At 35.7% G+C, this 72,089-nt stretch overlaps 4 protein-coding genes across 7 annotated transcripts in view; 2 read left to right on the forward strand and 2 right to left on the reverse strand.

Annotated features, from left to right (window-relative positions):
• The first annotated feature begins 7,521 nt into the window (after window positions 1-7,521).
• hells (helicase, lymphoid specific) lies at window positions 7,522-23,058 on the forward strand. 2 transcript variants are annotated; one of them, XR_015505138.1, is made up of 23 exons: window positions 7,522-7,824; window positions 8,143-8,240; window positions 8,323-8,426; window positions 9,232-9,354; window positions 11,821-11,874; window positions 11,965-11,989; window positions 12,103-12,161; window positions 12,238-12,276; window positions 12,527-12,751; window positions 13,162-13,344; window positions 13,456-13,599; window positions 13,832-14,028; window positions 14,173-14,269; window positions 16,611-16,772; window positions 16,910-17,061; window positions 17,247-17,391; window positions 17,489-17,572; window positions 19,538-19,657; window positions 19,761-19,877; window positions 20,081-20,260; window positions 20,304-22,275; window positions 22,396-22,472; window positions 22,558-23,058. XR_015505138.1 is itself a non-coding variant. In NM_001037101.1 (23 exon segments), coding segments are annotated over 23 exon segments (2,562 nt in total). In that variant the 5' UTR covers window positions 7,618-7,816; the 3' UTR covers window positions 22,650-23,057.
• Window positions 23,059-24,154: 1,096 nt separating this feature from the next.
• Window positions 24,155-31,786, reverse strand: cccdc110 (coiled-coil domain 110 molecular ruler complex subunit). The gene is made up of 3 exons (XM_087278920.1): window positions 31,751-31,786; window positions 29,845-31,632; window positions 24,155-24,647 (listed from the first exon to the last, which is right to left on the reverse strand). The coding sequence occupies exons 2-3, from the start codon at window positions 31,610-31,612 to the stop codon at window positions 24,598-24,600; spliced, it is 1,818 nt and encodes a 605-aa protein (XP_087135046.1). The 5' UTR covers window positions 31,613-31,632; window positions 31,751-31,786; the 3' UTR covers window positions 24,155-24,597.
• Window positions 31,787-33,695: 1,909 nt separating this feature from the next.
• On the reverse strand, window positions 33,696-57,605 carry atl2 (atlastin GTPase 2). Of its 2 annotated transcripts, none has more exons than XR_015504941.1 (13): window positions 57,496-57,605; window positions 49,583-49,920; window positions 47,270-47,404; window positions 47,084-47,188; window positions 46,954-47,004; window positions 46,812-46,868; window positions 43,488-43,580; window positions 43,270-43,408; window positions 40,544-40,671; window positions 39,608-39,664; window positions 38,394-38,465; window positions 35,150-38,042; window positions 33,696-34,969 (listed from the first exon to the last, which is right to left on the reverse strand). XR_015504941.1 is itself a non-coding variant. In NM_001110022.2 (13 exon segments), coding segments are annotated over 13 exon segments (1,800 nt in total). In that variant the 5' UTR covers window positions 57,569-57,588; the 3' UTR covers window positions 33,696-34,479.
• A 1,830-nt stretch (window positions 57,606-59,435) lies between these two features.
• Window positions 59,436-72,089, forward strand: part of galm (galactose mutarotase) — a 30,272-nt gene continuing 17,618 nt past the window's right edge. The window contains 7 exon segments of one of the 2 annotated variants that reach the window (NM_001002373.1): window positions 59,436-59,687; window positions 61,644-61,798; window positions 62,900-63,106; window positions 67,091-67,172; window positions 67,249-67,399; window positions 68,902-69,076; window positions 71,536-71,905. In NM_001002373.1, coding sequence (NP_001002373.1) covers window positions 59,507-59,687; window positions 61,644-61,798; window positions 62,900-63,106; window positions 67,091-67,172; window positions 67,249-67,399; window positions 68,902-69,076; window positions 71,536-71,613 — 1,029 coding nt within the window. In that variant the 5' untranslated portion in view covers window positions 59,436-59,506 and the 3' untranslated portion in view covers window positions 71,614-71,905. 2 annotated transcript variants of the gene reach the window in all.

Genomic DNA, 72,089 nt, shown 5'->3' on the forward strand with positions numbered 1-72,089 from the left:
ATATATATATTCTCACCCTTTACTCACCCTTAAAGGTAAAATCTCTGACTCTGTTGAAGACAAAATAAGATATTTTAAAGAATACTGGAAACTGGTAGACACTGACAATTGTAAAAGGAAAAAGGTATGGGCTACTGGTTTCCAAGTTTTCAAAAAATGTTATTTTCTCTTAAACAAAAGGGAGAAAACTTACTAAAAAGGAAGAAGTAGAAGGAGAGTAAATTCATTTTGACTATCCATTTTAGTATATTAAAGCATGTTGTGTCCATGATAAGTTTGATAATTTTTACTTCTTTTAAAAGAGATGTTACATGATAGGTCATATTTACCCAAGTAAACAAGACGGGAAACTATCAGTGAGAAAAGAGTTTAAAAAAAAGACTTTAAAATCTAAAATAACAGACAGACTGCTGCAATGGAGGAAATGGGTTAATAGGTCATTTCCATGTGTTTACAGGCAGCAGCTGTCCATGATAACCTTCCTGATAACCCGGATGTATCCCCCACTACTCCAACTTAACACGCCCTGCACATGTATGACCACCGCATTTCAACCAATAAATGTTACTATCTGAAAGAATTCATAGTTGAAAGTTTCCTTTTACACTCTATTGTTTGGTTAGGGCCCCTCCTAGATATTTCAGTCAATCATTTGCTAAAGTGAACTTAAGTGACATATTACTGTGCTGACCTTAATAACATGTTCTTTCTGTTAAATCAAAATATGTAAACCTCGCAGTGTTTGCTTTGTTCAATTAGCAGACTCAATGTCCAGATAACATTTTTTTAGTCCCTTAGTTAATATTAATTATTGTGTTTACTAATATGAACAAACATTAAACAATTAATTTCTTACAGTAAATATCATCCTTGTTAAGGAAAATTAAATCATTCATTGTTAGTTTTATGTGAACTCCCAGTGAACATTACAGTAATCATAACAAGCACCACTTTGGATTTTAATAATGCATTAGTAAACACTGAACAATAGTAAATGATTTAATATACACATTATGGACCATTATTTTAAATCATTATTGTTTTTTTGTCACCAATTTTAAATACTGAGGTATTGAAATATTTACTCAGTACTACGTTTTTATTTGAAGAACATGTCTTATGTGTCAATGTTGATTGAAAAACACAATAAATGTGCAAAATAATGACTAAAAACCTTTTTCTAATCTTATTATTTGTGTAGCTGTGTGACTTTGTTTGTTCGTTTTTTGAGTGTTAAAACAATATATTATCTAATATGATAGGCAAATACAATCACCGGCCACTTAATTAAGTACTTTCCAACTGCTCGTTAATGCAAATTTCTAATCAGCCAATTACATGGAGGCAACTCATTGCATTTAGGCATGCAGACATGGTCAAGATGATCTGCTGAAGTTCAAGCCGAGTATCAGAATGAAGAGGAAAGGGGATTTAAGTGACTTTAAACGTGGCATGGTTTTTGGTGCCAGACGGGCTGGTTTGAGTATTTCATAAACTGATGATCTACTGGGATTTTCACGCAAAACCATCTCTAGGGTTTACAGAGAAAGGTCTGAAATAGAGAAAATATCCAGTGAGCGACAGTTCTGTGGGTATAAATGCCTTTGGGTATGATGCCAGAGGTCAAAGGAGAATGGCAAGACTCTTTCCATCTGATAAAAAGGCAACAGTAACTCAAATAACCACTTGTTACAACCAAGATATGCAGAAGAGCATCTCTGAACACACAACATGTCCAACCTTGAGGCGGATGAGCTACTCAACTACTGTCTGCTAAAAACAGGAAACTGAGGCTAAAATTCACACAGGCTCACCAAAATTAGATAATAGAAGATAAGAAAAACGTTGCCTGGTCTGATGAGTCACGATTTCTGCTGCCACATTCAGATGGTAGGGTCAGAATTTGGCATCAACAAAATAAAAGCATAGATCTGTCCTGGCTTCAACGGTTCAGGCTGGTCGTGGTGGTGTATTAGTGTGGGGGATATTTTCTTGGCACACTTTAGGCTCATTAGTACCAATTAAGCATCATGTCAACTTCTATCTTCTGATGGCTACTTCCAGCAAGATAACACACCATGTTATAAAGCACAAATCATCTCAGACTGGTTTCTTGAACATGACAATGAGTTCACTGTACTCAAATGTACAGTCTAGGCCACAGCCATGTCACCCTGCAGCCCAAGACCAGTTAATCACTGAAGCTAAGCAGGGCTGAGCCTGGTCAGTACCTGGATGGGAGACCACTAGGGAACACTAGGTTGCTGTTGGAAGTGATGTTAGTGAGGCCAGCAGGGGGCGCTCAACCTGTGGTCTGTATGAGTCCTAATGCCCCAGTAAAAGTGAAGTAAAAGTGAAAACTTTCGGATGAGACGTTAAATCGAGGTCCTGACTCTCTGTGGTCATTAAAAATCCCATGGCACTTCTCGTGAAAGAGCAGGGGTGTAACCCCGGTGTCCTGGCCAAAGTCCCTCTATCGGCCCTTACGATCATGGCCTCCCAATCATTCCCTTCCGGCGAATTGGCTCGATCACTGTCTCTCCACTCCACCAATAGCTGGTGTGTGTGGTGAGTGCACTGGCACCGTTGTCCTGTGGCTGCCGTCGCATCATCCAAGTGGATGCTGCACACTGGTGGTGGTGTGGAGAGACCCCCCTCATGATTGTAAAGCGCTTTGGGTGTATGGCCATACACGATAAATGTGCTATATAAATACACATTACATTACATTACAAATGGCCTCCACAGTAACTCAATCCAATAGAGCAACTTTGGGATGTGGAGGAACATGAGATTTGTATCATGGATGTGCAGCCGACAAATCTGAAGCAACTGCGTGATGCTATCATGTCAATATGAACCAAAATCACTGAAGAATATTTCCAGTACTTTGTTAAATCTAGGCCACGAAGGATTAAGGCAGTTCTAAGGACAAAAGAGAGTCCAACACGGTACTAGTAATGTGTACCTAATAAAGTGGTTGATTTATTTAACCAATATACAGTTGAAGTCAGAATTATTAGCCCTCTTTTGATTTTTTTTTTCTTGTTTAAATATTTCCCAAATTATGGAAATTTTCACAGTATGTCTGATAATATTTTTTCTTCTAGAAAAAGTCTTATTTGTTTTATTTCGGCTAGAATATAAGCAGTTTTGAATTTTTTAAAAACTATTTTTGGGACAAAATTATTAGCCCCTTTAAGCTATTTTTTTTCGATAGTCTACAGAACAAACCATCAATATGGAATAACTTACCTAATTACCCTAACCTGCCTAAATCACCTTCTTAACCTAGTTAAGCCTTTAAATGTCACTTTAAGCTGTATAGAAGTGTCTTGAAGAATATCAAGTAAAATATTATTAACTGTCATCATGGCAAAGATAAAATAAATCAGTTATTGGAAATAGATTTTTAAAACTATTATGCTTAGAAATGTGCTGAAACAATCTTCCCTCAATTAAACAGAAATTGGGGAAAAAATAATCAGGGGTCGCTAATAATTCAGGGGGGCTAATAATTCTGACTTCAACTGTATATAAAAAACAACTAATAAAGAATAAAACAGAAAATAGCTTTTTGTTACTCTTGGGTTGCTAATGAAATGCTAATGTACACGTTAACAGACCTTTAGCAATGTGTTTCTCCTTAAAGAAAAAGTGTAAAAGTACATTTAAATTTAAAAAAATGTCATGCTATTATTATTTTTATGTGATAATATATTGTAAAAAATGCTGTCAGCTGATCTTAACTTGTATATTCCTTGATTATAGACTGTAACTTCAAGATAAATGCTAATTCATCAGAAGACACTGGTTGAGGTGATTTTATTTCATTACGTTTTCATTGATAAAATGTCTATTGGACTTTATGATGACCTGAATGAATGCAAACCCCTGAGACTTTCTTTTCTATTGTTGGATGTGAGGCTATTGGATTTCAAGCATAATTTGGGAAGATTTGGCCTCAGGCTTCTGCGGCATCTACAGCGCTTCATTCTTCAAGATGGAAGAAAGGAAGGAAGGCCGAAGAATCACTGAACAGACACGTGACGCAGAGCACAATCTCTACCAAAGAAAGATAAGACTGCTCTTGGACAGTGCGCAGGAGGGAGTCCTGTCTTTTGACGAAAAGCTGTTTTGTAAATGGATCTGCTCTTATCAAGCGTGAAGAATTTCAGAGCCACCTTTGTTTCACTACTGTTGGCTTATGTTCAGAGTCCACTGAGTGTGCACTCAAATCAAATTAAAAGCCAAAAAGCATGAGCTGATGTTTTTCAGCAAAGCTTAATTATAGTCACTGAGCATGCATAACTAAGATTATAAAAGGGTCTCTATTTATTTACTTTTTTAATGAACCAGATTTCGAATAACAAATTATTTATATATATATATATATATATATATATATATATATATATATATATATATATATATATATATATATATATATATATATATATAATCTAAATAAACACTTTGCAAAGGGCAAAGCATTTTTTATTTTATTTTATTAATAAACCTGTTAGGGAAAGCAGAGTCAAGAATTAATCCTGCTATAAATACAGATCAGTAGTTTAGACAATTGTGTGTGAAACAAATCAAGACTATAAAGTATATTATGTTAGAGATTTTTATTCTAAATTAAGCCACTGCTGTAAATATTAAATGAGAGCCAATAGTGAGAGTCTGGCTTACCTAATTTGAACTCGAAAGGGACAAAATGAAAGCAACTCTCTGCTGACACCTTGTGGTAAACTGAATTTATTACTGAAGTTGAGTGAGAGCGAGATAAACACATATCTAGATTATAAATAAATTGTTGTAAATATAATGTTGATTGTTAAATGTAAATTTTATTCTGATCTATTTTATTGATATATATGAATATTGTGAGTATTGAATAACAATAAGATATATTGAATAATATGATATATCATTTCGTTTTTATTGTGACTTCAAGATAAATGCTAATTGATCAGAAGACACTGGCTTATGGTGATTTTATATATATATATATATATATATATATATATATATATATATATATATATATATATATATATTTTTTTTTTTTTTTTTTTTTTTTTTTTTTTTTTACTGCTAATACTATTTACTGTGTTCACTATGTTTTTTATATGTATGTTTTTCCTGTAAACTTTATAAATGTTTTGGCAATACATTTGTAAAATTTGTCATGACAATAAAGCAATAATTGCATTGAACTGAGAGAGAGAGAGAGAGAGAGAGAGAGAGAGAGAGAGAGAGTGATTTTTATTAATCCTATTTTTGTGTGTTTTCTCTGTATTATATTTTATATTCATATTTGTTTGCATACTGCCCTTTTCGCACTGTCTTGTTTGTACACAGTGACACTGCACTGCTTTGACAATATGAATGTACAGTTATTTGTAATGTCATAAAGCACCTAAAATGTGAAATATGAAATGTGTGTGAGTGTGTGTGTGTGTGTGTGTGTGTGTGTGTGTGTGTGTGTGTGTGTGTGTGTGTGTGTGTGTGTGAGAGAAAGAGAGAGAGATAGAGAGAGCATATTGATTGTTAAATCTACATTTTATTCTGATCTATTATTTTTATTGTTATAAATGAATAATATATGAATGATATGATATATTGAATAATAATATGATATATTGAATGATATATTGAAAATCATCTTGTATTACTGAACAGTCAATTCAATTCAAACACAATTCAATAATTGCTTTATTGGCATGAGAAATGTTGCAAATGTATTGCCAAAGCAGTTATAAAGTTTCCATTAAATAGAACATTCACAATAATAAAAAACACAGTAAATAGTATTAGCAATAAAAAATAATCACTATATGTATATATATATATATATATATATATATATATATATATATATATATATATATATATATATATATATATATATATATATATAAATATAAATAAATTTTCCTGTCGGCTTAATCCCTTTATTAGTCTGGGGTCGCCACAGCAGAATGAACCGCCAACTTATCCAGCAAGTTTTTTACGCAGCAGAAGCCCTTCCAGCCGCAACCCATCTCTGGGGAAAAAATATTATATATATATATATATATATATATATATATATATATATATATATATATATATATATATATATATATATATATATATATATATATATATATATATATATATATATATATTATTATTATTATTTTATAAATATATCATATTATTCAATATATCATATATTCAATATACTGAACATTTTTCGTTAAACGTTCTTACTCTAAATTTTGATTGGATTATCAGCTGCGTTTCCTGGCAACCGTTATTATCATATCGGTTGGTAAAATAATACATAGGGCATAAATGACAAAACTTTGCAGCTATTTGACATTGTGTTTTCCGCCGCTACTCAATGTTTTGTTTTTACCCGTATGAACCGAAGCATTGGCTATTTTATAACATCCAGATTTATGTTATGATAATTTTACATAATAATAAAACTGATGAGAGCAATGTGAGACCTGACAGCACGTGGCCAACTATTCTGCACATCTTCTCAGTTCGACATACAGGTTTGAGTTTTCCACTTCCAGTTGAGTTCATTTTCCACCCAACATTTTGTGTAACGTTATCAGAAACTAGAATTAACTTAGCTACAGTTATTCGTTCAGTTGAAGTCACTATGCTTCTTATGTATCATATTAAGTTCTTTAAAATATAGACCAGACTAACTGATTGAAAATTGTAATTTCACGGTTACAAAAGCCACAGCGATAGAAAAGGTAGTGGCATACTTACCTCATATTGGAGAATATATATATATATATATATATATATATATATATATATATATATATATATATATATATATATATATATATATATATATATAATAGCAATAATACATTTTGTTACTGACAAATATGGTAAAACGCAGAAAGTTCTGTTAAGATTAATTGTGTGTAAGGTTATGGGTAGGCCTATAGGAAAATACGGTCAGTGTAAAATAACGTTAGACTGTAAGAGATATAAACACATTCTAAAATATACTCACTTTTCTCGGGAAAATATTGAATCTCCTGAGTAATTACCACTATAACCACATTTAATTGCCATAAATAAGGTATACGTTTAGTTATTTAATGCATAAAAGAATAAAACGTGTCTTTGAGGGTGTTTGGGCGTGTGCGAGGGACAGATGAAAGAAAAGATCTTGTAGCCCTCCTCATCTTGCACTGAATGAACTCTACTTTCGCGGGAAATATCAACTAGATTGTTTGCATACGTACAGCAGTTTGGGGGATTGAAATTACTAAGTCTTTAAATCTTAGATTTATTCGCTTGCGTATTTTACGATTAAATCACTTAGCGATCTTATAAGTGATAAATATGTTGTACGAAATCACATTTTTCAATAGCATTGAAAATAGCGACTCTTTAAACGACTTCTGTTGGACATGCACCCCTACAAATATAAGCTGTGATGGTTTAGTCCACAGTGGCGCGAAACGTCTTTGCACGTTTCACCTTTACACACGCGAGGTGGTGTATCTACCGGCTGTGTGACGGAAATTCAGCTGCTTTTAATAGAGTGCTTTTATAAATCTATATTTTGCAAAACCGGGTGAAGTTAAAGTACATTAATGCATTAATTTGCATTGCGTTCTGCTGTTACGAAACGGTCCCGCGCTTTTGTTGTGTAAGGCTTTGTTGTATGTTAGCTAATCGGGTCATTAGTGAGACATTCTTGCTTTACACACGGGACTGCATTGCACATATTTGGTAAGGTTCGAGAGATTTAATTCAGCACCCAGCTACCCTTATAGCAGCTGAAATGAGTGGGTAAGTGCATTTACTGTGCATACAGTATGATTTTGAGGTAAAGTTGGTTTTATATTCGCACTTTCGTTCATTTAGCTGTCTCTATTTGGTCTGAATTAGCATGCAAGTTATGACTTCAAACAGCACTATCTAATTGACTGTAAACAATGCTGTACTTTGATAGTCATTGGCTGCTTATATCATTTCCTTATTTAGAAGGAAAGAGAATATCTTATTTAGAAGGAAGGAGAATATCTGAATTTAAAACCAACTTTACCACCTATCAGTATGATGCGTTGACAGAGATGTGTTTCTGATGGTTTAACATTCATGTTGCAGAATTGTCAAAGAAGAGACTCGTAGTATTTCTCCCCACTGCCCCAAACCTAACGAATCTGAAGAGCCTGAAGGCACTACAATTGAGGAGACCACAATGGGTGGGTAAAACACATAGTAAATCTTTATAAGATAGTGTCAAACGTGTCTGTGCTGCATTTAACTTTATCCTGCATATTACAGAAAAAAGCAAGCATGAAGAGATGGTCATTACCAAAGAGATGGAGGAAGAAGAAAAGAATCTAGAAGAGGAGGGAGAGAAAAAAGAAAGAGAAATGATGGAGGAGGTAAATTGTTCAACAATAGTTTTTTTTTTAAATATTAATGTGGTTGCTGTTCTACATTCCCATATTTAAAATAACATGATAAATCTCTTGATTGAGGTAAAGTTGGTTTTATATTTACACATATGGACTTTCTCCTTAATATCATTTCAGGAAAGTTTCCTTTGTTAATTCTAAATAGTAAAATCATATTAGCAGCCAATGACTATCAAAGTAAAGTCAAATAAATTGTGCTAATGTTGTTTTGAAGTCACACTTGCATATGATTTCAGACCAAATATTCAAAGTAGCATGGTAAACAATGATAGGGGTAAAGTTGATTTTATATTTGCACATTTGCTCATTTAGAAGTCTTTATATTGTTTACCATGTTACTTTGAATATTCGATCGAAATTAGCATGCAAGAATGACTTCAAAACAACATTAACACTATCTAATTGACTGTGAACAATGTTGTGCTTTGATGATCACTGGCTGCTTGTATGATTTTCCTATTTAGAGTTTGCAAAGAATACTTTTCTGAAATTATTTTATTAAGGAAAATGTCTGAATATCTGAATATAAAATCATCTTTACCTCTATTAAATGTTTTTGGAGCAAGTCACAAGTTGTCACTGAAGGAATGTGTGAATATAAAACCAACTTTACCTCAATAATATCTTCTTCTGCATAACCGTGAAACCCTCATGTTTGTTCCACTATTCAGTATTTTCATTATTTAGGTTATTCAGTATAAATAAAATGTATCAGACACTATTATTCACTGTATAATAAAAGTCTATATTATACTGCATGTTGTTTTAACAGGCCAGACAATCCAGGGGGAACGATTCTCAAGAAATGCGATTCAAAAGACTTCAGCACCTTTTGGAGAAAAGCAACATTTACTCAAAGTTTCTTCTTACAAAGATGGAGCAGCAGCAGCAAGAGGTATGTATTGTGTTCAGTACACAGGAAAGAGCTGAAACTGGCAGGTTTACCATTTCCGCAAATAAATCTTGCTTGAGTGTTTAACTGAAATGCATTGTAAACTGGTGAAGGGGCACAGATGCAGATGTTTGCGATAAAGGGAGCTGTGAAGGAGCCAATCAAATGCAACCGTTGCTCTGCACCACCTGCCCTATTGTGTCGCATTACAGAGTGTACAGTGTCTTTTAATCACAGGCCTGTTAGGATCAGAATAAAGCCTTTGTTTATTTTTAATTTTGACACTGATCATGAAAACATCTGAGAAATCCACTGCACTAGAACACTTATGATTGTCAAGTATTTTTAAGTTTATAATAAGCAGAGAGATGCAACATGCTCATGTCAACCGTGTTATTGCCGAGCAATTCCATGCAAATGTCAACCATGCCATGTAAAAAAATGATAAAACCGTTTCTACATTTTGTGTAAGCAAGCATTTTACAGTACTTTTAAAAACACTTAATGTCTGTTAATGTTTTCAAACTATTATATTTAATTTACCAAAGTCGCACAAGTGAAATCTGTCCATTACAAAGAGATGTCTTCCTCAAAACAGAGATTTTTTTCCTCATAAATGCAAAAATGTCAAATAAAGTCAATAATTTTTGTTCTATAGTGAGGCAACTCTCATCTATTTGTGCAGTTTAATTCATACAATTTCTACAAAGTGTGTTGTAGGGCTGGGCAATTCATTGAAAAATAATCGAAATCGACATTCAGAACCTATAATCGATCTAGTCTTTCCAACTCAATTTTTCCAATTACTTTCCTTGAAATGGGAAAATGTGACCACACTCTGTTAAGACTGATTTATACTTCTGTGTCGAGTGTACGGGTATGGTCCGGCGCAGCCTTCGCGCGGTCGTATACCTGAGCATCTCTCAAAAAATGTAACTACACATTGCACGTTTGCATTACATTACATTAGACGGCATATTTTCCATTACAATAAAATAATTTACATTAAAATATTTGTTTACAGAAGATTCAATAAATGCACTGTTAAATATTATTTTTAAAATACAGGTATTTTATTTAGAAGAGATGCTGCTTATTTTCTACTTTTAATATGAAAAACAATAATAATAATTTAGTTTTTCACTTTTTTTTTTACTAAAGAGTGACTGTTTTAAGCAATGTGTTTTAATTTTAGTTGTTCAAAGTTGAAGTAAATAGTCATAAATAGTAGATGCTGTAGTGTGTGTTTCCTTCAATTGTTTTAGAATCAACTAATGCATCCTTTAGTCAAAAATCACTCTCTTGTAAAATATGAGTATATTTACTTTACAAAACTTATCAGTGAACTATGAGGGAAAAAAATAGATAAAATAATCGTTTATTAATCGCAATCAAGTTAAAATGTTGAATAAATCGAGCTTTTGATTTTAGGCTAAATCGCCCAGCCCTAGTATGTTGTACAATGTAAACCTGCTAACTTTTTTGGTCACATCTATGACGCATGTTTATTTTCCTCATTTAAAATCTAAAACATGTTTAAAGATGATATTTTTCTAAACCCATAATTCTGTGGTTTAGTTGTTTTAGAGAATATAAACGGATGTTTCAATATAATGTTAATGTATACTCTTTATGTGAATTTATGTTTTGAATTTTTACTGCAAATGTCACATCAGCAACGCTGGAATTGCTCTGGTATAATAATTGTACATGCGTTTGTTAGGAATGCTCTGATCTGGATTTTTACAGCTGATACTAAGTACCAATTTCTTGTCATGGTGATCAACCGATACCTAGTACCAATTCTGATGCTTCAAGCTTTATAATGAATAAAGCACATTTTCCCTCTAAGTATGATACTTAAGTGGAGATCTTGCCTTACCTAAGATAATAAATTAAAAATGTTGAATATCTTATTACCATTTAGTGTGGTCAGAAGCAGTTTTTTTTTTCAGAAAATAATAGATAAAACAGAAACAAAAAATAATTGGTAATTTAGAAACATTGCAAATGATGGAAAAATAATTCAACATGTCTCAATCAAGTTTGAAATGCATATTTGATGCACACCTATAAATCAATTACTTCTTTACTAAAAGGAAATAGGTCCAGAACCTACTGCTTATTGCAATAAATATATTACTAAAAGTTATATTATTAAATATTCAAGTTGAAAATAATTTAGTTTTTTTTTATTCCCTAATACTTCCAGCCAGGTTTTCATGAACTTGCAATATTGTTGAAAATACAGAACTTTCAATTCTGATATTTAAAAAGATTTCAGTTCGTATGTGTCCTCTGCTTGTAAACTTGTAAACAAACATTTGTGATCAGTTCATGAGATTGTCGAGTATTGATCTAGTCATGAAATGTGATTATCGGCCAATGCCGATCAATCGGAGCATCCCTAGTATTTGTGCCTGTTTGTTTGACTAAGAAACTAAACTAACATCATATTTCCAACAATAGGAAAAACTTAAAAAGGAGAGACTGGAAAAGAAAGCTGCTGTTCTGAAGCAAAAGGTAATGTTCTATTATGGTTTGTCATGCATTGTTGCTCGTATTAAAAGGGTAGATAAAGTGACTGATTGAATTAAATTTTCTCTCCCACAGGGCAGTGATAAAAAGACTGTAAAAGGTAAGCTTCAGAAGACGCATTTCAGTATGGGGTGTAAATTATGATTCTGTGTATGTATGGATGCGATGTTTAAAAAGTAGTCAATAATTCTGATCTATTTCTTACATGTTAAGTTGAGAGAAAGAAGCGTGGAAGGGAAGATTACAAAATTGCAGATGTGATGACAAAAGAGGTGAGCATCTATTTTTAGCTTGCTTTTAATTGACGTGTCATTGCTATATTACTAATGTGTATACTTTTATTTTAAGGAAATTATGTCAAAAGCCAAAAAGCCCAAAATGGAAGAGGTAAAGTTTGATTTATTTTTTGCCTTTTCATACATTTAAAATTATATTTTGAGAGAATTTTAATTGGATGAGCATCATTTGAACTTGTTGTAAACTGTTTAAACACCCTTGTGTGCGCATTCTGTATTGATGACAAGGAGCTTGCCTATCTTACCAGCTGTCTAGCCGTTACACTACATGACTTGGTAATGCAATGTTTGCTGTACATTGGTGTCATTGTTCTCAAGTGTTGTTTTTCCTTCTCCTGAAGGAGGCTCAAGCATCAGTAAAACTGGAGGCTGAGGATATAGAGAAACTAAGTGACACAAACTCTGATATTAAAGGTCGACTCTCTGAGACTTTAAGGGAGAACAGCAAGCAGATGCTGGATCCAGAAAGAACTGTGAATGGTCAACCTGTGCCAGCACAGCAGCCCCAACTGTTTACTGGGGGTGTGATGAGGTGGTACCAGGTGGAAGGCATAGAGTGGCTCAGAGTAAGTGCATGCTCTGAAAACTCAAACGGTTTTGATTGAGTAGATGACCTGCAGAGGGCAGCAGAGTTGTTTTCTAGTGTCTTAATTGAAGTTTAATGTGCATTTTTATTATATGAATGATTTGGAAGTCTTCAACTCTGCTTCTAGAGACCCACTATACAATAGATTTTAGCTCCAACCCTAATGGCGCACGCACCAAAAGCAGCTGTACAAGCTCTTGAGATCAATTTGAAAATACACGTGCTAAAGCAGATTGGAAATAAACTTTGCAATACAGTGGGTTCCCAGGAGCAGGTTTGAATACCTCTGCTTCATGTTTATTTCTAACTAAACTCCTTTAACTTCACTTATACTTGCAAGTCACATGAAAAAGATGTTCTAGTTTTCTTATTCACTACTCTGTCTGTTAGATGCTGTGGGAAAATGGCATCAACGGCATCCTGGCCGATGAGATGGGTCTTGGAAAAACCATCCAGTGCATCGCACATATTGCAATGATGGTTGAGAAAAAGGTCCTTGGGCCCTTCTTAGTGGTGGCTCCTTTGTCCACTCTTCCAAACTGGATTTCAGAATTCAAGCGTTTCACTCCAGAGGTATTGAACAGTAACTGTAGCTCTTCTCATTTAAATCGATGCTTTAAGATGTCAACAGCTAACAGTTTGAGAGGTTTCATCTATCTCACGTTTGTTCTTTTTTTTTTTAAGGTGTCTGTCCTGCTGTATCATGGACCTCAAAAAGAGAGGTTGGACCTGGTGAAAAAGATCCGTCAGCACCAGGGATCCCTCAGAATGTGCCCTGTTGTTGTTACATCCTTTGAAATAGCCATGAGAGACCGGAAGTTTCTTCAGGTAAACCGATACAGCCTTTTATCTGGTACAGAAACTAATCTGTTATTAATTGGCGGCTGGTTGCATAGACTACTTGTATTGGTCATGGTTGGATAGTTATTCATTTTAAGGTCTCCTAAATAAAAACATAGGCTTATTTTTCAATTGAAAAAGTACGATTATCCTTTTGCCAACTCTTTTTTTTTTTTTTTTGGCAGACTAGGTTTTATTGTTCTCATGTTTCTCTCCTCAGCGTTTCCACTGGAACTATCTGATTGTGGATGAGGGTCACAGGATTAAAAACTTGAACTGTCGTCTGGTGCAAGAACTGAAGATGCTGCCGACTGACAACAAACTGCTCCTGACAGGAACCCCCCTCCAGAATAACCTGTCTGAGCTGTGGTCACTCCTCAATTTCCTCCTTCCTGATGTGTTTGATGACCTGAAGAGGTACGAACTAAGAAGAGAAATGCAAAGGGAACTCGGGATATTGTTGTCCACCATTCTGATTCTTTTGAAATGAAACATTTTCTTGATTTAAGATTGAGAGTTTTAATACACCAGATTAAACATTTGATAATTATTTTCCCTCAGTTTTGAATCCTGGTTTGACATCAGCACCATCACTTCAGATGCTGAAAATATTGTGGCTAACGAGCGAGAGCAGAATATTCTTCACATGCTTCATCAGGTATCTTCACGTTAAGATTTTTTTTTTTTTAAATTCTCTATAATTTCCTCTAAACCTTATAGTTTACAGCTAGAGTATTTAGTATTATTGAATGTACCAACAATTTAACATCGTTTACACATTCTCCCTTTTTTCTAAACCTTTTTGAGTTTTGTTTTTTCTCCTGAACACAAAAGAACATATTTTTTAAAGTGTTAAAAATTGACTTTTATAAAAATATCCTACTATGGATTACGGCTGCAACTAACGATTTTTTTAATAATTGATTAAACTTTCGATAATTTTTTTTGAATAATCAATGAATCGGCTAAAAAAAAACATTAATTTCCAACCGTTTATTCAAAAAAGCTCATCCCTGAGCTGTTATAATAATAATAATAATAATAATAATAATAAAATTAAAAACTAAGTAGTTTTGTCCTGTTTTTAATCCTAATATCGAAATATTTTTAAATTAAGATACATCCTAGACACATGAAATAGCATAAGAAATTGTCTTGTTTTCTGAAAAAAAAAAACATCTTAAAATTAAGTGATTGTTTGCTTAAAACAAGTTAAATTATTTGCAAATTGGGTAAGAAAAATATTTATAATGAAATATAATCTTAAACAAAAGTTTTACCAGTTCACTTAAACGCACACCAAAATTTATCCCGACACGGCTACAGCTTCTTATTAATTCAAAACATTTATTCGTTGTTGTCGTTGTTTTTAATAGCGGGTTATAATCGCACCACAATGCATTAAAAGGTAAGTGAATTATAACAGCATGAACTTTTCTGTTACTGTAAGTTAGTAGGGCTGTGCGCTATTCGTTTAACACTTTAAGGTGATGTGCTGACTAACTGACTGACTGTCTTATTGACAGGTGCGCAATGCGTGAGGCGAGCAAACACGACATAGCTTTCAGTTAAGATGAACAGTTTCATAATTATACTTTATTTATGAATAAAGGTCTGTGATTCTGCATACAATGACTTTACTGGTATCTTGCTTGAGTTTATTGCCGTTTCACTTTTCTCCAGGACGCATTAATACTGATTTGTAGATCTATTGGAAACATTCATAAATATTCCTAGCAAATCTAATAAATGTTGGAGACATACTCGCAACAAAAACGCACTAAATCGCCAATCAGCAGTATTTATATGAGAGCACTGGTAAATCTGCGATTGAGCAGCATGTTTGAGGGCATGCAAGAAGTTTTGTGCACGAACAGAGGAAATCAGCGCGCAAGCAGAGATTGGCATGCTCGTATTAACATTACATAAATGCGATCCCGTGTAATGCGGCGCTCGCCACATTTCTCCATATGTCATTTAAATAACGCCATAGGTATTTGGTAGATTTGTGTAAGGCATGCCGCCACAGCTGGAAAAAATCTCAGAGGAAACACTGCACACAGGATTCAAGTAAGTGGCTGGTGAACTTAGAGAAGAGTAGATTCAACTTTATAGTTACTTTCACTATGTGTAATGTGTATCTAATATCAATAAAACACATCGAAAATTTTTATTTGAATGGATTGTAAGACTTTCTTGTGTGTTTTACAAACTCTAAATGTTTAAAATGTTAAAAACCATACATTTGGCATTAGGCAGTTAAAACGCTGCATAATTGTGATATGACACATCTTTCTCAGCGAGGTTAAGTTGGTTTTGTTTTTGGGGAAAAAAAAAAATAATAAAACAAAAAAAGAAGCACTTTTCCGGTGGTTCCTTACTGAGATCTCTGATCAGCGCGAGCTTTCTCTGGCTCCGCACCAGATACCGCGCCAAAGCTCAGTTTGAAATTTTTATTTATTTATTTTTTTTTTTTCAGTTGCCACTCTAAAGGTAAATGAGCTAACACTAACTTGTCATGCTTGTCAAGCTGGATAACGAGTAAAACATCAGCACCAGGGACTTTACGGTCCTCACTTCAATTGGAACCAAAGTAGGACCCTGCTGTTAAACTTCCTTCCTCATCCCTGTCTGTGAGGTGCCGAACTCTGTATCAGTGCACGAGAGAGACCGTGTTCGCTCCGCACCGATCTAAACCGTTTTTTTTTTTTTTTTTAAATAATCAAACGTCCCTATGTCAAGCGACACAAAAAAATCAATAATGAAATTCGTTGCCAACGTTTTTAATAATCGATTTTTAGCAATTTAATCGATTCGTTGTTGCAGCCCTACTATGGATGTCAGTGGCTCCTCATTCCCACCAACAAAATTAAACTTGTAAAGGTTTGGAAGCACTTGAGACGGAGCAAATTGTCACTATTGGATAAAATCTGTATTTAAGTGTACTTACAATTATAATCATTGCTTATTAAAATAATGCCATTTGTTAATGTTTTCAGATCCTCACGCCCTTCCTTCTGAGAAGATTAAAATCAGATGTCACACTGGAGGTTCCACCTAAGAAAGAGATTGTTGTGTATGCACCCCTAACCAACAAACAAGAGGCTTTTTACATGGCCATTGTTAACAAGACTATTGCCAAACTGCTGGGTCAGGAGAAGGTGAGTGTCAATGGGTGTTAAGAGTAATGTTAAGAGGATAATGCACAATAGAGGTATTGCTAGACGATGGTTTACTCTACATGCCATAACAAGTAATTATTGTTTGTTTGATTCATAATGCCTTATATAACTACAAGGATGAATCGGCGCCTGCTCCCCTAACACCCAGTGGCCGACCAAAACGCAGGAGCAGGAAGGTGGTGAACTATACAGAGCCAAACACTGACTCTATGAAAGATCTTGAGAAGTACCTAGAGAAGGTTCAGCAGGAGTTGGACAGTCAGGCAAGGTCTGCCTCCTGTTTTTGTTTTACCTCTGGCAGTGTTTTTATTCAGTTATCGCTGTATGCTGTTGCGATTCATTTATTTTTTTTATTCAGAAATTCTGTTTTTGTCATGAATAGTCAATTATATGGCAATTGCAAGTTTTAACTCTGCATTAAAGTTCTTGACATGATGGTTACTTTCTCTTTAGCTCTACTCCTGTGGTGAATGTGTTTATGCCAGTTGATGCTCAAGTCAACTTGAAACTGCAGAACATCCTGATGCTGCTGAAGAGATGTTGCAATCATGCGTACCTCATAGAGTATCCTCTGGACCCCACAACTGGAGACTTTAAGGTATCTTGCAGAGAATTTTACATACTTTTTTTTTACATTTGAAATGATCACATCTACATTGAAATGATAACACTGGCAGTAATCTTCTTTGTTACAGATTGATGAACAGTTAGTGGAAGCCTCAGGGAAATTTCTTATTCTGGACAGAATGCTTCCTGAACTGAAAAAAAGAGGACACAAGGTAAAGGTCACAACAATTCCTCATACATACATGCATTTTAATGATTAACAACTGTATCAGTTAGTGTCAAACTCCATTGTGGTTGTAAGCTAATCATGTGCACATTTAATTGCCTTTTATAAAGTTTTTTTCTGAATGATACATTGCATACTCTGATCCACTCAATGCAGCATTTGCAGTTTCCGAAGTTAACAAAAATTGTAGGCTTTATATTATTGTTTACAAAAGTGTCAAATTCCTTCAGAAATCATTCTAATATGCTGATCAAAAGACAGATTTCATTTTTAATCCATTTAATCCATACTTGTTGATTAAATGTGCTAGTTATTCAAGTCATGGTAATTTTTGCCTTGTTTAATACACAAATAACACTTTTTAAAAAAGTATGCTTCAATAAACAACTGCTGATTAACTTTGCATGTGCTCGACAGCTGTGTTGTCCACTTTTTTAACTTTTTCAGATTTTGAATGTAATTAGGGATGCTCATTTGGGTTAATTTTGCCAGCCAACAACCACAGCTTGTTAACCGAATGTTAATGGTTAATTCATCAGATACTCATAAATATTGAAATATTATTTAATAAAAATAAATAAATGGATGTGTCTATTCACATTAAATACTGCATTTTAAAATACTGATTTATTTTAACATCTTCACGCAACTGCAGTGTTTCCTACAGCATAGAAAAAAAACAATAAAAAGAATAAAATAAATAGGCCTGTTCTAGATATTTTTCACTTAAAGGACAAATTTAGATTAGAAAACAAAAACACTGAATCCTTTTTAAGAACCAGCATGTATACTGTTTGTCCTGTATGTATTTTTTTTTCTTCTGCAGGCCTATGCATTTAATTAGTGCACCGCTCTAATTCTTATATCACGAGCCTCTGTCAACATTTTTAATATTAGTCATTAAAGATTGTCTTGAGCATCAGATTTTACCTTCGAGCTTCTTTGCTTTTATTTCCTCACTCAATTGTGTGCGCGCTGCATGTGATAAAAGACTATGACGAGGCTCTTATGTTTGTTTTTTTTGTTTGTTTTTTTTTTTTTTTTGTAAAATATAGGCTACTATAACATATAATTTTGTTGTTTAGCATCAACTCGTCTGTCAAACAGTGACCAGCGATATCCTTTTTCCATTTTAATTCTTTGAAAAAATACATCTGTATGAGTGTGTGGTTGCACATGTTACTGTCCTGCGAGTTAACATGTTGCACATGTAGGGTCCGTTCACACAGAACATGTCTTTCCGTTCCAAAAACACAAGGTGCACCGCACTGCCTCTTTATTTATTTATATATATATATATATATATATATATATATATATATATATATATATATATATATATATATATATACATACACATATACACACACACACGCACGCACGCACAAGTCATTACGAAATGACTGATTCAGCTGCGTATTGTGTGCGAGTGTTGCTGTTGATTTTGCTATAATTGTAATATTTAATAATATTGTGATATTCAAGATTTGTAAAGTCACAGCTCTGGATAACTTGGAGGAGAGACTAGTATACTAACGTAACACACTTTTTCTGCTCGGGGTTGATTTATTTTTTTATTTTTCCAACTGTGAGCACAACGCGCAATGGCAAAAATGCGAGGTGTGCAGGGTGCATTAGCAGCATGCAAAACAAAACTTGCGGATGTTAGTAAACCATTCAAAAAATGCTCTTCTCAATGCAAAAAGCATGTCGACTATGATCCACACCTTATGCAGCCAAACTTTAAAAATATATAGAATAATCTTTTTTTTTTAAAGCCATTTAACAAATAATATTCAGTTAAAAACGCACCCTTTCAGTTAAAATGGTTATTTTGAGCATGCTTAAATGCAATAACGTGCATGTTTTATAAAGCTACTTTAGAACAATTATTGTGAAAAGTGATGTACAAACTTGATTTGTTTAATAGCATACATGTTTTTGAAAATAGGTGCTGATTTTTAGCCAGATGACCTCCATATTGGATATTCTGATGGATTACTGTTATCTCAGGGGTTACGAATACAGCAGACTGGATGGGTCAATGAGTTACGCTGACCGTGATGAGAATGTAAGTAGTGTTTTGTTGTTTAACAGAAGTTGCCATTACAGTATAGTTAGTGTCAGTTATTTTAAATGTGTTATTTTTACCTTTTTTTCCCTTTTCTTTGCAGATGAAGAAGTTTTCTTCAGATCCAGAGGTGTTTCTTTTTCTCCTGAGCACTCGAGCTGGTGGCCTTGGAATCAACCTGACATCTGCTGACACGGTCATCATATTTGACAGTGATTGGGTAATTTTAGATGTTCACAAGCACTTTCTTGATTTTTATATATATATATATATATATATATATATATATATATATATATATATATATATATATATATATATATATATATATATATATATATATATATAGATTTATTTATTTATTTTTTTGTGAGTGGAAAGCCTCTAACTAGCTTTTTTTTTCTCTCTCTCTTTTATCTTCAGAATCCTCAGGCAGATTTGCAGGCACAGGATCGCTGTCACCGTATTGGGCAAACAAAGCCTGTGGTGGTCTACCGTCTCATTACGGCCAACACCATTGATGAGAAGATTCTGGAGAGAGCTTCTGCCAAGAGAAAGCTAGAAAAGATGGTCATTCACAAAAGTATGCAGCAACTGCTAAAAGCAATAATCACTTTGAAAAGCACAGATGGTCTAATAACTAAAGCATAGCATTTACTGCACCCTTTAAAAAAACAGATTTCAGCAGTTATCAGCATCATAAGTATTGTAACGAAACACAATATATTTTCAACATTTATAAAACTACTCTTTTTCATAAGGATGTAACGGATCCCTGTGACCCCTGATAAATAAAGAACTAGGCTGAAGATGAATGAATGAAAGTTGCATTTGAACTAACTAGGGTTGTAACTAATCACGGTTTATCTGATTTGTACGGATCACAACCCACAGTTCGGAACGCACGTGATGCACAGATTAATTTCTTTTTTTGAACTTGTAGGTTAATCCAACATTTATAACAATTGCAGAGAGATCGCCTCCCGCAACATTCAAATAAAGTTTATGAAAGCATTTTGGCTTCCCTGTAAAATATAATGATGACGGAAAGTTGCAGTGGGACCTAAATGCTTCCTTAGGTTATTAATTAAAGGTGTTTTCTGTCACTGTTTGTTTAGCCTACATTAATGCATTCAGTGTAAAGCTGCACAATTAAACATTTAAAAGGTCGTGATCTCAATTCAAACCCACACAACATAAACAAGAAATGATAACGATGTGCATATATTAATCCTTCGAAGCGCTGCATCCAAATATATGTTTGATTGAGAGGGATTCAGTTTTACTCTTTTTCAGTTAGTTACTAACAAACAAATAAATAACAGAAGTACAGGAAAATAGTTTATAGTTCAGATATAAACACTGATGTTTATGGTAAAGATTAAAAATTACCATTTAATGGAACTTGACGCTGGTGTTGTAGCAATTACATTAACCAATAGGTGGCGACAAACAACCATTAAAATGATGTCACTGAATAGAATTTCAAAAATGATCCACCTATGATGAAACGTGACGTTTTAAGTCTGAATAGTTGAATCATTCATTGAAAATAAATATGATATGTTGTACAACATGTTAGATTTCTATATTTAGCATTATCAGCAACAGTGGCAGAGATCATTTTTTGTGTTTCTTTTTTTCATTAAAATGACAGGTTCTAAGTTCTGTTTGTTAAAACCAATGGTTTTTGCAGTAATATTTTTGCATAAATAGAAAGCAATTGACATTTTTCGTCTTTTTCTTTTGCTGTTCAAAAAAATAATCAGATCCGTGACTTAAACTGTAGTGTGATTCGAACCGTGAGATTTGTGATCTGTTACATCACTAATATTTCAGCTTTGCAACACATTACAAAAAGCTAGTTAATGCTAATGCAGGGATGTTTCTAATGCACTTTCTGACATCATTCTCTTCTCATTATTTTTGAAAACTTAATAAACTCAGATTTTTGCCATTTAAGAAAAATATTTGTGGTACTCTCCCATTCTCTGCTCATAAGTAGGCCCACACAGGAAACTGTGCGCGCAGAATTCTGCAGATTTTCCACAGATTTTTAGCCCATCATTAAATCTGCTTACTTACAATGTGTGTAAATCTATATTTATTCAGTTTTTAAATTAATTACAGTAATATTGACTAATGTGAAAATGTTCTTCTGATTTATGTACAATGCAGTTTGTGCAGTAATATTTTCTTAGATCTATTATATGAGAGACTTGCTTTGTTTACCAAATAAAATGAATCTAATTGGATTTGCATTTTAAACATTTAAGTTAAAATAATTTTTATTTTTCACATATTAAGGTTTTAGTTATGATACTCAAAATAATTCTGCTGAAATCCACAGATTTTTGACAAAATTCTCAGCAGAAATAGCAAAAAACGTCCGCAGATTCCGTCTGGCCCTACTCATAAGTAAACTTGCCTATCTTGAAACCTGGAAATGTAAGAGCTCCATTTGTTGTTGTTGTGTTTTTATTATCTGTTGATGTTGTGCATCTTATGTTTGTCTTTTTAGACAAGTTTAAAGGCTCTAAAGCAGAACTAAAACAAAGCAAGAGCTGCTTGGATGTTGATGAGCTTGTAGAACTACTGAAGTCCAGAGACTACGACGGGTACAGTTATTTATTCTTTGATATATTTCTGCAGTGTTGTAATCCAGAGTATGGTGTTTTTCTGCACTGTAAATTGTGTCACTGTACAGACTGTCCTGACGCAACTGTAAATTATTGCAGGGCAGTGAAAGGCACTAAAGGAAAGGTCATCAGCGACAAAGATCTGCAGATCTTGCTGGACCGCAGTGATTTAATGGGTAAGTGTATCGATGTCATTAAGATAGCAATATCCGTGTGTATTATGCACTGCATAGTGTTTAATGTTGTAATCTCCTTTTTCAGATCAAGCCAAGAAGCGTGTTAAACAGGAGAAAGATGGGGTGTTTAAAGTTATTGAGGCCAAGGATGACAATGGTGAGATCAGTCTGTCCTGAAAGCGTTAACGCTTGCCTTTAGGTCAAAGTTGAGTTATTACCACTGAAGAAGGGTTAACACTGCTTGATCAGTTTTGGCAAAGTCCACTGCCTGAACTGAAAGATTAAGACCTTCTCCATTTTAGACTATTGTCAAGCACTGCTGCTTTTAGTCAGTTCATCCTTGGTTTGAGTTTATTTTTTAGCAGTTTTAATATTTCTCATGCCAACTTTTCTGGGAGGAATTAGCACTAAAACACATTCCCACACTTTGGCCTCTTTGTAAATACTGTTGTATAGGTCATGTGTAGTTGACTGGACAGGATTCACACATGTAAACTGCTTCTAAGCACCTTGACCTAGAATACTGTAGAGCAAATATATCGTTTTGTTTTTCATGTTTTCAAAATAAATATTTTGTATTCTGCCATTTTGTTTTTTGTATTCTGCCTTTTTTTGTATTTCTTTTTGCGTTTACTGTTGAATGTTACAGGAATTGATGTGCTGTATAACATGTAGAAAAAAAAAACATTTCCAATTATAGATAATAGTCTGATTTTATAGGGCAGGTGAAGGCTGCAGCTTAATTAACTAACATCAGTTGGTAACCCTTAATTGGACAATGGAACTCATATGGTTACTTCATTAACACTGATTAGTTCAAAAGGCTTTAATAATCCCCAATAGGACCCCTAGGGGTCTGCTCTTCATACTTTGCTTAAATGATCTAAGATGATTAAACAGATTCTGGCTCTTTTAATCTTGGTTACTGATCTCTGGCTAAACTGGTTCTTCAAACAAGTTCATGAATCAGATTAAAATATTTTAAGGAACTGATCTGAGATTGCGGGTCTTCTGAAGGACAGATCTATCGATCCTTGAAATCATGATCAGCACAGCAGCATAATGACATCTGATTATTATTCAATCATCCATGTGGACATAAAATTTGACGTAAATGGTGTTAAATAGCTAGAGTATGATACGCAATAACTCTCCACATTTGTTGTGGGCAGCAGGCTTTACACTTTCATGTGGCGAGAGGTATTTAGCAATTTATTTAGTTTTACTTTGAGCGGAATTTATTTATCATAGTAGGCCTATTCAAGTATCTTAACAAATGGCAGTTTAAAATAATTTTGCATCTAAAAAAGCATTTTGATATTGGTAAAAGTGTCTGCAACTTTTGCGAAGCATCAAATCACCGACATGTTAGCTGTCAAAACATGTGCACGACAGCAATAATTATTACTTAAAAAAAAATATATATATATATATATATATATATATATATATATATATATATATATATATATATATATATATATATATATATATATATATATATATATATATATATATATATATATATATATATATATATATATATATATATATATATATATATATATTGGCCATGTCTATTATTACACAAATTGTACTACAGCTAATATCTTAAAATAGTACACTTTTGTATCTAAAAAGTTAATGTTCTCTTTGAAGTCCTTGGGGTAAGAACACTCCATAACAGTGTTTGTACTTTTATTTGAGAGTGTAGATTGCATAACAGCTTTATTTATAAGTATATATTTATATGTTTTAACTATTCTATCCGTGTTTAGAACCTGTAGGTTACTACTGTAAGCAAATCAGCATTTGCTACACACTTTCAGTATCACCTTTGCTTGAAATTATCCAATCCAATCCTATTTATATGAAATAAACCTGCTCCCAAGCAGGTTATGACAACAACTCTCAAAGGAGTTTTGAAGAACGAAACAATCCTGGATCATGTCAAATCATCAATAACCAAACCAACCAGATTACCTATTCCATGTAGGAACTACTAAGAATGAACCACAAGTCTTTTTTTATTGTTTGTTTGTGTATTATGGGTATTTCATTGAGTGCCTTAGAAAGGGACTTTGTCTTAAATGACAAGTGCCTGAAATGTTCTTAAAAAAAAAAATCATTTTTGCTGAATCTCCTCTTCCAGTTTTCTTCTTATATCTTGAATCACTGTTGGGGAAAAATAAGCAACTTTAGAAATGTCAAAGTTACCAAACTTTGTATGACCATTTTCATTTAAATACAGATGGTTTCATCAATATCTTTACTGAAAGCTTTTACTAGTTTTACATATAAAGAAAAGTTGCCATATACAAAATACAGAAGTAAATATTTGAAGTGTTTAATAGTTTTTAATACATTTCAGATGTTAACTACTGTAGATATTGCTGTGTGCAAAACTGGGCTGAATAAATATATAAATAACTAAACGTTACTGTGATGTAAAAGCTGACTGAACATTTAGTCCCTATTATTCCTGATTTCACTCCAGCTCTAGGTTAATTTCAAAAGCATTCTGCTGCTCATGTGTGGAAACTGATACGTTTCAGGATTTGCAACTAAAAAACAATTCTTTTGTAAAATTTTAAGCAGCGTCAGTGTTACTTCCATTTAACACAATTTAGTGTTAGATCCATTTAATGTATTCATCATTTGTACTGCAAATGTTAGAATGAAAGTATTCATCTGGGATGATTTATCTCCCACATTTGAAAAATCTCACCTCGACACCCCAAACCAAAGAACATAGCTGAAATTAAGTGATACGGGGTCAGACTTTATTAGATTTGAGTTCTGCTGGAACAAATTTGGCATTAAAGTAGAAATAAAAACTATATCAGACAAGGGCCCCGTTTCAGAAAGGAGGTTAAGTGAAAACTCAGAGTATTTTAACCCTGAAATGAGAGAAACTCTGGGTTTTCCATTTCAAAATGGCAGGTTTGTTAAACTTGAGAAAGCAGGGTAAGTCAAGCCTGTTTCTGAAAGAGAGGTAACTTTAACTCCGTGGTAACTTACTCCGTGAACCTAACCTGGTCAGGAGCAGGTTGTACATTCTAAACTCAAAGTTTCTGTCGGTCTCCTCCCCTTTTTTAAAGACGAAGCGGTATTTCTCGCATTAGCCTTACATTTCCACCCACCTATTTTTATTGTGCATGTTGGATACGCGCATAAAAACAATTGATGGAAATGTCATGATGCACAGAACTTCTGAAAATAGGCTATAAAAAAACATGCGCATAACCGAGTAGGTTAACCTTTTTATTCGATAAGAAAATATGCACATAAACTGCGATGAAAACAGTTTTACTGAACAAATCCCAGTATGTGTATTAAAAAAGGTTCGTCATAAGATCATCATAAGTTGATGATGACAATGTGTGTGAATGGATAAACCAGCAGGCTGAGCACACTGTAGCACATCTGAAATGTTGTTTTGGTCATTCTAAAACGCCTGAACCGTTTCAGTATTAGTGTTATTATACAGGGTGGGCCATTTATATGGATACACCTTAATAAAATCATTAGTATGTGTGAGGGGGCTTGTAAATGACTCATGAAAGAGTAAAGTTACGTTTAAAACCAAGCACACCATTGTTTCCTTGTGAAGTTCCCAAAAGGTTTATTAAGGTGTATCCATATAAATGGCCCACCCTTTATTAGACCTCCAGTGCGTCTGGAGCATGTTAAGAGTGTCTGTTCTTTGCGTCTAAAGCTTCAAACGCCATCACGCATTCATTGTGTGTCAGCATTGTCTTCTCATTGTCATTTATTAAATAAAGAAAAAGATTGACGCAGTTTCTTCTACTGCTGTAAATTCTGATTTTACTGTTGATATTTGGCGCCAGTTAATCAGGAAGTGATGATTTTGTTTTCTTTGATTTATTGAATGGAAACGCTGCTTTATTTGCACGTCTTGCATGTGATATTCCAGTTTTGCACAATTTTAATTCGCATTTTTGGATGGAAACAGCTATTACCTACATTTTAGTCACACAAAGAACAAAGTCAGTAGGAGAATGGCTGGTCCTTTTTAGTAATTATCTTAAATTCACTGACCTTCGACAGGGACATGTGCTGTAACTAGATTAATGGGATTATTACTCGTTGTAAAAACTATAGCTGCGTCCCAAATGGCACACTATACACTATGCACTCATGCACTATGTACTTATGCACTTACACACTCAACAGGGTAGTATATGTATGTATTGTCGTCCCAAATGGCACACTAATGTTTTTTTACTAAGCGGAAATTTAAACTGTTTCCCTGATGACGGTTGCCAAATCAGTGAAATAAACGACCGAATTATTAAATAATACCTGCCGTGAGTATTGCCGCATTCACCATCGGGAGGTGCTATAATCACTCTCGTAGGACAATTTTACTTTTACCATCCAAAATAAATAAAGTTATCCAACATGTGCGTCCGATAGCTCCGCCCCTTCCGCTACGTAAGCAAACCTGTGGTCGTTGAGTGCGTGAAGTGTCCATCATTCCACACTTCACTTTAGCAGCTGAATGAGTGCATCATCCGGGTAATTAAAGTGCACTTATTATTTTTTAAGTTTTCAGTGTGAACACACTACTGACACTATTTATACTACAAAATGGCATAGAATAGTGCATAAGTATGCGATTTGGGACGCAGCTACACACTAGTGCCCTTTTATAATCTATTAAAACTGATAAACGTGTGTAAAAGTGGGAACCTTCAGTTAAACATTTCCACTGAACGTTGAGTTAAGGTTATCCGCATTTTTGTTTTATCAATTTTGTAGTAGAAACTATGCAGTAGCCTATTTTATGTCATTTAATGCAATTACATCTGAAATAACTTCAAAACTACGGCCAATTCCCCACTTTTTCAAAGTAAAAATGTAAAAAAACGTCACATTACATTACTTTTTTATTATACTTAGTTAAATACTTTAGATGTAAAATTTAATTATTAATTAACTTGAGCAGCTGTTTTCCCACGCTAACTGTCAGTTTCACTGATGCAGTGGTTATATTTTTTTTAATATATGGTCATATTTGCTGTAACTGTGCATTAGAGCTGAACAATTAATCGTAAAAAGATTGCAACCCCCTAGACGATCTTAATCCAGCATTTCTACGATTCTGTCAATCATATTTTCAAGTTCAGGAGAGAAGCAATGGTGGCCCCACAAGCCTTCACATTGTTTTACATACGTTGTTCAGCAATGTGGACACCTCCAAAAAGTGTTAAAAGAGTCCTCAAAAATGTCATTTCTGTCTTCACGTAATGTATTTGCGACCGCAAAATCACACGTGATCTGAGCTGACCGTGAGCTGTTACTACAGGGAGGGCGGGAACCTCTAAATGAAGTTTACTTTAGTGAACAGAACCTGCATGGGCTGTGAATAACAGGTAATAAAGTTGTAAATAACATCAGTTTGTGGCACAGAGTGATCGTTTGGGAGGCGCGCGGGAAGTGAACCGCTCTTAGCAGTGAAAATGAAACTGAAAGTGCACAGTGTTGTCAGATGTGGCTGACTGATTCCAGCCCAAAAAGTATCCAAAACCCGCCGAAATATAAAAAAATATATATATACCCACCCAGCCTTCCGTATTCACGAAAATTACGTCAGTGACAGATTTTAAGCAGAAAATCACAGATTGTAAGAAAATGTCTCAAACACAATAATTCAACATCAGAATTATCATCAGCATTAATGACCAGGGGCCTCATGCATCAATGCTGCTTACGCACAAAAACTTTGCGTACGCCAGATTTCACGCTCAGAATCGATCACGTTTAGATTTACTAACGATGAAATGAACGTGGAAATGTGCGCAGCTCTACGCCAACTTCATGGCTGGCGTATGCACATTTTTTGTGCGTGTCTGTTTTATTTACATTGACGACTCCTACAGGCATTTGTGTTAAATTGCTCTCTACAAAGTGTCTTCTCAGCTGTATGAGACGGGTTCATCCGCATGTCTAGTATATAAGGTTTCCGTACCATACAGTTGACCATCCAAGCATTAAAGCGCAATTTGCAGCTGTCGCCTGTTTTCCCAATGTAATCTGAGCCATCTACTGCACGCACATTGCTATAAAGGCACCATCTGAGGATGAATTTGTATGAGTGAATCAGAAATATTTCCATGTAATAAATGTGCAAATAAAATATGATGCACAAACTTATTAATGATTCCAACTTGTCTTCCTCATGATGATGAAGAGTATAGGCAAAATCTGATATGTAGCGGGGGAAAAAAAGAGAAAATTCATCAGACGCTGGATTCGAACCGAGTTCATGCTTGAACATGTGTAAACATATTGCCATGCATTTAACGAACTGCGCCACGCAGGCTGTTAAAGACACTACAAAATTTTACACCTTTACATCTCACTATTTCTTTTTTTAATGCACTCAGTGCGATGTTTAGACCCAACTGTGTTAACCGCATCAGCTAAACTCTCCCACTCTATTTTTTTCTTTTGTTGTTAATTCCTGAGGACAAACTTGCAAATAAACCTGTTTTTCTCCGGTCTACCTCCGAAAGCAGCACCTCCAATTCACATTCTGTTCAAAGTTTCTCTTTTTGCTTGCTTTTGCCTTTGCTTTTTCGTTGGGTTTTGCCAAAGTAGAATCATTAGCATATTCATACGGGGGAGGAGGCAGGGAGGGGTTTTGCGCTCGTGCATGTTGCGCTCAGTTTCACGTTCATTCAGATGTACAAAGAATATGCGTGAGATTCGGCGTACGCAGTGTTTCATACATCTGAATTTTTTTCTGCGTACGCACATTTACAGCTTTGTGCGTACGCAATGTTTTAGTATGATTTCCAAGCAAGTCTTCATACATGAGGCCCCTGGACTAATGTAAAGTCTGTTGAAGTCCACCAAGTCTATACAAAATTTAGCATTTTAACCAACAGTACAGCTACACAAAGCCTATTGCTGTTTTACCACATAACGATAATAATAGCCCACTCATATTAACCTTTATTTCACATCTACAGAATCCTGAAAAAATCGTGATCATTATTTTAGGCAAAAAAAAAAAAAAAATTGTGATTCTCCTTTTAGACAGAACCGTGCAGCTTTACTGTGCGTGAGCACATCAAGCTAGAGAAAGAAATGCTGATCTCTTTTTAAGATATTGCCATGTTAACTCTTAATATCTGCGCTCGATAGATTTTTATAGTCGTGGTGTGTGCGCTTAACTCCGAGTTGGCCTTCTCAAAATTGATTGACCTAACTCGGATGCTAACTCTGAGTTTTTAATCTCGCGATAAATCAAGTTTAAACTCTGAGTCGGTTGAACCTCCTTACTGAAACAGCCCCAAGGTGTGAGATTAACCTACGCATATTTTAGGAAACAGAAACATACCATCATCAGTTGGGGAGAACTTAAGTGCATTTCTTTGACGACTTGTAGTGATGTCAGTCATGGTCATCGGAGGATCAGCTGCATCAATGTGGCCCATTTTCTGCGTGATCCTGTCACTGATCCCAAGGTAATCCTTACGCAAGTCTTCCATCTCTGCTAACAGCACTTCTCTCTCTCGCTCCAGCAAACCAATGGCCTCTTTGAGTCGTTCTCCTTCCTTGGTGCTTGCCATCTCCGACACCATCTTATCTTTATGAATCGCCTCCATATTCTCCGCCAGGACTTGCTTGTCTGTCTTGAGTTTGTTGACCATTTCCATCAAACTCTCAGCCTCTCTTCTCAAAGCTTCATTTTGCTGCAGATAGGCTTTTTGCTGCTCGTGCAGTTGAAGTATCTCGACTCTCTGCTTGTTGTGAATCAACTTCGATTCATATTTCATAGTCTCCATCTGCTGATGCGTCACGTCTCGTTCAGTTTGGCACTTCTCCAATTCAACGTTCAGATTTTCAATCCTGTCCTGAAGCTGTTTAACATTCTTCTCGTGGTCAGACTCTCTAGAGCGGCTTGACTGAATGAGCTCCTTGTTCTTCTCCTGAGCTTTGCGTAAATGATCTCTGAAGTTTGCAGATTCTCTTCTCAAGGCTGACACCTCCTCCTCAAGTCTCTGAATGACGCTGATGTTCTTCTTGTGCTCGGCGTCCATCATCTGCAGGGTCTCATTACACAAGGCAAGATCTCGTCCTGCTACATCCCTTTGCTCCTCTAAAAGTTTCTGCTTGGTTAGCAGCTCTTGAGACATCTGCTGAAGCTTCTTTAAGGATTTCTGACAGTTCTTTTTCTCGACGAGCTCCTCGCTGAGTTGGTCCTTCAATGTCTTGGCACGTGTTTTGAGGCGCTCGTATTTTTCCATCAGTGCCTTCAGCTGCTTCATTGAGGTTTTGTTGTTACTCTTAGCTTCATCAAGTTCCTTCTTCATGTCTTCACAAATGTGGTCGAACCTGGTGGTGACCTCTGTGTTTTTCTGCTCTTCGCATTTCAGCTTTTCAGCTAGAAGTTGGGTTTCTTTGTCATTGCGCTTTAACATTTCTTTCATATCTTTAAGTTCTTGTTGCTTCACCAAAAACATACGGACAACTTGTTGATTTTCCAAATCCTTCTGTTGGAGTTGTTCCTTCACAACTTCGAAGAAGTCGAAATGTTTACCCTTGAATGATGAACTTTTGTCTGCTCTCCCTTTTTCTCTGCCCTTTGACATTTCTTTTAAAATAACTTTGGGTGGATTTGAGGAGCATTCAACAGACCTTGTTGAATTGGACCTAACCAGGTAACCAAAGGGCAGATGTACAGATTTATGATCCATCTGAAAATCATATTTCGACTTAAGGATGCTCATCGTAGCCTCTTCCTTCTTCATCAGATCTGCTCCTGCTAGAATTCTGTGCAAGGACTCAATTGCCTGCTCATTTAAATCTTGAGTGACATTTCCATTCGATTTTTGAAGTAAACCCTGGCGGATTTTGAAAACCCTGTTTTCAAGACTAGCGTCCCCTGCAGCACGCTGTGATTTAGTAGATGGGAGCTGTCGTCCTTTCTTCCACTGTCTAAAAAGCTCTTTATCATCTGACTGCATTTCACTGTTGGTGGTTTCTGGCTGAAGGGAGTCCAAATGATCAGGAATTGCTCCGTTTATGTCCTGCTGGGTGTCTTGAATGCCATCAAGTTTACACTTGTGCACAGACTTTCTCATCTTCTTGAAATCAGAGTCCATTTTAAGTCAATTTCTTTGTACTGTAAGGTATTCAGGCAAGTCAGTTAGCCAAACATTTAAACAATGCCGTCCGAGATTTACTTGAAACAACAGGCACTTTAAATAAGATAAAATGAAACTTTCTTCCAGAGTTCTTACCTTACTTGCATTACGTCTCTCCAAACGGACTGCAACAGAAGCCTACTGTGCAACTCAGTCTTCATTGTTTAAAATGTTTTAAAATGTCTGTCACCATGGCAACAGGACTAATGCTGGCAACGCTAAGCACTTGGAAAAAGACGTTATAAAAATGGTTTTGAACTAAACCAGTTCCGCCTGGTTAGTGTCAAATGAACAAAAGCATCCATCATCTCACTGAATACTTCAGTTCAGCATTTCTTTGGATTATAAGACAAAGTATTTGCATTACTTTAACTTGTTTCTTTTTTAAATATTTCCCAAATGATGTTTAACAGAGCAAGGCATCTTTCACAGTATTTCTGAAAATGTTTTTTCTTCTGGAGAAAGCCTTATTTGTTTTATTTCGGCTAGAATAAAAGCAGTTTTTAATTTTTTTAAAACCATTTTATGGTTAAATGATTAGCCCCTTTAAGCTATTTTTTTCGACTGTCTACAGAACAAACCATCACTATAAAATAACTTGCCTAATTATCCTAACCTGCCTAGTTAACCTAATTAACCTAGTTAAGCCTTTAAATGCCGATTTAAGCTGTATAGAAGTGTCTTAAAAATATCTAGTCAAATATAATGTACTGACATCATGGCAGAGATAAAATAAATCAGTTATTAGAAATGAGTTATTAAAACTATTATGTTTAGAAATGACTTCAAATGTATTTTTTTATTTATTTATTTTTTGCTAATTTCTAATTTATGATTGAAAAATAATAATAATTTTTAACTGATATATAGACTGATATTCTCTGGGCCTACAGAACTTAAATTAAATAGATGATTTAATTTTAAAGCCCAGTTGATATAAGAATACTTTTTTTTCTATCTTTAAATAAAACACAAAAAAAGCGATTACAAGACAGTGGTTACTTCCTGAATCCCCAAAACTCAAGAATGGCTAGAAATAGTATATAATATTTATGTGATGGAAAAAATTACATTCTCCCTTCGACTTCAAATCCATGCATTTTGAAAAATCTGATTACATTAGATTGCTCCATCTGATCTACATGGAAATATAAAAATATTACTATCTATCTAATTCCCATCCACAGAACAAACATTTTTCAATTTACAACCCATTGCACTTCCCCATCTTAATAATCTCTTTAGATTAGGAATTAACAGATGATAACCTAAAGTTAAGTTAATAAAAAAAGATTTGACCCTCTCTGACCTATGTACAGTTGAAGTCAAAATTATTAGCCCTCCTTTGATTTATTTCCTAAATGATGATTTACATAGCAAGAAAATTTTCATAGTATGGCTGACAATATTTTTTCTTCTGGAGAAAGTCTTATTTGTTTTTTTTTTTCTGCCAGAATAAAAGCAGTCTTTAATTTTTTAAACACCATTTTAAGGTCAAAATGATTAGTCCCTTTAAGCTATTTTATTTCCGACTGTCTACAGAACAAATCATCTTTATAAAATAACTTGCCTAATTACCCTAACCTGCCTAGTTAACCTAATTAACCCAGTTAAGCCTTTAAATGTCACTTTAAGCTGTATAAAAGTGTCTTGAAAAATATCTAGTCAAATATTATTTACTGTCATCATGACAAAGATAAAATTAATCAGTTATTAGAAATGAGTTATTAAAACTATTATGATTAGAAATATGCTGATAAAAATATTTTCTTCGTAAAAAGAAATTGGGGAAATAATAAACAGGGGGGCTAATAATTCTGACTTCAACTGTATATTAAGTATTGATATTATTTGTTACCATTTTATTGTTACTGTTATTTGTTACTGAAAAATGTTTAGCAATGGGAAATGTACACTCTCTTAATTGGAATCATTGTACTGTATTTATTGCTACTATAAAAAAAAATCAAATAAAATAAAATATAAAAAATAAAAACACCAAAATCAAGCAATCCCACAAAAATTCCAAACTAGCCAGAAACACATTTGACATATTTTAATTGTTTAAAAAATAAATTAAATGGCATAACCTTTAAAAGATTGACAATCAAGTCATCTCATGAGCACTCTTCCTGCGTCAGAAAACTGCTCAGTGGAAGGTGCTCTGAACTTGGAGAAGCACAACAAAAGGCAACTGGGGAGACACATTCATAATCATCTCCAAACATTGTCTGTAAATGAAATCCTCGTATGATCTACAGCTGATATTTGTACACTCATTTACATGCATGAGGCTATTATACAGTCTACAACAACACTGTACAGAAAGAGGCCCAGCAGAGGGGTATCTTGGATGGATTTACAACTTCAGCATTCCTTAAAGGCTCTAAAAATACCTCACAAGAAATCCAGCAAATAGGCTATTAGGTTTTTACACGTAGTAATTATGCGGTAGAAGTCTAAATGGAAAATGCTAACCAAATTATCCACAGAGAACTGGAATTCAACTGTTCAACAAAAGGAAATACAGTGTCCGAATTAACTTACAGATTGTAAAACATTTGCGGTGCTGTCCTGAATAATCCCTCTAGCCAAGGGAAATTCAAAGCTGCACATATACCTGATCACTTAAACCTGAATTTAGAAGCATTTGTAATGATGTCCGTTGAGATTATAATGCAAGTCTGTTTGTTGTTGTGTGTATTGGTCAGGGTAAATAACGCTGTAAACTTTGGTTAGAGTCTACATGACCAAACATCACAAAAACTACACAATATAAAAGCAGTGATTGTTCAAACACTGGGCAGATAAGGCAGAGCAAACTGTCAGTTGGTCTTCAACTTTGTAGCTTGTGTCACCTGATCTGTTAGCGAGGCTCTTATCGAGTTCACAACAGTCTGTCGGACATTTTCTTCCATGTATTGCTCAGTAAGTGGCTTCAGCACCTAGAACGATCAAAGAAAACAAATAGTTCATTATTTATGAATGAATAAACGCTTCAAATTTGAATGACGCTTTTTTTCTGAACCATTTTAATCTGTTTTCGAGGGGTTGTTAGACATTTTGGGTGGATGTTAACAGGTTAAAAATATAAAAAAGTCTTTTAAATACTCCCCTTGGCCCTTGTTACACCTGTTAAAGTGCAGTGGATTTTATAATAAACAAACAAACAGTCCAGGACATAATTTCTAAGTTTTCAGCAAACAGGAGAACTCAAAAGTTGGGATTTTGCTTAAACACTGTCATTCCAAACCCATAAGACCAGCCTGATCTCACGAGAAAACGTAAGTATTTTACGTTTTGGCAGTTTAGTGGCTAATTCGTACGAATTCGTACGAGTTCAGACGTAAGAAATTGTACGATTTTAAAAAGGAGGCGCTGCACCTAACCCCACCCCTAAACCCAACCGTCATTGGGGGATGAGCAAATCTTTCTAAAATGTACGAATTAGATTGTACGAATTCATACGAATTAGCCACTAAATGAAAAAGTTACGAATTGCCGTGAGATTGTGTTGCATAAGACCCATCATAAATTCATCCTTCAAATGAATTAAAGCCTTTCTGGGTAATACTTTACCTGAACATGTTGTCCATAAGACTTTTAAGAAACCTTTATGATTGTGACATGACAATGAATGTTTATAACAACCTTCATGAAGTGCCATTAGCTCAATTTTGTTATTTTTATAACGCAAACATGACATTGTATGAGGTGTATTTCCTATGACAACTGTACATAAACAAATACAATCACAACCTGTATTTGTCATGACAGCTTGACATTACCAAGACAATATTACTTATCAAATATCTGTCATAAACATGACTGTCACGAGGCCATTATAATGGTGTCATGAAAATTTTTGTTGATAGCAACTACATTGGTACAACTTGAACTTGATAAATATATACATATACACACAGACACACACATATGCACTTTATTATGTACACCTTACTAGTACTGGGTTGTACCCGCTTTTGCCTTCAGAACTGCCTTAATCCTTCGTGGCTTAGATTCAACAAGGTACTGGATATTCCTCACAGATTTTGGTCTATATTGATATGATAGCATCATGCAATTGCTGCAGATTTTTCAGATGCACATCCATGATGCAAATCTCCCATTCCAAGGCATCCCAAAGATCCTCTATTGGATTGAGATCTGGTGACTGTGGAGGCCATTTGAGTACAGTGAACTCATTGTCATGTTCAAGCAACCAGTATGAGATGATTCCTGCTTTATGACATAGTGCGTTATCCTGCTGGAAGTAGTCATCAGAAGAGGGGTACACTGTGGTCATAAGGGGATGGACATGGTCAGCAACAATACTCGGGTAGGCTGTGGTGTTGACTTGTTGCTCAATTGGTAATGAGCCTAAAGGGTGCCAAGAAAATATCCCCCACACCATTACACCACCTCCACCAGCCTGAACCGTTGATACAAGGCAGGATAGATCCATGCTTTCAAGTTGTTGACGTCAAATTTTGACCCCACCATCCGAATGTCGCAGCAGAAATCGAGACTCATCAGACCAGGAAACTTTTTCCCAATCTTCTATGGCTCACTTTGGTGAGCCTGTTTGAATTGTAGCCTCAACCGCAACCGGTGTGGTCTTCTGCTACTGTAGCCCATCCGCCTCAAGGTTGGACGTGTTGTGTGTTCAGAGATGCTCTTCTGCATATCTCAGTTATAACAAGTGGTTATTTGAGTTACTGTTGCCTTTCTATAAGTTTGAACCGGTCTGGCAATTCACCTCTGACTTCTGGCATCAACAAGACTTTTGTGCCTTCAGATCTGCCGCTTGCTGAATATTTTCTCTTTTTCATAACATTCTCTGTAAACCCTAGAGATGGTTGTGCAAGAAAATCCCAGTGGATCAGCAGTTTCTGAAATACTCTGACCAGCCCGTCTGGCACCAACAACCATACCGCGTTCAAAGTCACTTAAATCGCATTTCTTCCCTATTCTGATGCTCAGTCTGAACTGCAGCAGATTGTCTTGACCATGTCTACATGCCTAAATGCATCGAGTTGCAGCCATTTGATTGGTAGGTAGACATTTGGATTAACAAACAGTTGGACAGGTGTAGCTAGTAAAATGGCCTACTAAAATACCTAATAAAAAGTGAGTGTATACACACTCCCGAGGTGTTCCTAAGCAAGCCGAGTGACATAGTCTCTTCAGCGTGTCCTGGGCCTCCTCCCAGTGGGACATGGCTGAAACACCTCCCTAGAGAGGCATCCAGGAGGCATACAATACAGATGCCCGAGCCACCTCAGCTGACTTCTCTCGATGTGGAGGAGCAGCGGCTCTCCTCCAAGCTCCTCCCGGGTGACAGAGCTCACCCTGTCTATAAGGATGCGCCCTGCCACCCTGCAAAGGAAACTAATTTCAGCTGCTTGTATCTAAAATTTTGTCCTTTAGGTCATGACCCAAATCTCATGACTATAGGTGAGATTAGGAACATAGATTGACCGGTAAATCGAGAGCTTTGCCTTTCAGCTCAGGTCCTTCTTTACCACAACGGACTGGTACATCGACCACATTACTGCTGCCGCCGCTCAATCTCACGCTCCACCCTTCCCTCACTCGTGAACAAAGATATTTGAACTCCACCTACAGGGGTGAGTTGTAAGGGGCCGGTACACTGTGAAACAAGTGGTGGTCGAAGGTTAGGACCAAGAAAACCCGATCGTCGGGCACAGAAACCTGGAACCAGACATTAATCATTCACCCAAATGTATTTACACATATTTGAGTTTGGGTTGTTACTCTTGCTAACTTATAAAAACCCCAGGGAAATCCAGGGCAAGGATTGGAACCACTGGTTTATGGAAAGAAATGGACATAAAAGACAGGAAACAACTGAAACAACAACGTGTGGGGAAAAGGAGAGAACATGGGATGGCCCAACCAACATGTGGAAACACAACCAAGAGCTATAACTCACCTGTACCCACAGGGCCTCTGCTATTAGGTCTATAGTCACTCCCACTTCTCGATACTCTCCTGAGTATCTGACATATGACCAGGCACACAGCGACAGCAGAGTTACCCCCATCACCACACTGGCCAGAGCAGCGATGAATGATAAGCCAATAAATCCAGTTACGGTGGAGACCATGTAGGTGACAAACATGACTGCAAACAGGGTGGCCGGAGTTCTTGCTGCATAGAAAATGTTCTTGCTTTCATTGTGTTTCACGAAATTTGTGTACACTTCATCGAGCTCTGTCTCTAACTGCTCCTGATAGCGATGACAGAACTCTACACCGCCCATTTTCTTCACCCCGCGAAACTGATCGACTGAGGTTTTCTTAAACTCATCATGATAGCGCTGAAGGTCAACTGGGGCGATGTATGGTTTGTTTCCTCCACACACCTGTGACATACAAACAACAAGTTTATTTCCTGATTAAATAAAACATATATTGCAGATATAATTAACCAAAACAGGCACACTGCTTATTTTAAGTTATCCAGGCCAAACCTACTATTTTAGTGCATTGGCCTCAAGTTATTTTCAGTTATATAGGCTAGCTCATCTCACGTCAGGCGTCTGCTATATTTAAATAGAAATGAGGTCCCTCTGTATCTACAATCCTTTAAACTGAATAACCTTGACTCAAGGCATATCCTTGATACAGTGATGTATTTTCTCATATTTCCTTTGTTTACATTCATGCTTCTGAGAAGAAACATTTAAAAGAAACAGCAGCAGCAGTAACTCTACCTGCTCCATGGTTCTGTTATAAGTGTCTTTTGCTCCAGCGACAGCTGTCAGATTGTTCGCTTCAGCAGTTGCCTGAGTAATAGAGTTCAAACAGTTCAAACATACCCACACAGCAAGATTCATTCAAATAAATACATTTTCAATTAGAACATATAAACATTATACAAAGACAGTTGGAATTTATCATAAGAATTTATAGTAATATTATTAGATAATATTTAATATCACTATTAATAGTAATATTTTTAAAAGAAACATGCATACCATTAATGTATACAGTTAAAGTCGGAATTATTAGCCCCCCTTTGATTTTTTTTTCTTTTTTAAATATTTTCCAAATGATGTTTAACAGAGCAAGGAAATTTTCACAGCATGTCTGATAATATTTTTTTCTTCTAGAGAAAGTTTTATTTGTTTTATTTCGGCAAGAATAAAACATATTATTTATTTTTTTTAAAAAACATTTTAAAGGTCAAAATTAGTAGCTACTTTAAGCTATACTTTTTCGATAGTCTACAGAACAAACCATCGTTATACAATAAATTGCCTAATTACCCTAACCTGCCTAGTTAACCTAATTAACCAAGTTAAGCCTTTAAATGTCACTTTTAGCTCTATAGAAGTGTCTTGAAAAATATCTAATCAAATATTATGTGCTGTCATCATGGCAAAGATAAAATAAATCAGTTATTAGAAAACTATTATGTTTAGAACTGTGTTGAAAAACAGAAATTGGGGAAAAATATAAACGGGGGGCTAATAATTCTGACTTCAACTGTATATTAAACAGCGCTTAAACAACTGTTTTCAACATTTCTTGAGCACTAAATCAGTACATTATCAAACAATCTCTGATGGATCATTTGACATTTACATTTAGTCATTTAGCAGACGCTTTTATCCAAAGCGACTTACAAATGAGGACAAGGAAGCAACTTACACAACTATAAGAGCAACAATGAATAAGTGCTGTAGGCAAGTTTCAGGTCTGTAAAGTCTAAGAAGGAAAGTATTAGTACTTTTTTTTTTTGGGGGTACAGTTAGTGTGATATCCAGAGAGGCAATTGCAGATTAGGAAGTGAAGTGGAGACTAAATAGTTGAGATTTAATTTGACACTGAAGGCTTAAGTGATGGTTGTTGAAAATCCATCTTTATTATATAGTAATAAATTATAAGCATTTATATATACACTTCATGATGGAGAGCAGCATACCTGCAACATGGATTTAGGATGTGGAAGCTCCTCCCCTTGGTAGATTTTGATATATGCCTACAAAAAAAGGAATAAATACTGGAATAAACATGGGTCCTTACTGAATGTTCTGAGGCACTGCAAAAAGCAAATGTCTGACCTCACAACAACTCTATAAAAGCTAAAATAAAATAAAACACAAAATTACATTTTCTGACATTTTAACATTGCACTCTTGCACACAACAGAAAGAAATGTTAGGATTTAACCGTTCTTAGCTTTGTTTTTTGTTATTTTACATTTAAAATTTGCATTGCATCAACACAAGCTTATTTAAACTTTAAAGCTTACTTTAAATCTTATTTTGCAACGTGTATTTAAGATGCAACAAAGCATTTTATAAGCTGGATTTATGTGCATTCCATTATACAGTAGCAATCAAAGGATGTATGTGTATGGTGCACTGACAAATCCACGTAGATTATACATCTATTTTGCTGTGTGTAACTGATTTGTAGCATGCCTTTGTAGCAAGCTTTGGTGGTGTTTTATCTCAATAAGAGAAAACTTCAAATGTCTTAATCTGAAGATATCCAGCTTTCCATCAGCCACTCTTCAGCTTTAACAGGCCTGCTTTGGCAGAATAATTTTTAATAAACTGTTGCGATAACAAACCAGAGCTAAAACAGGTGGTGTCAAGAACATTTCATGCAGCTTGGTATCAGTTAATAGGCCACTGTCAGTTTCTACATGCACCATATATTTTGCCTTAAGAATTGTCTATGATTAATAACTAAATGAATGTTAATTTCATTTATTATCACCAAAAGACGTTCATCACATCATAAACTCTACAAAAACACCTGAACAGAGTCTCTTCTGTTTAAAGCTTAACACAATTAACAGCTAATCTGGTTTGTGTTTACAGCTGCTGCGGCTAAAGTAATGAAATCTGACCTTGAAGTACTCCACCAGATCTCTGCATGTGACTTTAGCTCCACCGATTTCTTTCTCTACCAAGTTCTCTGGTGCCAGCAGTAAAGGAACTAGATTCTGCAGCTCCCTCTTGAACTCATCATCAATCTCTGCAAAAATAAATGAATAAAATTAACAAAAAAAAAGCATAATAATGTAAATCCAGGATTAATACAGGCACAACTTAATGAAAATCAAGGAATTTAAAGCACTTTTTTTTCCAGCCCCTATTATTATTTCATGACTGACACGCAACATATTGAACACCTAAAATGCATTCTCAACAATCCATGAAACCATTGCTGAGGAAGTGCTATTTATGCAAAAAAAAAAAACAAAAAAAAAAAAAAACATTACTAATAATAATGACATAATAATTAATACAATATTAATAATTAGTAATATAATAAACCTGCATTAAATGTGCTCTTGAAATGTTTTTCTTTTTTTTATTGTTGATGTTCTCTTACAGATGGAAAGAGAACTGAACATTTGTACTCAAGTAAAAATACTATTATATATACTATTATATTGCTAAAATAATACTAAATAATAGTAAGTAAAGTAAGTAAAATAATACCAATATTAAGTAAATAGTTTTAAAAAAAATACTGATTTTCATTACGGCCCTTTTTTTTAAGTGTAAACTTGTTTGAATGGTTTAATTGTTTAAATCACAAGGCTACATATATAAATATTTGCACTGACAAAGAAAGTACAGTGCATCTGGAAAATATTCATAGCACTTCACTTTTTCCATTTTTTTTTTTATGTTACAGCCTTAACTGGATTAAATTAATTTATTTCCTCAACATTCTACACACAACACCACACAATGACAATGTGAAAAAAAAAAGTTTTTTTTTTTAATTGTTGCAATTTTATTTAAAAAAAACAAACTGAAAAATCACATGCACATAAGTATTTACAGCCTTTGCCATGAAGCTCTAAATTGAGCTCAGGTACATTCTGTTTCCACTGATCATTCTTGAGATGTTTCTGCTGCTTAATTGGAGTTCACCTGTGGTCAATTCAGTTGATGAATCATTTAAAAAGGCATACACCTGTCTATATCTCAGGGTTAAGCATGTCAAAGCACAAACCAAGCATGAAGACAAAGGAATTGTTTGTAGAACTCCAAAACAGGATTGTCTTGAGGCACAAGGCTGGGGAAGGTTACAGAAAATGTTCTGCTGTTCTGAAAGTTCCAATGAGCACAGTGGCCTCCATCATCCATAAGTGGAAGATGTTTGGAACCACCAGGACTCTTCCTAGAGCTGACCGGCCATCTAAGCTGAGTGATCGGGAGAGAAGGGCCGTAGTCAGGGACGTGATCAATAACCCGATGGTCACTCTGTCTGAGCTTCAGCGTTCTTCATTGGAGAACATTACAGAAGGACAACCATCTGTGCAGCAATCCACCAATCAGGCCTGTATGGTAGAGAGGCCAGACGAAAGCCACTCCCTGTCTGGAATTTGCCAAAAGGCATCTGAAGAACTCTCAGATCATAAGAAATAAAATTCTCTGATCTGATGAGACTAAAATTTAACTCTTTAAAGTGAATGTCAGGTGTTACGTTTGGAGAAAATCAGGCACCGCTCATCACCAGGCTAATACCATCCCTACAGTGAAGCATAGTGGTGGTAGCATCATCCCATTGGGATGTTTTTCAGCAGCAGAAACTGGAAGACTAGTAAGGATAGAGGAAAAGATGAATGCAGCAATGTACAGAGATATCCCAAATGAAAACCTGCTTCAGAGTGCCCAGACCTAAATCTTATTAATAGTCTCTGGAGAGATCTGAAAATGGCTGTACATCATCGCTTCCCATCCAACCTGATAGAGCTTGAGAGGTATTGCAAAGAGGAATTGGCAAAAATTCCCAAAGACAGGTGTGCCAAGCTTGTCCAATCATATTCAAAAGGACTTGAGGCTGTATTTGCTGCCAAAGGTGTATCAACAAAGTTTTGCGCAAAGGCTGTGAATACTTCTGAACAAGTGATTTTTAAGGGGTTTTTTTATTAATCAATTAATAAATTTGCAATAATTTCAAGAAATCTTTTTACACATTGTCATCATGGGGTATTGTGTGTAGAAATTTGAGAAAATAAAAGAATTTAATCCATTTTAGAATACGGCATAAAAAAAACATTTTAAAAATGTGGAAAAATTGAAGCGCTATGAATACTTTTCGGATGCACTGTATGATAGATTTTTCCTTTTATGACAATTAATATTTAATAAGACCACTGGCATAACTACCACATACATAGAGACACTTTTTGTCCATATTTTAAACTATATTTCCACGCTTTGAAAGGTTTAATTAAAGTATATGATGAAAAGGTTGAAATTTAGCCTGTCTGTCTTTACAAAATGGCAAACTTGTTGCTTAAACAGCTTTAAAGCACAGGGACATTTTATTTTACACTTGATATTAAACTAAAACGACAAAAAAGACAAGTATGCTGTCAGTCATACAATAATAAAACAAAAGACTTCAGTTTACTTGAGGTATTTGAAATGTGTATTTTGTCAAAGCAGTGCTATTTTCCATGTTTTCCAGGACTTTAATTTCTAAAAGCCAAATCCAAGCACTATGCATTTTAAGCACCTTTTGCGAAGCCTGTAAATAGAAGAAATAAAATCAGCCCAGAGTTGAGATATCCATGGTCAAATCGGTGTCTAAAAGAAATGTATTTTGTACCTCTCAATCTGCCATCAAAGTGAGGGTTGGTGGCCACCTTCAGACCTGGATGTGGAAGAAGAAAGCAGCCTATGCTGGAGAAACAGCTGTGGATGTGCTTCCTCACATTCTGCAGCTCTTCGTGTTGGTTCTGCTTCACCTTCAGAACACAAATAAAACAATTCAAACTCTGCTGAACATGCAGCTGCAGTGCTCATCTAATCTTAGCTTCATCTTACCTGCAGTCTTCTCTCCAAAAAACTATTCCCTCCTTTGAGCCCATAGTCATGTTCATAGGGGTAACACCAGTCTCTGATCAGAAACAACAGTTTCTGGAACACAGGGAATTAACGATGTATAAGAAACTAAAGGTCTATTAGTGAGAAGATGATATGCCCAGTTAAATCAGATAAATTAAAATGAATCTGATAAAAAAGAAAGTTACTATTACAAAGAATTAGTCTAATTATTCAACCAACTGTCCTATCAGATTCTGTAGTAACCCACTGAGAAATTTTGTGTTTAAAAGACATCAACATTGACTTGGCTAAAACGAAGTTGTTAAAGAGAAAAACAACAACAACCATACATCTAAGAATTTACTAAAACTAGTCATTAAATAGACAGATTAGAAAGACTTCAAGGGCCATCATTCATTCCTGATGACTAGTCTAGTTTTGGACTATTCTTAGACGTCTATTAGATTTTCAATGACAGCCCAAATTTAGCCTTGTTTAAGTCTACCTATGTTTAGACTCAGACTAATTTTAAACACACACAAAAAATTGCTTGCTTGGAAATAGTTCTGGTACTGAAAAGAAATATGAATATGATTTCCCTTTATTTCCTTTCTCCCTCACGGGGATAGTGTAGTAAATTCGACGTCTAATCAATTACAAATTATCAGACCAGAGGTTTTGAATATCAGAAAATAGACTTTATTCTCCATAATAAAGCCGAGAAAGAGCAGAGCAGACCCCAGAGCATTCTGAAGTCCCTCCTGGACACCTTCTGAAGTCTCTCCTGCACCTTCTGAAGTATCTGTGTTTGTTACAATTTTTATACAGGATTATTTGACACACCCCTAAGTCTCTTTTTAACTCTTGACCATTTTTGAATAGGTTTTCTAGTCTAAGGGGTCCTGCTATTCTTGGCTCTCAGCCCACTAGCTCATGTCAGCAGAGATGTTACAGGTCTATGTCAGCAAAGTATAGATGCAACTTATGCAAAGGAACTAAGTGTTTACATACATTGTTATGATAGGATAATAACTTGATAATATGTTACTCATTCTAACTTCTGACACATATAGCTTCATAGAAGTATTTAACCTATATAATCAGCGCTTTACATATTCAGTTATTCCACACAATCAGTCACTCAGCCTTCTCCTAGTGTTGCTTCTGTGCAGGCATACATATCACTGTATTTTTAACACAGGCTGGCATGTTTGCTGCAAACACTACATACATTTTGAGAAGAGAAAATTAACTGCTTTACACTTAGAAAATACTTTACACTGAGAGAATAGAAATCTTCTTCAATAGCTTCTTTTTTAACCATTTACAGGGTCATGAAACGCCAAACACATTTTTTTGAGATGTTGACAGTCATATATGTGTCCTACGCTGCTATCAGGACACATATATTTCACAAAAAAGTGAAAATTGGTTGTTTTTGCGTTATTTTGGGCAAATTCGTTCTTCTGGTTTGAAAAGAAATTTAGAAGCCACATCACGGCCATTAAATTCCTGTGTAAATTCCAGCATGGAGACTGTATATCTGTACCGGTCGGTACAATGTGACGTTTTTGAGTTTTCATCATTATTTCAAGAGATAACCTTAGTTCGAAAAAATCAGCGCGCTCTATTGTGTGTGAGGTGCAACTTCTTTAACATGCAACATAGCTTTGAAGACACCTGTTACAGTGTTTAGATGGCAGAGAGACGCCACATTGTGTTGCCGACCATTATTAAAACAAGTGGAAGACGAAGAATTGTTTGGAGAAATGGGTCTTTAGTGTTGCGTTTATGAAGGTGCTGCTACGAAGGTTTTGTTTTCAATTCCAAAATCGCTATGAGAGTGCAGCTGGACTCACGTGTAGATTACAGTGGTCTGCTAACACGTGACAAAAATACATTTGTAAGGAACATTTTTTACCAGAGAGCTTTTCGCATCTGGAAATGGAAATTTGCCACTCGTCTCCTTTTAAAACAAAAGATGCGGTTCCAGTTGGTGTTAATTGTCCTGTCTCTACAAATATGGTAAAGCAAGTCGCACACCAGAAGCACCATTCAGCAACATGCCTCGGCGCCCAGCCACAACTCAGGACACTGTTCATATTTCTGCCATGCCACAGAGCGCCATCTGATCATCTGTTACATTTTAAATAGCATGCGAATGTGCGCATCTGGTGTGCGATACTTTCAAGTCAAGTCATGTGCGCGCCATGTCACGACGCTGAGCAGCGCATTCAGTGTGTGACGCCCTTAAGTGTGTGATCAGTGTTCTTTGTTTATGTTTATTCAGAGGCAAAGTTAGTTAGTATCGTCAGCAGAACTCTTCTCTTTCAGTTTATAAAGACATACCCAAGTGAAAATGATTTAGTTACTAAGTTTACAGTATGTTAATATTACTACTATATTATGGGCTTAAAGATCTGCTAAAATGCTGCTCTCCGAATGTAAACACCTTAATCAAACTATTACCGTTGTTTAGGAATTTTGCCGCATTTTGTGACAGGACAGTCTATACAAACACACAGCTTTCTGATACTATTCTATGCACCTAACTCAGTGCTTTTAAGTAACCAAGAAATGCAGAGGTTTTTTCTCTCCCATACAATGTGAGTATCAAACATTCCATTAAAACTACACTCTTCCAGCAGTTCCTCGCATCCAATATCTCATTTGTCACAGGGAGGGGAATACATGAAACGTTTCTGAATGAAAGTGAAAGTGCCAAACTGTAGTTAAAGTTGACAAATTAGCGTATGCACATACTGAAATCTTCTCCTGCAAACCTTTCCCTCTTTTGCCATTCGACACTCCCACCTAAACAAAGCTGGAGATACTAGAGGTGTGAGAACACCCGGTAACACTTTATTTGTATGGTCCATTTGAGTATTAGTAGACTTTCTGCTTAACATCTGTTGATATGCTCCTTTAACAGACATTTAACTGACTATAAGAAATTATGCAAGTACATGTCAACTTACACTAACCTTAACCCAAACCCTAACCCCAACCTAGCTTATCTTTAATTAGTCTACTTATAATCTAATGAAAATTAGTTGGCATGTAGATGCGATGCAACTTAAATTCAACTAACAGACAAAAATAAAGTGTGACCAAACACCTTGCAGAGACAAAGGGGGTTTCATGGCCCTTTAAGACACAAATACATTCAAATACCCATTTAATCCTTTAAAACAAATGATTAGATTATTCAAACATTGCTACAATTGCGAAACACTGGAGTATGCGTGTCATTTTTTGTCCTGAGCACATGTTAATATGTGGCCCTCAACAGGTACTCAAAATGGAAATGATCAGCTTTTCTACCTGAAATGGCTTCTCGTAGATCTCCTCCATTGCAAGTCGACCATATTCTGTGAAAAGCTATAAAAGACATGATATTACAGTCCTATATACACACAATACTAACACACTACTAACTAACAATGTACACTAATAAAGTTGCTACCTGGAGATGCTGCAAATCATCTTCTTGGATATTCTGAGAAAGATTATAAACCTAAAACAAACAAGATCAAGAAGTCATTTGAATGCCATGAATTATTCAGTCCTTGAACATCCCTGATGTTTTAACGCACCTGCACAGAGCTGGTCATGGTGCTTAAAGCAAAAACAGTGGCACAGTCTTTGATAGTGGACTGACTGTCAAAGGCTCCCTGAGTGTCCACCAGCAGCACAGCCACCTAACATCACAGAGATCTGTGTAATCACACAGTCAACATAACCTCACGGCAACATAATACTTTAATTGAATGCCCATCCACCTTAGTTCCATCTTTCTTTTCCACAACAAATACTTCGCTCCAAGCCTGGATTCCTGTGGTCTCTCTCTCACAGCCTCCCCTCCAGGAGAAACCGGTCAATGGCTCATCATCTCCTCCTATCCATGACTCAGCTGACTACAAAGGGGCAAAAAAGAGATAGTTCATGTGATTGCTCTAAATGAATGTAATAAAACATGTTTGCTCACATTCATGTGACCTAGCTGGTTTTCAAGATGCAGGACGCAACCCGCAAGTTAAGGCATGTGAAAGATTGGAGTCATCAGAAACCTGTTCTCAGGAATGGTAAATCAGATAGACTTATTCTTAACTGATGTGTTGGAGGAAACATCATAATGCAAAATGGTAGCCAACAAGTGATTTTACAGTCCTCACAAAAAAGGCCAATACATGTTTTTTCTCCTTCTAGTGATTATTACGATACAAATGCGTGAATAACATTAACAATAAATGGATAACATTTTAAATAATGGTTCATTAGTTAATGCATTTACTAACATGAACTAAGTATGAACAATCTTTTACAGCAATTAATAATCAGTTTATAATTTTCTAATGCAAATTATTAAAACCTAAAAGTTGTTAGCATTAGTTATTGCACAGAAAGTTAACAGAAACTAATAATGAAAAACCTTATTCCCATTAACTAACATTAGCAAAGATAAATAAACACTATAATCAACGTATTGTTTGTTGTTTGTTCGTGTTAGTAAATACATTAACTAGTAGGGATGTCCGTATCCGTTCACATGATCGGAAATCGGGCCTGATCACATGTTTTAAGAGTTGATCGGAATCGGATGTTAGGACTCGAATATATATGTCTATTATATATATATATTCTCATTATTTTTTAACACATCTACAGTTATGCAGTGGCACAAAGTTTGACCCTTTCTTAACTTCACACGAAAACAGCAACGTGTGCGGCATGACATCACTTTGTTGCAGAGACGCTATTGGTTAAATGGCGGGAAAGTAGAACACGGAAGCAGCTTAAAGCGGAAAGCGTGAGTATGTCTGTGGTCTGAAGGTATTATGAAGTTAATGACGACAACATTGCCATAGCAAACTGTGAGATAAGTAAACTCGGGTATTTTAAGTTGAGGTGCTGTTTGTTTTTTATTAGATTTTTTTTATATTTACTGTTGCACTAAAGTCCAAAAGTGAATAATTGGTGTTATTGATAACTTGATTGTTCAAGCTACCTCACAGAAGTGCTCTGTTTGTTAACAGAGTTGTTGAATGTTAAAATAAGGTGAATTAAATAAAATCTTTCTTCGCTCTTTTCTTTTATGTATTATAGATGTATCGGATCAGGTTTCTGTAGCGGTAGATACTAAAAATGCAAATGACCCGGACTCTGACTCGAGGGCAAAAATATCTGATTGGGACATCCCTATTAACTAGTATTAACTAATGGACCATTATTTTAGAGTTAAATATTCAATCTAATAAAAGAAGTTTGAGGGACTTTATACTTATTCATTTCGCAGATGCTTTAATCCATAGTGACTTACAAATGAGGGACACAACAAGGTATTTATAAGAAAGTGGCAATTAATTACGAAAAGTGCTAATTATCATGAATCATGAACCAAATCACTAGATGTGGATTGACAAATTATCTAATTAGGGAGTAAATTAACACTTTAAAAAACAACAGAAGAGATTTGAGGTCCCTTGATAAATAATCTGAAGACATAGTTTAGCTTATAAAAAAGGACAAATATAAGAAAGTGACGTTTTAACTTTTAAAATTGAATTTAAGTACACAGTATGTAGACCTTTACTGTTTTTGTAGCAGTGTGTAGTAAAGCTTTAGCATAAAAGAAAAGCACTAACGTTATAAAATGAAAACTAAATTCTCTGTGTTTTGTGTGTGGTTGTAGTACACAACAGTACAAGTGTTTTAGGGTAAAACAAAATAAACCTTGAAGTGGAAAAATGTAAAAACACACATGTATAATAAACAGAAAAATGAAAAGTGTACTGCCCTTCAAATGGCTCCATGTCTTTATGGGTTTCTTTAGGACAAAATAAGATATTTTTAACAATGTTGAAAAATGGTAGCCAGTAAAATCCACAAAATAAAACATAAAAATAAATTAAATGATCGGTTTCCAAAAAATTTTTAAATATTTGTTTTTGTGCTCGACAGAGGAAACTCAAACTGGCTTTAGGGAAGAGTAAATGAAAACAGAACATTTATTTTAGGGTAAATCATCTCATTAAATTATGCTCATTTGTCAACTAGCCATACTCTTAAATTAATAAGAGGAGATTCAATCGAACCTGATCATGCATGTAACGCAGCATGAAGTCCAGCAGAAAAGATTTGCCCTTGCGGAAGGCGCCGGCAACAGACACCACAACCACGTTGAGATCCTTAACATGTTCCTGCAACAGGATTTTTTCCAACGCAGCAGCATCCAACTCAAACTTGTGATCGTTTTCATTAGTAATAACAATTTGGATGGGTCGAGCTCCTTCTGGAACCGGGTCCTCCTCTAACTCGAGCTCTTCAGCTACAGCACATGGTGCCACACCGTTAGTATCAGAGCTAAACTCCTCCAATGTACTCAACGTCTCAGCTGGGCTCCAGATTGGAACATCCTGCACACCAGTCATATCTGTAGTGGAAAAAAAATAAATAAAAATCAAAAAATGACATGTAAACTACGCACAAAATAGTTACGAATATTTGGCTTTCGAATGAAATGATCCACCTAAAATGCACTATAAACCTTACCGGTCCACTTCATTTCCCTTAAAAAGTGAGCTTCACTTTTGAATGCACATGTCTAACTGTTCAGTGTTTCAGTAGATTTGCATTAAATGCTGTTCTCTAATAAAATAGAATTGGTATTAAAACAGCCCTCTTCATCATAATCACATTTTGACATCATGAGGCCCAGACGACAATAAACAACACAGGCCTAATTTCATTTTCATGTACAACAAAGCTCCAGCTTATCAAGGTCGCATCATTAGAGAAAGATTGCTGGAGGCACTGGTACCTCAAATGGAGTTGCCTGCACTTTCTCAGGCACCCATGTTAATCACCCTACTATAAGTTATTCCCAAAATAAGAGGTAATAAATAATAAACGACAGCAATCATGTACAAGTACATAACCCTAACAGTAAACTAACATAAACTGTAAACTTATCCCTTAATTATGAATGGAATGTTGTTCCAGGATCAGCATAGAAGTTGATCCAGGAACATGTCCTACTTGAAATCACAACAACCCACTTTCTCCAGACTTGAATCCCACAGAGAATCTATGGAATCAGCCATGGTGTCATCATGTAGAGACTCATAATCCTGAACCACAGAACCTCAATGGCCCAATGGACACAATACCATGCCTAAGCAGACTTGACAATGACATCTCATGCTGTTCACAAGATGCAATTGATGATGAAGGCCACATCACAAATTATTGAGACATTGACATTATTCATTGTGGTATACCCACCGATTTTTCGTGCTTCTACCTAAATCAGGGCTCGAAATTGCGACCGTTTTGGTCGCATATGTGCCCGAAAATTAATTTATGTGACCTCATAATATATATGGGAGCATTAGTGCGACTGCAGATAATAGTTGTAGTGCGACCTGTTTGGATTTTTTCTAAAAACGTGCTGAATCGCTCTTCCCTGCCGCTATATTGGTTCATATTAGCTGTCAATCACTCAAGGTATTCCGCTGTCAGATGACAGGGAAGGAGCTTTTATGACCACGGGATATGCAAACGGCTGAAAAGTGAAAACTTAAAGCACACAGGTTTGCAAATCCCATCTAAAGTTGAGGCGCAGATGAGAGCAATCATGACATGTGGTGAATATTGATCCGCCAGCTGAGATCAATCGAGTACGTGCTTTTCGGAGAAGTCGCCCGAATCTCGATGCGTTGCGTTCACTGCGTGTTCAGCGCAAATGTCCGCTAAAAGACAAATCTAATACTGTACATATCATCACCAAAGAAGCTCGCCTTTACTAAGTTTACACTGAAAGTGCGCTCATAACAAACAGCGGTTTTGCGCCAGTGGTCATCGCAAGAATCCTGCTCAACCTGCTCATAAATTGGGTCGGCTGACTCGCCCTGCTGTTCCACTAACACAGAAAAATGAAGATCAGCTCAGACTGAACATTTAAATTGACACAAACTGAAACCAAAATTTTTAAAGAGTGATAGAAGTGAGACTTTACTTTCTTTTGTCTATTCTTTCTTGAGGTGTATATTATTATTTTTTTATTTATTTACTGATGACTGTTTTGCAGCTTTCAGCCTTGAATTTAATTATTTATTACAATCTTTTGTTTGTTTTGTAGCAAAAATATTATTTATTAAACTGACATGCATATATAAACAGCAGTACAAAATAAATATTTATTACTGCAGCGCTTCATTTTTGTTTGATGCAAACTATACATTTATTTTTCATAAATAACAGACTTTTTATAGCAGATAACCTACATTCAAGCACATTTAAGGCAGCATGATGATGAGAAATATAATTCATACTATTATTGTCGTTTTCATCATCATTAATATTTTATACTTATTCGACATTCATTTTGGAATTATAGCACACAAATATCAATGTCATCTCAGCATTAGTTAGATAGTTGTTTCTGGTTTTTGTTAGTTCTAATTGATGTTGTTTTAAAATACAATAAATCCCTTAAAATTCAATTTGCAGCGGTGTTCATTCATTTTTGGTGGGTGCTCCTAAATTTTTCTTCAAAAGTTGGGAGCACTGGTGCTACCAAGTAAAAAAGTTAATTTCAAGCCCTGTAAATGCTCTACTTTCTTGATATAATATCACTGTAGCATGAGTTTCACATTTTCCATAAATTTCACCCAAAATCCAAATATACTTAAGTTTTTGAGAGTAGTGTTTTTGAAAAGATAAAAAGACAAAACTGTATTTAAAGTAACAAAAACAAAATAGTCAAAAGCTAATTCAAAGCATTAATAAATACTTAAAGAGTACATAAAGGTTACTTAAAATATCCTTTCTACACAACAATATGCATTTTATAGCAGATTTGGTGATAAAGGCATGACTATTCAAAAGGTCATACATAATCATACATGCTATTTTTGCAGGTGCAAAGGCTTGTGGGTAACACTGGGTAAAAAAAAACTGATCAAGATAAATCCATTTACTAAGAGGCAACTCATCATGACTTTTTTTACTGTTTACAGCTTTGATTTTTCAGCACTTCACTAGCAGCTCATTACTGTGCTCACTTTCTATTCCAGGAGTGTGGGTCTCTGTTCTAACCCCATGCACTTTACCCATGAGCTGCGATAAGCCTGGATCTCTTTGGCCACAGGGCTAAATTTGGTAATTTTTGTCCTCAAGTTAAGACACGTGTAACAAAACAAACACCCTCTCCCCTTCGCACTAGTCTCCTCAGGCTCATGGCCAGCTGAACAGAGCCCCTGAAACACAGTCAACTAGTGTGAAGGACACAGTGGACAGGACACTTCAGTCAAAACTGCTTTAACCTTTGGAATTTTGGGTTACACTTACTTTAGAGAAAAAAAAAGTTAACCAAGCGGTAAAAGTAAAGTCAATAATTGCTTTATTCAATAACAATTTACATTATTACAGAGCAGTGCAATATTCCAGTGAAAACAGCACTGTTACAGCCTCTTCATCAATGTATCACTCCGCAGGCTGCGTTGTTCATTAATAATCATTAATTAATTCTGACTGATCGAAAAACAATTTAGGAAATAAGGTAAATGACAAATCTGGCCATAGAGCCTTTCATTTTGAAATGGGACAAACCTGGGAATTCCCCTCATTTGTTGAACGGGAACACACTTTCCTCGGTGTATATTTTTAAGCGATGCTCAACCAATGCAGAAATTTACTCTCTTACTTTTGTATATTGTATATGTAATTACAGCATTAAGTTATTTGGTGTAATAGAGTAACAGGCAGAACTTTACATTATAAAATAAAACATTTAACTATTTCAAATATTGTATGTATAATGTTACATTTTTGAATTAGCAACATCTTTCAAAAGCTGTTTATTGCAGCCTTCAGATATTCAGATTAGAAGAAAGTAGTTCCATGGGGAACACAATGGCCCAGTGGTTAGCACTGTTGCCTCACAGCAAAGACATGCAAAGTGAATAAACTAATCTGGCTGTAGTGTATGTGTGTGAATGAGTGTTTATGGATGTTTCCCAGTAACGGGTTGCAGCTGCATAAAACATATAGTGGTTCATTCCACTGTGGTGACGCCTGATGAATAAAGGAACTAAGCCGAAAGAAAATGAATGAAAGAAGAAAGTAGTTCCTCATGCAAAAAAGTGGCATTATGGTTGTTTTTATTTACACACGTGTCATCAAACATTTGTGTAAATGCAATATCACACTTCTAGTACTGCAATATAATTATATATCAGCCAGAAATCATATGGGCCTGCTCATCATCCACTCGTTCAAAACCTATTTCAGTTTCTAAACAAAAAAGACAACAAGTTTTGGAAACCAGTGAACACTATAATGTTTAAAATAATACTTCCATAAATCTTTCAAATATTCAAAAAAAAAACAATTTCTTAATAATAAAATTGATTTCAGTATTTATTGACCGATAATAAAAAAAAGTTTGCAACGAAGTTTCAATATCAAGACTAGTTTTATTAAAATGTGGCTGCTGAGAATGTGTCATGGAAGCAATGGCAATAAGCTTAGGGTGTAAGTTTGTCATTTCCAAATGAGGCACGAGAAGTGACACAGTTGGGAGTGACGTGCACATGGTGTGCAAGCAGCGGACACGTGACGCAGGCAATTTTCAGGTACAGCTAGTTAAAAAACATCTGGGGCCTCATGTATCAACGCTGTTTGCACAAAAACTTAGCGTACGCCAGATATCACGCGCACAATTGGATTTACAAACGATGAAATGAACGCGAGTATGTGTGTTGGTCCACGCCAACTCATGCATTTCTTGTGCGTTTGTTTTATTTCCATTGGCGACTCCTAGAGGCAGTTTTGTTAAATTGCACACTACAAAGTATCTTTGAGCTGAGCAATGGCAGCTGTATGGGACGGGATCATCCGCATGTCTAGCAGGTATTCAAGGTTTCCATATCATGCAGTTGACCAGCCAAACTTTAAAGCGCAATTTGCAGCGATCGCCGGTTTTTCCAATCTGATAGGAGCGATCGACTGCACGCACATTGCTTTAAAGACGTCATCTGAAGATGAGTTTGCTTACGTGAATCGAAAACATTTCCATTCAATAAGTGTGCAAATAATACATGATGCTCAAATGCGCTTAACATAACACAAACACATATTAATGATTCCTACTTGTCTTCCTCGTGATGAAGAGTAGGCAAAATCTGATATGTAGTGGGGGAAAGAAGAAGAATGAGTTCATCAGACGCTGGATTCGAACCAGGTTCATGATTGATCGTGTCAAAACATGTTGCCATGTGCTTTACGAGCTACGCTCGAACGCCGCTCTCTTTAGTTATGTTGTCTCTGTCAGTCAAACGGTGATCGGCGGGAATCACTCAACTAGCACATTCCAATGAGGTGCGCTATTTGCACTTAGCCTAAATAGACACTACAAAATTTTACACCTTTACATCGGACCATTTCTTTTCTGTTCATACCCAACTGCGTTAACCACTTCAGCTAATCTCCCCCACTCTATTTTGTTTCTTTTGTTATTAATTGCGGAGGACAAACTTGCAAATAACAAAGTTTTTCTCCGGTCTACCTCCGATAGGAGCACCTCCGAATCAAATTCTGTGAAGTTTCTCTTCTTGCTTGCTTTTGCCATTGCTTTTTCATTTGGGTTTGCCGAAGTGGATTCATTACCATATTCATAGGGGGAGGAGGCAGGGAGGGGTTTTGAGCTTGCGCACATGCGCTCAGTTTCACGTTAATTCGGATGTACAAAGAGAATATGCGTGGGATTTCACGTAGTGTTTCATACATCTGAATTTTTTACTGCGTACGCACATTTACAGCTTTGTCCGTATACAATGTTTTAGTATGAACTCAACGCAAGTCTTTGAACATGAGACCCCTGAACTTTTATGAATGCCGCGAGCAGGGATCCATCCCCTTCACTTATAGAGAGAGACCATTTAGAAACAGGTAATTAAGAAAGTAAACTTTTGGATTTCATACAGCGGTCCCCCCACTTTTAAAATGTCCACTACGCCCCTGACCTGAGACAAACTGCATCCAAACACAGCAGTGCTTTTTACTTTTTGTCCATAAACTTGCGTCGGAGCTGCAGCAATAATCTGTCTGTTTGTTATCCTCTGAGGAAACGGTCACCTAGTTATGAGAGATGCTGTAGAAAAATGGTGAAGAAAAGACGCACTTGCACTGGTCAATTCAGGTCAGAATAACAACACACGCAAAAATGAGTGCAGTATAGCAGCAGTGAGGAGATTGTAAATGAAAAAGGATGTGGCCAGAGTGGCTTTTTGGTTTCTTTTAATGTGCATCACAGCCACTAGCTCCCCAACTGAAAGATTTAGTAATTTAACTTCACAATTTGTAATGTTGCAGCATGTATTTGAATAATGATGATAAGTTCCTTTACTTGAAAGCTCAGATTTGATTATAATTTGTTTTGTTTACAGAGTTTTAGGTTTACTGTATCATTATTATTGACACCTTACAGATGTCGATCTACTTTTACCATTGCACAAACTTTGTAACATTTTATTAATCAATTTTAGGAGTCTCTTGAACACTTTTGTTTATTTATTATAAAGAGATATTTTGTTTAAATATTTTGGTTTTTGACTATTAAAACTATTTGCCTTAGTTATGTGGGTAAATTAAAATAAAGTGGTTAAATAACAAAAATCCTAATATTCCTAAATGTATTTTTAAAAAATATTCATCTATATCGAATGATATGAAACATGATATTGTCAAGTTTTTTTTTGTTTTGTTTTTTTTCTACTATTTCTAGCAATACATTCTCTAAATGCAATTCAAAGTTGCTAAGAAATCATTTAAACCTTTTTATAAGTAACAAATGAAACCTCGTTGTAAAATGACACAAGACACAAATGTTTCTTTATGTTTGCTTTAAATTATAACCAATAACAGATACAGTAGAACCCAGCCGTTTAAAGGACAAATATTATTAGACCACTAACTTGAGACAGACAACACATCAAACACAACAACCATCTGCTTATGTCTTATCAGTTCATAAACGACTGATATGTTGGCACAGATAAAAAGTAACTTAGAATAATTGGTCTGCACACTTCAACATCAGTACGTGTTGATCTTCTGGACACAACAGCCAAACCCTAAGTCAAAGTAAATTTACATGGCAAATTACCCTGGTTAATTCAAGACTAAATACACAGGGATACAGGACATCCACCACCCTAAAGCTTACGAGAATAAACAAAAAGCATGAAGAACTCATGAAACACAAACTCAAATACTCAAGTTCAAAGAAACAGTGATATTGAAGTGAGAAACTTGTACATGCATTCATTAAATGCGCGTGAGTGTTCTGTGGCGCGCGAGATCTTTGAAGATCTGTCACCGCGTGTAAAATCATTGCGCGCGCACGACCATAAAGCAGCAGCTGAATTCAGTGAAATAGCTTAATTTGGTTAATGTACACATTTAAAATGAAATATTCACACTGTTGGGGTCAAATACAAACCCATAATGTAGGACAAAGCAAAACATTGGGAAAGACTCGCTTCAAAGTTTGCAAGGTTGCTAAATAAGCAATCTAATAATAGCAAGCACAAAAATAACTTAAGAAGTCACCGGGATCGCTGGCGTCAAACAAAAAACATGTGTTGAGACTGTTTGTATCACGCATAAAACCGTTAACGTTGTGGTGTCAATGACAGGTATCTGAACTCTCTGAAGCGCGTCTCACGAGGCTCGATGTTACCGCAAGTAATCAAGGACTAACGTTAAACGTTTTATAAACCATCAATTTCACCTTTAAGTGCACGAGGCCATGCGCTTTGTGCTCCGAATTGATCCACACCTGGTTAAAAAGCAACGTGAACAGAAATAACACGAGTTCAAGTGCCGTTTTCAACTTTCAACGTGTCAACAAAGCGCAAACTAGCAAAGAGTTACCGGTAAAAGCAAATATGGCATGGTGAAAAACCGACGTTACAAGTATACGTGTATGAAATAAGGTTGTCACCTTCATCAAAGTTGTTTAATTTATGTTTCGTCGCAGAGAATTGCCGATTCCTCGGTCCGCTGTCTTCCGCCATCTTGGTTCTCTTGAAACTTTGTTGCGTGACGTCGCACAGCCCCAGTTTCTCACATACTGTACATATCAACGTCATGCACTCATTCAAAAATGTTTTGTACACAAAGGAAGGTGGTTCTATCACTGTGTTTGGCAAAGAGAAATTTGTTCCAATAATTGTTTATGATATATATGTTTCTTTAATAAAACAAAAATAGACTCTCTGTACTGTCTGCATCAATAATAAATGAAATTATTTTTGTAACACTGACCATGCGACTTAAAAATGGTGTGATTTCCTCAAATCAAGCTTTTTAAAAATATGCTTGTTAACATTTAACATAAAATATATATATATATATATATATAAGGGTGAAGTCAGAATTATTAGCCCCCTTGAGTTATTAGCTCCACTGTTTATTCAGTTTAACAGAGGGAAGATTTCTCCAACACATTTCTAAACATAATAGTTTTAATAACTGATTTTTAATAACTGATTTATTTTATCTTTGCCATGATGACAGAACATAATATTTTACTAGATTCAAGACACTTCTAAAGTGACATTTAAAGGCTTAACTTTGATGGTTTGTTCTGTAGACTATTGAAAATAAAATTAGCTTAAAGCGGCTTATGATTTTGACGAAATAAAGCAAATAAGACTTTCTCCAGATGAAAAAAATTATCAGACATCATGTGAAAATTTCCTTGCTCTGTTAAACATCATTTGGGAAATATTTAAAAAGAAAACAAAATGAAAGCCAGATTTGGCTTCAGTACTGACTAATCTAATGTATATGCACAAATATAATATTGTTTATCTTCACATAAAAAAAAAAAAATATATATATATATAAATATATATATAGGGTGAAGCAGTGGCACAGTAGGTAGTGCTGTCGCCTCAAAGCAAAAGGGTCGCTGGTTCGATCCTCGGCTCAGTTGGCGTTTTTGTGTGGAGTTTGCATGTTCTCCCTGCGTTCGCATAGGTTCGCACCTCCGGGTGCTCCAGTTTCCCCCACAGTCCAAAAAACATGCGGTACAGATGAATTGGGTAGGCTAAATTGTCCGTTGTGTGTGTGTGTGTGTGTGTGTGTGTGTGTGTGTGTGTGTGTGTGTGTGTGTGTGTGTGAATGTGTGTATGGATGTTTCTCAGAGATGGGTTGCGGCTGGAAGGGCATCCGCTGCGTAAAAACTTGCTGGATGAGTTGGCGGTTCATTCCGCTGTGGCGACCCCGGATTAATAAAGGGACTAAGCCAACAAGAAAATGAATGAATATATATATACACGTGTGTGTGTGTGTAGTGCTCAGCATATATAAATATATAAGCATTTTCATTAGTCATCAAATATAGCAATTTGTCTCAGTGAAGAGGAGTAAAAGAGGAGTAAAGATTCAAAGTCACCAGGGGCACAGCATATCTAGGACTTTTCTACTTTTAGACTGACACATTTAAAGTCTATCTGCAATTATTTTTAGAACTATCCAGGTCAGAATGTCACAAAATATGTGTCATTAATGCAAATATTTGTCTAGACATTTGGAATTGCTTTGTTGTTTTTGTGTGTTGTCAATTTGAACTTGAACTTATCTTAAAGTAATTGAATCACATTAGTTTTTAAATATGTCTGTGTGTAGCGCTGTTTTCCAATGTTTGTTTTTAGCCATGTGCAGAGTTTTATGATTTACTTTAACAGTTTAGGGTTGAAAAATTGCAGTCGCATTTCAAAATTAAAGAAGCACCACAAAATACCATAGCTATTTATACACGCGAAGTACTCTCCAAATCCAGACGGTGGCAGTACGACATCCTCGAACTCTTCCTCTGTTGCAGAAGAGATTTTGAAAGAGTGGGCGGTACTTTGTAGTTTATTAACCAAGTGTAGTCAGTAGTGTTGGAACTTCTCTTGCAACAGTGGACCTGTAACTCCTGTTTAGAGCCAACGGCTTGGTTTATAATGACCGAAGTGCATAAAGAGGAGTTCGGCACTGCTCTGGGTCCAGTGGAGAGATGGATCCTGCGGTCAGCGAGTGTCAGTGTGGAGATCATTTCTCTGGGCTGCGTGATAAAGTCCATCAAAACAGCAGATCGCAGCGGTCAAAGTGCGGATATAGTGTTAGGATTCGATGAAATAAAAGGCAAGTGCTACAGTTCAATGCATCGAAATAACAGATGAGAAGCGTTTGTTTACTGTGAATGGCAGGTATTTTTGACCGTTCAAATGATTTTTGGACTAGTTTCTCTCTTCTGCTTCCTGTCACATGTCTGCACAGGATTTTTTTTATTGCAATAACAACAGTACATTACAACAAATACTGATACAAAACTGAAAGGAGGAACGTTATAGTACAATCAATAGAAATATTACTTTTTTCAAACAAGAGAAATGTAGCAATTTTAAAACAAATGTAATATAGTTAAAACAAAAGAAAGACAACGAGAAAGAGAGAGAAACAAAGAAAACAAAATCAGGGCACATGATAAAAATAAAACAAATTATTGCAGAATATTAAATAAAGCACATGTTTTATAAGTTTTAAAAGCTTTCTTGTTGTGAGAGTCTGTGATGGTTTTTAAATAAAGATCTAGTTCTCGTTTAAAAAATAAAAAATGGCTTACATTAAGTTTATTTGCATTTGTGTATAAAAACTTTCCAATAAATAAAATGAGGTTTATGCAAAAAGTTTAATTAAGGAATTGTTTGCCTTTAATATAAAACCCCAAAATAACATGTCTATAGCTTAAAGAAAAATCACCACAAACCTTTTTGACAATTAGAGAGTTTACATCAGACCAGAACGATTTAACAAAGGGACACTCCCAAAACAAGTGAGCAACAGATTCAGAAGTTTCACAGTAAGAGCAAGAGATGTTGGTGTCATTTTTTAATTCTTGTAAAAATTGTTTAACTGGATAAAACCTGTGAATAAATGTAAAAGATATTTCTTCAATTTTATTTGTAAAAAAAAATGTCTGGGGGAGTGACCAGACATACAACCATTTAATATCATCAAAGAGGTTGTTCCAATAAGAAATAGAAGAAGGATTTGAAATAACAAGGTCTAAAATAAAGACCTGATTTTATGATTGGATTTTTTAGATGCACTGAAAAAATTGAAGTATTAAAAAATGTTTCTCTAATTATTATCTCAGCTGGTTCTCTAAAACATTAATGAGATTTATTGGAGAACAAATTTATTATTTTGTTTTTAAAGAAAACCTGTAAGTAATAAAATGTTAAAATATGTAAAACAAACCTAAAAACATCTTATTTGTGTTACTTCAATTATACTATGTAAATATATTTTTACAAATATTGTTATCATAATGTTGATTTAAAAAAATAACAACTCCAAGTTACTCAGCATGGTTTGATGTGTATTATTATCATCACAATTAACAAAATATTTATAAAATTATATAAAATAACATATAGCAAATGAGACATTTTAAAAAATGTCTACAAAATTGATTGAATTACCTGAACACTATTAAAATCTTTGTTTTGGGATATTAGGGGAATTAAGATTCCTGTAATCCAGTGTATTTTATAAACCAGTGGGATGTGGGATGCTAACCATTGGGACAGCAGAAAACATCCGGTTGGGTCTCGGAATCACCTAAAGCAATTTGAAAGAAAACAAAGCAAGCTTACAATTATTTAAATGCATAAACTTAAGATAAAACAGTTCAGTTTGTTTTAAAATATAATTTTTAAATATTCTGAAAAAAAACATTGAAATTAGGAAATTCTTGTATACATCTCAAAAGATTGGGTGGAAATTCAAAGTTAAAATATTTGTAAAATTCCTCACCAAGTAAACAAACAAATCAATCAAGAAAAATCAGGTAAATTATTGCTTAAAATTCGAAAAACCTAAAGAAAGTGCAGTTCTTTAAAATAATGGAAACGTCAAAGTTAATTTACCGGAGAGTTTGGGCCTTTGAATTTGTTTTGTGGACAATGAGGGGCTTTAAGTAAAAACATCACTGCAGTGTTCAACTAAAGAGATGATTTGCCTGGCTGATGTATTTCTAAATCTAACTTTATTGAAATAAAATATTTATTAGTTTCCTTTTTTCCCCTAAGCTAGGTTATTTCTCTAATCCTCGCTACTTTGGAGCTGTTGTAGGCCGGGTTGCAAACCGCATATCCAAGGGCCGTTTTGTGATCGATGAGAAGGAATATAAACTAGCTATAAACAATGGACCCAATGCTCTCCATGGAGGACTGAAGGGCTTTGACAAGGTAAACAAACAAAGCATGCTATGAAACCATTTTTCAAAATAATGTATAAGACGTTCTACCACAAACGTACATTATCTGTCCCTGAAATAAAAACAAAAATACAGTGAGTAAAAAGTATTTCATCCCAAAAATTTCTAAAATGGACTGATGGTTGATTTCTGTGAGTTGTAAAGGAATATGTCATTCATTTGCATCTTAATTGTTCTTTCTTTATTAAAAACACTTTACAAATTTACAAACCCTGCCATTGTTCCAATTGTAGGTTCCAATTGAACCTACAGCTTGAATAGTAAAAATAGTTTAATATTAACTGTTATTTAGAAAAAAACAAGCTAGCAAAAAAATAAAAAATAGCAAGTTTAAGTTGTTATCATTCACATCAACTGATGATAAAAACATGAAATTATAAATAAATTCTACAAATTAATACTACAAATACATAATACGTGGTGACGCAGTAGGTAGGGCTGTCGCCTCACAGCAAGAAGGTCGCTGGTTCGAGCCTCGGCTGGGTCAGTTAGCGTTTCTGTGTGGAGTTTGCATGTTCTCCCTTCATTCTTGTGGGTTTCCTCCGGGTGCTCCGGTTTCCCCCACAGTCCAAAGACATTCGGTACAGGTAAAATGGGGTAGCTAAATTGTCCGTAGTGTATGAGTGTGAGTAAGTGTGTATGCGACTTACACGGTTGCAGCTGGAAGGGCATCCGCTGCGTGAAAAAAAAACATGTGCTGGATAAATTGGCGGTTAATTCGGCTGTGGCGACCCGGACTAAGCCAAAAAGCAAATGAATGAATGAATAATTATATAATACAAATAAATGTACAATTTCCTTTGTGTTTCTGTCAGTCCTGTCACATTTGCATTAAATTTATCATAAAATGTGTGCAATACACGACTCGGAAGTGACATCATTTGACTGAGAGGAAGCTGGCAATGAAGGATAGGTTCTATCATTGAATTATATAATGCTTGTTTTGTATGATTTTTCAGGACGATAAGCTTAAGTCAGGCCCTGTCACATTTTTTATTAGTGAAAATGTACGTATCTGGTAAAATGTTGCTTATGCATTTTCTAGCAGATTAAGTGAATGTGTGTGTTGTAGGCTGTGTGGAGCACAGAGGCAGTGGATAATGGAGTGAAACTGAGTCACAGTAGTCCAGATGGTGATGAAGGCTATCCTGGAAACTTAAAGGTTTCTGTCACCTACACGCTAGAGAAGAGCACACTGAGCGTGCTGTACCATGCACAGACTGACCATACCACACCAATCAACCTCACCAACCATTCATACTTCAACCTGGCTGGAGAGGTAAAGTGAAAAAGTTTTAAAAACGTTTTGGTAACATTTTCTTCAAAGCCATGATCATAATGAATTAGAACTCTGTTTATAATTATTTATATACTAATTTTTAGACTGACACGTTTAAAATTCATCTGCACTGCTTAGTTTTATAACTATTCAGGTCGGAAAGTCACAAAACAACATAATACATCAAATTAATAAAATAAATACATAACTCAGAAGACAGTTGGTTTGTCTTTGTCATCGTGTTGCATACTACTGCTGTAAATTTTACTTTAATCATAGACAAGCAGCAAGAGTAGACACTTGAATTTATCATAAGCTTAAGTAATAATGTTTGGTTTGTGTGTGTCTGTTGTGCTGTTCAGTCCAGCTAATCAAGTACAATTCTATAAATGTTACTATAAAGACACAACAAAACCTATAAATTTATAGGTTTATAATAGCCATTATAATGTGGCTAGTATTTTGGCTAGATTTACAAAGACTCGTTAATAATAAATAAACACAGATTGTGTTCTGTCAAATAAGTGTTTTATACTGTGAATATATCTGTTGCCTCAGAAACAGGGCTTTACATTAACACCCGTCAAATGCAGGTAGATTTCAGCTTTGGCAGGTTAGACAGACACCTCCACTGGCCACTTTGGCTGGTTGAAAATAATTTTTAAATTGTAGTTTTCCTAAAGGCAGAGTTCGACAATATAAGGATGGCCCAATATGCGTGCAAATGTGATCTTAGAATCGAGAAGTAAAATAATTGTGTATTTGTGATCACGCGAGCAGAAGAAAGCAAATGAATACCGAATGAGAGGACGTTCATCACTGGTGTTAACAGCTGATGTGCTGTGCGCTCCCGAATCGTGAAGCAACTGTGTCTGGAACCAGTTCTCTTTCAAATAAACTACACAAATAGGGATGAACATGCACCCACAGTCCTGATGCTTTTAAGAGCTCAAATTTTTTTGCTTACGATTTTATTATTATTTTTTTTTTTGTTAAAATGGTTTAATTATTTTTTTTTTTTTTACAATATTGCTTTAATGGGAGATGAACTCTCTATTTATGTGCAGTCAACTAGTGATCCGAGAGATCTTTAGCCACGGCAGATTACCGTGCTTATTTTTGATACATGACAATAGTTATTTTTTAAAAGCCAATTTCTTTTCTTTCTTTTTTAAGAAATGTTTTGTTAAATAAAAAGGATAGTATACAGCTATATTTTGCTTGTTTTGACACATTAAAAATTTATGGCTAAGAAATAATTATTATTCAGTGTGGTTATAGAGATAAATTTGGTAAATCGTTAATTTTGAGCTCTAAAAAAAGTGATGTGAAATGAAAACTAATTGCAATATAACACTATAAAACCCTGACCCATTTGCTCACGCTCATTGAGCAAGCTCATACTCGACACACAAAAAGTGAAATGAATGAGGACGCATGTGGACACCGCACAAAATTTAAATCAAATATTTTTAGCATGTCAACGTCAAATTTAAGCATATAAAATATATTTTCCCAACAACAAAATTGTGGCTAGTGAAAATGCAGAGTGGCTAGTAACATTGGAAAACTACTAGCCACAGTGGCCGGTGATTAAAAAAAGGTAATGTAAAGCCCTGCTCAGAAATACTTACATTGAGTTAAGGGCAGAAATTTAAACAGCACAAACTGTTTTGCGCTTTTAAAAAGATGAATAAAGTACTTAATAATATAAAATAAACACTTAATAATACATATAACAATCACGTCCCATGCTGCAAAAGTCAATTAACATGATTTTACTGCAATCAGGCAAAATTTATAGAGGTGTTTGATGCAATTTAATCCCGATTATTGTTTCTCGTAATCAAAAAATTTAAACTGAATTTCAATTAATTGCACAGCCTTGGTTAATAGTATTATGGTGAACTCATAGCAAACTTGACTTTGTGCATGTGTAGGTTGCTTAATTAAAAAAGACATTTGTAGAACCATGTTTTTGCTAGGAATACAAAGACTGAACTAGAAATTAGTGAACCAAAACCTTTATCTACAAACCTTTTTTTTTTTTTTTCAAACCATTTCAACCATTTTCATATCCGATACAAAGATTTCCTCCACAGAATGGGCTCTATGCACAGCTAGTCCAGAACGCAGCTGCCAAAAAAAAAATGAGAACACAATACACTTGTACTGGTTTCTCCACACTGGCTGCCAATCCAGTTTAGAATTAAGTACAAAGTTCTGTTGGATGTTTTTAAATGCCTCCATGGCCTGGCCCCTGACTTGAGTATATTTCTGAGCTAATTATCATACACCAACCTGTGAGATCTCTTCGCTCTGAGAATCGTCTCTATTTGACAGTTCCACGATCACACTTAAAATGTCGAGGTGATAGAGCTTTTTCAGTAGCAGCTCCAAGACTATGGAATGATCTTCCACTCTCCTTAAGGTTGACGGAGTATTATTTTATCTCGAAGTCGATTAAATTATTGGTAGTGACTTTTTAGTAATTGGTGGATATTGGTGGAGACATGTCCCCTCCGTCCATGCCAATTTTACGCCGTTGCATTGAGTCACAATTACACACAGTTACTAACTTGTGTAAATGCATAACTGATTGATTCAGGTAGTTTAAACAGTTTTCCAATTTTCCAGACTTCAGAAACTACTATTTTTTTAGGGTTTTTTACCATTGCTGTATAGAATAGTAGAATTGAAACAGGAATGTAGGATCTAGAGTCGGAAATCAATCTTAGGTCACCGTGAGCACCTCAGTGCTAAATGTCAGCACACTTAACCACTAGGCTACTGGTGCCAACACAGGGTTTGTTGTAAACTCATCAGATGATGACAAAAGATTGTGCAGACAAACAGAATTTGTTCATACTAAAAGCTAAGTCTAAAATTAGCAAAATATGCTACCAAAATAAATAGGGTAAAGTTTGATTTCATACCGAGTTTACAGGAGTTAAATTATGTTTCTGGAGGTTAGCTGGCAAATAGTTTGAAACAAGATGGCAAATGTTTGCTAAAAAGTAGATTTTCCATCTTCTTTTTCAATTCAATTCACCTTTGTAATGTTTGTAACCTGAATTCCTTGTGATCTCACTACCACGGATGTATTTTTTTTGTAGTCCCCAAAATTCGCTCACTGTGGACTTTGCTAACTCTGTAAAAGCCAATTTCCCTCCTTGTATCTTAGGGTGCTTTCACACCTACACTTTTGTTTCGGAACGTGTCTCGATGGCCCAGTTAGCGAGGTTCGTTTGGCATATGTGAACAGGGCAATCGCGCTCTGTTCCGCGGCAAAGTAATCGCTCTGAGATCGCTTGAATGAGGTGGTCTTGGCTCGATTGAAACGAACCCTGGAGTGGTTTGATGACAGTGAGAAAGCGATCCAATCCGAGCGCGGTTATATCACAGTGTTTTATGGATATGTAATAGGCATACGGCTATATGAAGAGAGAATTATGAGTAGGGCGGGAAGTTTCGCGAGTCTCCGCATGCCCGCAAACGAGTGATCGTCTCCCTCCCGGTCCTCAAATAGGCTACGTCGCGCACCTTCTCACCCCTCCCCACCGCATCTCTCCTCAGACACATCGCGCGCGCGCGCACCCTGTCAATCACCATCAAACCACCACTTCTCCTGACAGCTGAGCGGGACGCTGCAAAATAAACCCTGACACTCTGACCAATGTGAGGAGAGTTTACTCGCACGTGACTTGTTTTAGCTCTTTTGGTCCGTTTAGAAACTTTGCAGTGTGAAAGCGAACCGCTCCAAGAGCAAAGAGCAACAATGTAACAATTGTAATCTCTGTTTCGGAACAACTGAATCGATTCACAGGTGTGAAAGCACCCTTACATTCCGAGATGTTGTTTATGTTTACATAGCTACAATACACATCAACTAAAGTTTAAAATATGATATCGTTGTGGACCACCCCTTTAAATAAATCAACTTGAATATCTGTCATCAAATGTTTTTACTACATCTTTCTACAGGGGACGCCAGATATTTATGATCACGAGGTGACTATCTCAGCCGAGTCCTACCTGCCTGTTGATGATACAGTGATACCCACAGGTATTCCCATCACTTTATTTATACCCTTTAATCACTCCATGTCAGAAACTGAACAAGTTTGCATTATTATGTACAGGGGAGGTTAAACCTGTGGAGAAGACTCCGTTTGACCTGAGAAAGCCTGTCATCCTTGGCTCTAGACTGAAAGAACTGTCTGGTCCAGGCTTTGATCACAACTTCTGTTTGTATTTACCTGCTGAACCTCCACTGGAGCGAAAATGTGCACGGTAATGTTACTTGGATTAGCAAAATTGAACTCATGTCATGTGATTACTCTTCATGGCTCTTAAAGGTTCAAGAAACCCTTGAGTACTTTTTTTGAGATTTTAACAGATTTGTGTGTTGAGCATCAGTTAAGACAATGTTAGCACCTGTCAGCTTTAATTGTGGGGTAAACTGGATAATTTGGAGCTTTTGTAAGCTATTTTCAACTTCCAGGTTTAAAATTATTTTGGGGGCGGGATCAAAATCGGTGACGTAGCGCAAAACTGCAAGTGCAAAGATGACTTGTCGGTTTCTCATTATTATTCATAGCGGAGTTTTCTTATCCTATGAGAAGAGCCGGCTTCTTAATTATTCATGACTGCGCGAGCTTTCTGAAGGCAAGGCAGACCTGCCAGTGCCAAGCTGTGAGACCCTACATTGATGACTGGGTGAAACCGCGTCCATGGACCCATGGCACATAGTATTTAGCTGTTCATGAAGGGTCGTATGTGTTTGTTTCCATGATCCACAGGGTTTGTTGCATGTTTTTCCCTGTGATGCTGTCAGGGTCGATACAGCAAAGCTGTTTGTGTGCAGCAAGCATTTTTGTCGGGAGAGCAATACGAGAATTGGAGAATGGCGGACTTGTCTTTTATCAGGAGTTCGTTCACATTAAGACACATCGCCGTGCTGCTGTGTTCGCCTAAATCCTCCAGATTACCAGCAGGGCTAATGGTTGAAATAGGCTGGGCAGGAGACCTGCAGCACTGAGTCTGCATTCATACCCGGGGATTGAGGGAAAAGTCCTCATTTATAATGTTTATATGAACAAGATTATCTTTATCATGATATAAATTGTGGTTGTCTGTATATTAAATAATGAATAACAAACTAAGCAGGGCATTAAATCACTGTTTATTTCTTTGCATTTTAACTTGGTAAACTATAAAGTCATGCGTCTCCTCACAGTTTGTGTCATTTTGTGAGCTAACTGACAACAGTTGTTCGCTTCCCCTCCTTCTCTCCTGCTCTGCTGGCCACGCCCACTCCTGCCTCTGATCGGAGCTCCACACCCACTATGATGCATCTTTTTAAAAAAATTCTGACCTGAACCAAAAGTGGGGGGTTTCATGGCCCTTAAAAAGTTTAGTTCACCTAAAAATGAAAATTCTGTTATTAATATTCACCCTCATATTGTTTCAATACCCTGAGGCCTTGGTTCATCTTCAGAAAAAACCAAATTGTTCTTATCTGGTGTTGGGCCGAGCACCTGATTTAGTGGGTTAACTTACTATTGTTGTTTGTGGTAGTCAGCTACTTGTATTTGCACCATTATGCAATCCATTTTAAACCAGTGCTGTTAGCTGTAGCTATCAGCTGTAGTTGACTGTCTTGGTCATTTATGAAAGTGACCAGCTGTGTCACCCACATAACTTTCCACTCAAAGCATGTATTTATGGGACAGCAGTCACATGTTTTGTAAATCTGCTGGTATGTTTTTTACTGCACATGTTGGTCTCTGAAGAGTGGTGCATCCTGGGACTGGTCGTGTTCTGGAGGTGAGCACTACCCAGCCTGGGGTTCAGTTCTACACCTCCAACTTTCTGGATGGGTCGGTTAAAGGCAAAGGTGGAGCTGCTTACTCCAAGCACAGTGCCTTCTGTTTGGAGACCCAAAACTGGCCTGATGCTGTCAACCAGGTAATCTAATTAAAAATACATTATAAGTGGCATTACTGGATAAGTGTGGGGTTAATAAGGTTTTATAGGTTATTATTACTATATATTAAAAATACTTTTATTCAGCAACAAAGCAATATATGTATCAACAGTACATTTATAATGTCACAAAAGAAAAGATTGATCAAATTATCCTGAAAGAAATGATTACAGTTACACTAAACATGACGAAAAGTCATGAAAATAAATGTTTTGGTTACTGTAAATAATGTTAATGCGTTAATCATGTTTCAACTTTTTTTTTTTTTAGTTATACAAAGTTTAACCAAAGTCCCTTTAGGGCAAGTCATTTCACGCGGCGGCCATCTTTGATATGCCTCTCGGGCATTCTGTTTGAATGGGAAAACATCAAATTCTCCAAAATTGCTTGCCAAGCTTACGATTAAATTTCATAGCATGAAACAACAATTACATTAGGCAACAGCTGTCTCCATAGTTTAATTTCTAAATGTTTGAGTCACACTAAAAATGCAGAAATCAACATCTAGTCCAAGCCCCTGCCCCGGAGAAATGTCAGTCTGAACTGATTGGGTCACCAATCTCGTTCCTGGAGGTCCGGACCCTGCAGGGTTTAGCTCCAACTTGCCTCAACACACCTAACACAAGTATACCTAGTGAGTCCTTGATTAGCTTGTTCAGGTGTGTTTGATTAGGGTTGAAGCTAAAATCTGCAGGACACCAGACCTCCAGAAACAAGTTAGGTGATCCCTGGTCTATAGAGGTTGCTGATTGGCTCTTATACAAGAATGTGGGCTTTATTCGCCATATAGTGATTGCTGATTGGCTCCTGTACTAGAAGGCGGAGCTTTATTCGCCATATTGACAGTTACACTTTTCCCTATTCAAAAGTATACGAGTGACATGTCTTGTGTATTCTAGAGTCTTTGGTTTAACTCATAGATATATACACTAGATATCGCATAGGGACCCTGAGCATGCTTCAATAGCGCCGCCACATTGGTACAGTGCTCCCAGGACAAGTGTCATTCAACCGCACTGGTCAAGACAGTGTTATTACGTGAAGATGCTGGACTTTAGCGCTGTCTACGAGTGTAGTAACGAGAAAACAAAGCACAAAGGCAGAACATTTCATAGATAATATTAAGATTTTTTTCTGTTTTTGTATGTTCTGAACTTTTGTGCTAATCAGGTAACGTTATTGATGATAACAGTCACTTACTGCATTTATCATAAGTCAAAGCAGCTCCAACTCGCACTAAATACTTGGCTTATGCTAGTTTTGTTGAATAAAATCAGCAAACAATGCAAAAGAAATATGACAACGAGATGCTGCGCTGCCAGAAACTTGTATTATTGTCGGCTAGTGAAAGAGTCGTTCGGGGGATTCATTCACAAACGAATCGCTCCCTCCGTCAGTATGAGAAGTGAAAGCAGGAGAGGAGCTGTGTTTCAGGACATGATTACATCAAATTTAACAGGGAGGGTGAATAGTACATTTCTGTACACACAAACACAAGCTTTTTGTCAGGAATGCCCGTGCGGTCACTGATCCATCAATGTAGAAAAGTGATGTAAAATTATAGTTTTCGTAATTAGAAAAAAAAATTACATACTAACATCCAGGAAAACTCCCGATCATAGATATATGTGTATATCTCTGACTTTGGATGGCCACAGTCCTCCACTGTACATTGGTCCCACATTCATTTAAAAGGAGAGCTACCCTGTAGCAAGATGGCAGCACTATTGACGCATTCCGTCCAATAGGCCAGGCGACATCTAGTGTATATATCTATGAGTTTAACTAAGAGCTTAGAATGACCAAGAGGCGACACTCAAAAGAACGTTCCATTGCAACAGCCTCAAATTCTGCCATTTTGGGGTGAAAGCAATCGGCCATCCAGTGGATCTTATTGCTGTCGCGATGGCAAGCAGCTGCTTTGTTTTTTTATTTATTTATTTTAAAAAGCGCATTAAAGCTGAGATACAACCTGAAAGACTTCAATACAACACTCACTTTCACAATCATCAGCACTTTTAATATTTTATTTTACACACTTATAATATGCTTCTGTTCTATTGGAATTATCATTCCAAAATGGCTGCCATCTAGTGGCTGTTTCTCAAATCGCACTAGAGTGTCGCCTCTTGGTGATTCTATGCTCTTTGGTTTAACTTATTATTGGTAGTCAGTTTGATGGAAGTCAGTGGTTATCACTTGCCTAAGATTTTTCAAATTATAGTCAAAAGAAACTCAAACAGGTTTGTGACAAGGGTTAGGGTGAGTAAATAACATTATTTAGTTTTGGGAGAATGATTCCTTCCACAATTTTGAACTGTTCTGTATAGTGCACTATATATTGTATACAGACCATATTTGTGTACATGTTTATCGGTATGTAATTTTGCTTTAGTCCATGAAAAAAAGGAATGAATAGTTGTTCTCTTTCTTTCCTCAGCCCCATTTTCCAGATGCTCTGCTGAGGCCAGGAGAGACATACTCGCATACAACACGCTTCACATTCTCTGTGGTGTAAAATTACAGAAAGATGTGAAATAAAATTGGTCAAACTTAATACAGCAATAAGCAGAACGTTACATGACCATCGTGTACTGCTACTTGATATTGTATTTCTACAACTGCCCATAATATTTTTGTTTCAGTAGGGCATGTATGTTCCTCCTACCATAGATATTCTACACTAACATGATTGCTACTCTAAAATGGTTTGATAGGAACTAAATGGATTTAACAAGAAAATCTGTTTCCAGTAATGACTCTGTATTGATTTTAGTGCAATATTAAAATCCTGTCATTTGATTACAAAATACTTTTGAAGTATTTGGGTGAATTTGTTGTGGAATTACTCGAACGTGCAGACATTTAAATACACATTTGCACAAATTATACCACCATAATAGAATCTAATAAATTTTTTGTGACTTGCAGTTTTTCCTCAATTGCTAAAACACTAAAAACCCATTGGCTGAACTAAGTTCTCAGTTGCCTGAC

The sequence above is a fragment of the Danio rerio genome, chromosome 13, assembly GCF_052040795.2.
Source record: "Danio rerio strain M-AB ecotype USA chromosome 13, GRCz13ab, whole genome shotgun sequence".
NCBI classification, from domain to species: Eukaryota; Metazoa; Chordata; class Actinopteri; order Cypriniformes; family Danionidae; genus Danio; species Danio rerio.

What these genes read in the sequence shown, in the direction of transcription:
- cccdc110 (XM_087278920.1), bottom strand. Translation starts at nt 31,612, where the DNA reads ATGGACTCTGATTTCAAGAAGATGAGAAAGTCTGTGCACAAGTGTAAA. An exon ending in GTTCTCCCCAACTGATGATG is followed by an intron (nt 24,648 to 29,844) that starts GTATGTTTCTGT and finishes TTTCCCCAACAG; the next exon opens with TGATTCAAGATATAAGAAGA.